At 35.2% G+C, this 72,089-nt stretch overlaps 3 protein-coding genes across 3 annotated transcripts; 2 read left to right on the forward strand and 1 right to left on the reverse strand.

The window, feature by feature from the left end:
* The first annotated feature begins 8,652 nt into the window (after nt 1-8,652).
* LOC144451013 (uncharacterized) lies at nt 8,653-31,703 on the forward strand. The gene is made up of 21 exons (XM_078141772.1): nt 8,653-8,896; nt 11,441-11,770; nt 13,840-14,151; nt 15,135-15,380; nt 16,114-16,359; nt 17,351-17,590; nt 18,823-19,077; nt 20,039-20,200; nt 20,579-20,761; nt 21,328-21,441; nt 22,043-22,137; nt 23,132-23,317; nt 24,716-24,784; nt 26,064-26,184; nt 26,901-27,053; nt 28,196-28,268; nt 29,172-29,322; nt 29,717-29,766; nt 30,034-30,148; nt 30,604-30,701; nt 31,556-31,703. The coding sequence occupies exons 1-21, from the start codon at nt 8,653-8,655 to the stop codon at nt 31,701-31,703; spliced, it is 3,591 nt and encodes a 1,196-aa protein (XP_077997898.1).
* A 762-nt stretch (nt 31,704-32,465) lies between these two features.
* LOC144450831 (uncharacterized) lies at nt 32,466-40,075 on the forward strand. The gene is made up of 8 exons (XM_078141569.1): nt 32,466-32,584; nt 32,704-32,796; nt 33,871-33,937; nt 34,772-34,857; nt 35,766-35,892; nt 37,050-37,091; nt 37,920-38,141; nt 38,450-40,075. Exons 1-8 carry the CDS (start codon nt 32,481-32,483, stop codon nt 38,510-38,512), a joined length of 804 nt encoding a protein of 267 aa, XP_077997695.1. The 5' UTR covers nt 32,466-32,480; the 3' UTR covers nt 38,513-40,075.
* Nucleotides 40,076-54,819: 14,744 nt separating this feature from the next.
* On the reverse strand, nt 54,820-59,002 carry LOC144450850 (uncharacterized). Its single transcript, XM_078141592.1, has 4 exons — nt 57,622-59,002; nt 56,446-56,569; nt 55,705-55,877; nt 54,820-55,412 (listed from the first exon to the last, which is right to left on the reverse strand). The coding sequence occupies exons 1-4, from the start codon at nt 58,972-58,974 to the stop codon at nt 55,218-55,220; spliced, it is 1,845 nt and encodes a 614-aa protein (XP_077997718.1). The 5' UTR covers nt 58,975-59,002; the 3' UTR covers nt 54,820-55,217.
* Nucleotides 59,003-72,089: the final 13,087 nt, after the last annotated feature.

The raw sequence follows: 72,089 nt of genomic DNA on the forward strand, positions 1-72,089 counted from the left end.
CAGAATAGGAATTTCCTGCTGGAAGTACATTGATCAGAAAGTGGCAATAACATAAATAACAACATACTGCTTGAAATCTTTCACTACTATCAAATCTTTGCACAGTAAATATCTGTAGCATCTTTCATTAAATTTGGTGCTGTTTAATCTGTAGGAATTTTGGTACAAGTATACGATTTGCCATGCTACGATCAGATTGCTTCTCTACAAAAAGTCGAAACGACTGACATATGATAGAAGAAAGTGGCTTGGAAATCGGGGGTTAGAGAAGTCTACGTCCGGTGGGCCGTTTTATGAATAGAAACCATGTTGGATAGTCTGCGCATGTGCGGGGACGAAATCGGCAAGGGATAAGATCGGCACGGCACCGGAAGCAAGTCGTTGTCAGCCATACGTTACAGTGGTAACATCGTCCGAGAAATCGCTGCGTTCAGAGTGTCATTATTCACAGAATTGTTGTTTTCGAGTGAAAACCCGTCTTGAATTGTATAACTCTAACAAATGAAGACATGTCAAGTTATATTTTGAAAGTTGTATCGCTAGTTTGAGACGATTTTCTCACATACTATAGTACTATCGAGGCTTACTTGGAAGTAGTAGGACCTTACTCCAGTTCATCGGGAAGTTTAGCCAGTCCGATAATTCTTTCTGGTTTAGTTTACAACACTTTTGATCAATCACGCAGATTTTGTTGTTGTGATGAAAAGAAATAAAAAAAAAGATCATTTCAACCATTTCGTTGTGTTTTCATTGTGAAAGGTAACCGAACATGAACGAGTGTTACCACTGTAACGTATGGCTGAGAATGACTCTCTTCCGGGTACTTAACTTGAGATTGTCGCCGTACGGAAACTAAGATGGCGATTAATACATTTCTTCCCTATATATATCTACCACAACTAGTACAAGTTGAATGTTGTTGACTTTGTAAATTTGTTAGAAAATTGAAATTCAAATTGCCTCAAAATTATTTTAGATCCCTAGTTTATTTCATTCATCATTAAAATTTTCCAGGGTTACAGCTGTAAGACACTGGAATTATTTATAGCCAACCTCAAAATCCTCTTTTTTTCTTTTTCTTGTGTGCATTTCCCAGTCATTTTTTTCTGAGATTTTGTGCAATTTTTCATAACAGTAGATTTTTGTTATAAAATGGTGACTATGGTATAAAAGTACAATACATTACCAACTTCTGTGTAAAATGTGTTTTATAGTGAGACATCATATGAAACCACTAACCACTTTATTGCATCGCTAAAACAAAACTGCATAGTGAAGACCTGAACCACTTCTACATGTCACCAAAATAAAAAATTAAATTAAAAAAAACAAACAGCGGAGCTATTCTGACCGATAGGTCGCTTGTCTTTTGAGTTACAATGTTTTCTTGTTCTTGTTATTTTTATTCCACTTAGGGACAAACATAAGACTGGTAAACTTAGCTCTAAAGGAAGTAACAAAAGAGGGTGGTACTGTTGTTGATGGTATACTTCCTGATGTGTTAGGGGATGGTGATGAAAGTACATGTTATCACCTGGAAACTGACAGTACTGGTACTCTCCCTTTGTTGAAAGTAGATCTTGGGGATGAAAAAAGATCAGTTCATCGTATCAGTTGTGCTGTCATCAAAAACAGATGGGACTTCACTGGACAAGGTTAGTATGAAACTATACTATCTTGTCTATATTTATTAGAATCATGCACATGTCTTAAGTATTCATAAAATTTTCTTCTGCTTTGGATATGTAAGAATGTTAAATTTTGACAAGTGTGAAGTACTAGATCAAGCACATGTCAGAGCCACAGTAGGCCATGTACATAAAGAGTGCAAGAAATATGTTACATCTTACGGATCCCTACGGACTGATTTGACCATAAAATTGTGCACGGTGTCAAAAGAGATGTAGCACTTTTCTTGCACACTGTTGCACGCACATGGCACTGGTAGATCGAATTCTTTGATCCCACACTTACCACATTTAGCGCCCCTTTACAAGGAAAATGGAGTAGATGATGTTTCACTCATGGGACCTCTCCTTAACTTTTCAACAATCATCATGGTCTTGTTAAATATAACAGATGGTAGTTATATGTATCAATGGACAGACATACTGTTTGTTGCGAGAAAAATATATTCAGGAACGCTGGTAAAGTATAAATGAAATTTCTACTCACAGAGTAAAAAAAATTCTTGGATATGAATCCCAAATTTTTGTTGATGTTTCGTCAGCATCGCCAGGGGTGACATACTACACTGTTTGTTGTGATCTGGGACACAAATCGTACCTCCTCGCCATAGCCTGTTTCCTGTGGTGTCAAGATACATCATTAGCTGGTCATACCTCCTAGCCCTAGCCTGTTTACTGAACTGTATGGATACATTGTTAGCTGGTCATACCTCCTAGCCCTAACCTGTTTACTGCACTGTATGGATACATCATTAGCTGGTCATACCTCCTAGCCCTATAGCCTGTTTACTGCATTGTATGGATACATTGTTAGCTGGTCATACCTCCTAGCCCTAACCTGTTTACTGCACTGTATGGATACATCGTTAGCTGGTCATACCTCCAAGCCCTAGCCTGTTTACTGCACTGTATGGATACATCATTAGCTGGTCATACCTCCTAGCCCTATAGCCTGTTTACTGCACTGTATGGATACATCATTAGCTGGTCATACCTCCTAGCCCTAGCCTGTTTACTGAACTGTATGGATACATTGTTAGCTGCATGGTCATACCTCCTAGCCCTATAGCCTGTTTACTGCAGTGTCAAGATACATCATTAGCTGGTCATACCTCCTAGCCCTATAGCCTGTTTACTGCATTGTATGGATACATTGGTAGCTGGTCATACCTCCTAGCCCTAGCCTGTTTACTGAACTGTATGGATACATTGTTAGCTGGTCATACCTCCTAGCCCTAGCCTGTTTACTGCACTGTATGGATACATCATTAGCTGGTCATACCTCCTAGCCCTAGCCTGTTTACTGAACTGTATGGATACATTGTTAGCTGGTCATACCTCCTAGCCCTATAGCCTGTTTACTGCAGTGTCAAGATACATCATTAGCTGGTCATACCTCCTAGCCCTAGCCTGTTTACTGCACTGTATGGATACATCATTAGCTGGTCATACCTCCTAGCCCTAGCCTGTTTACTGAACTGTATGGATACATTGTTAGCTGGTCATACCTCCTAGCCCTATAGCCTGTTTACTGCAGTGTCAAGATACATCATTAGCTGGTCATACCTCCTAGCCCTATAGCCTGTTTACTGCATTGTATGGATACATAATTTGTTAGCTGGTCATACCTCCTAGCCCTAGCCTGTTTACTGAACTGTATGGATACATTGTTAGCTGGTCATACCTCCTAGCCCTAACCTGTTTACTGCACTCATTAGCTTTCTTCCGATACGATAAGCGAATGAAGTTCGCAGTGAGGGCTTGCCCGAACATCCTCAATAGTGATGTTCGGTCATATGTCATATTCTATGGGAAGAACATCCGAGGTCTAGCAGCTAGACTAGTATAACACATACATATAAATAACGTGCAATAAATCCAATCAAATGGATTATTTGGTCTACACCCTAAAATCAGCAACCACAATGTGATTATGATTTCAACCTGTTGCTGTGACTTTAGGATGCAGGATCGTTATTGACATGTTTAATGTCAGTTGTAAGTGATTTTTGGAATTGTCAAGGTTTGAACTTTACGAATATATATACCAGTAGTATGTGATTTAATTTGCATATTAACATCATATACTCTGTATGTACAACCATTTACTTACAACTGACAATTGCAAAAAGATGTCAAATAAACCCTCCTGCATCCATAGGAATAAACTTTACTTCTAATTATTCATATACATGGTCTAATTATGAGTATTTTAAGAATATTCCATGAATATATTGTTGTTTGCCTAATAAAAAAAATAATATTCCAACAGTCAGTGCAGCTTTAATACACATGTCTTCCCTTTACAACACTATTAGAATGTCCATGCCTTCAATACACAAGTCTACCCTGTACAACACTATAAGAATGTCAATGCCTTCAATACACATGTCTACCCTGTACAACACTATAAGAATGTCCATGCCTTCAATACACATGTCTACCCTGTACAACACTATTACAATGTCCATGCCTTCAATACACATGTCTACTCTGTACAACACTATTAGAATGTCCATGCCTTCAATACACATGTCTACCCTGTACAACACTATAAGAATGTCCATGCCTTCAATACACAAGTCTACCCTGTACAACACTATTAGAATGTCCATGCCTTCAATACACAAGTCTACCCTGTACAACACTATTAGAATGTCCATGCCTTCAATACACATCAAGTCTACCCTGTACAACACTATTAGAATGTCAATGCCTTCAATACACATGTCTACCCTGTACAACACTATTAGAATGTCCATGCCTTCAATACACATGTCTACCCTGTACAACACTATTAGAATGTCCATGCCTTCAATACACAAGTCTACCCTGTACAACACTATTAGAATGTCCATGCCTTCAATACACATATCTACCCTGTACAACACTAGTACAATGTCCATGCCTTCAATACACATGTCTACCCTGTACAACACTATTAAATTGTCCATGCCTTCAATACACATGTCTACCCTGTACAACGCTAGTAGAATGTCCATGCCTTCAATACACATGTCTACCCTGTACAACACTATTAAAATGTCCATGCCTTCAATACACATGTCTACCCTGTACAACACTATTAGAATGTCCATGCCTTCAATACACAAGTCTACCCTGTACAACACTATTAGAATGTCAATGCCTTCAATACACATGTCTACCCTGTACAACACTATTAAAATGTCCATGCCTTCAATACACATGTCTACCCTGTACAACACTATTAGAATGTCCATGCCTTCAATACACATGTCTACCCTGTACAACACTATTAGAATGTCCATGCCTTCAATACACATGAAAATATATCAGGCTTGACAAAAATGACAAACATGAATGATATTAAAGTATCTATGCAACAAAAATTTTTTAAAAAAACTTTGTCTCTAGATTGTATTTATGTATACTTTGAGATACTTTCCTGTGTGACCATAATAAAATCATGGTAACAATATTAGTTTATTTCTTGTATAGATACATTGATATTAATATTAATATTTAATCATATCATTGTTGATATCTGTAGTCAATATAGATATACATGATTGTATATATATTTTTTTGATTGTTTGTTTGTTGGCTAGTTGTAAACAAAACTAATTAAGCCTGGACCCCCTGAAATAATACATGTGTAATATTCTCAAACTTGATCAGTAAAGTTACAATGAATGTGTTGGCATGTCACATGTGTAACTTTGTAATGTGTTGGCATGTCACGTGTGTATATAACTTTAATGTTTGATGAAAACCATGAATATAAATTACCTACTGTAACAATGTTTCAAGTACACTTGCTATTCCTAATTGGTGTGTATTTATAACAAGTACACATCATGCACACAATAATACACAGTTTGTCAAATTTTCTTTTTCACTTGAAAGTTAGTGTACATTTATTGATTGCATTGACATTGATTCTGCATTAATAAAACTTCCTTTGTGTTCAAAACAGATTGTGGTCTTGAGGTGCCACAGTTCACGCACAATAGTGACTACAGTATTGGGCCTGCTTGGTATGAAACCATTCCTTCCACACCAGAGCAATGCTGTAGTAATTGTAGAAATAATCCAGATTGTAAATCATGGACAGTTGACGGTAATCCTGCTTGTTGGCAATCCTCCACAACATTAATGTCCTATACTGAAATCACAGATCCACTACATTTCCCTTACGGTAAGTTACACCTCTACTAGTCATTACCATAATATACACTGATAAGATAAATGTAATTGGGATTGTTGCTCAGACTTATGCAGTCATGGGGACTTGGGTCTGAACTAACCAGGTCAATCAGACTCATGAGACTTATGTCCAATTGATTTAACAACTTTTAATATAATTTCACCTTGAATAAATAATATCAATGATAATTCCAAGTTGCTTTCAATAAATATAAATAAATCACAATATAATAATCTAATAATCACATCTATAATAAGGAAAACTAACATCACAATCTCATCAGTGTGCAAGTTGATTTCACTAAACAAAAATGGACTGGCTTCTCTCTATAAGGTCAAAAAAAATAATTGTTTGGTTCTAGTTACCTGACCCCACCTAGTCTTTCGCTGCCAACCCTAAACTTTTTTTTTATGAATTCAAGAAAATAAATAATGAAATCGCAAAAATTGTGAAGTCTCACGAGAAATAGTAGATGCAGAAACTGCCATCAACTTAAAAAGACACTCTAAAACTGTACATCTGGCAGTACATCTGATAGAAAGAAATGAACAACGCAGAAACCACTTCGGAAACAATGGAAACTGACACAGGAAAAAAAAATACAATGAAATAAAATAAAAAAATCGACCTACCCCACCTATTCTAAAATTGAGTGTACTTGGAACAACACAATTTTTTTTATTAGGCCTAAGTGTAAGTATTGAGATATCAATTAAATAATTTGTTCAAATCTTATATAGAAATAGAATTGATTTAAATTTTATGAGGTCAAATGGAGATGAAATGCGTTTACATATAATTAATCGCTTGGGAGGATTATTGAAATGCAAAGACTCAAATTTCGAATCAGCAATCACGTGATAATTACACTTTTACAGTTAATCATTAAATGAGAGGCTAAACTTCAAAATATAGAAATACATAATTATAGAAATAAAGGTTGAATAATTACAATAAGTTATCAGAAATATAACTAGATAGCTCAGACGACTTCTAGATATAATTGGAGGAATACAGGCATTCAGTAAAATTAATCATCAAATTGCTTAGACAAAGCAAAGTATTTGTTCACAAATTATAAATAAGGTTAAAGATACAAAATATCAAACTATTTTCACCCAAAGTGAATGAAAATTAGCGTTCGATGAAGAAACAAAGAAGTTCATTCTATATGGCTGTCGTGAATCGCATTAATTGCACTGATGAATAGATTAACTTGAGTAAATCGTCGAAGAGGCTCCTATTCAAAGATCACAGTCAAACAGAATACTTAAATGTACTTGAAAATGTCAGAAGACAGTACATGTAAAGCAGCTTTCACTAACACGTGATGTGGCTACTTGAACAACAGTAACAACATGATAATACAACAAATCTTCAATGAAGTTAATGAATTACAGGATTCTACAAACAATCTGACGCTATAACAGAAATAATTGTGAGACATTTTACTAGGATAAATAAACGTGTTACTCTTGTACAGTATGATTACAATTATTACAATACATGGCAACAGTTTCAAGCTCTGAAGTAGTTTGAATGCAGTCTTTGCAGCAACGTGTTACTCAGTCTTTCTCTCTAATAATATACGTTATGAAGTGAGACAGTTTGTTTCACTCCAGCATAACTATATTAATGTTCCCAGTGGCAGCAGAGTAGGTAATTAAATAAACTGTTGGAAATTAAGTTTTGTAGCACTCACAGGTTACATTGTATTGACTATATAGCTCCTATTTGGACAACGTCTTCTGCTTAATATCGTGAAGAGTAGTTATATCCATGGCTTGATGACTTTGAGGCTATACCACTACAGCAACATTGACCATGGTGAACCCTGAGTCGCTTGATTTGGAAAAGTTAACTTCTGAGACAACTGCCAATGTCGAACCCTGAACCCTGAAATTGAAACTTACAAAAAACTCATACAGGTGAACACCTTACAAACGATAGGTGGATAATTTTAATAGGAATACATAAATGAATAATAGAAACAAAGGCATAAAATAATTTAAACAAACTGTGAGGGTGCCCTATACATCACAGCTACATAAAGATATGTAGTCATGCAACACAGAGGGACGTACTCATGCGACCTCATGTCACTTGTTACTTCATATTCTGACTATACACTCATTTAATGCAGTATTTGGTGATTATGTCAACTAATGATATAGGCATTGTAATATTATTTAATGGATAAGTTCATTAACGTTATTCATACATGAATAGTAGTTGTATGACGTAAGTTTACAGAAATCTTGTATGGTTGCATTGTCACTAACCTTGATTTAGCTTTGATTGGGTGGAAGGCTGTGAACCTAAAACAAGGAGTTCTACTTTGTTAATAATCTATTTGTGACTAATTCATTAAATCACCAAAAATCAACTAAGTTAGTGTTTAAATACCCAAGTTTTTTTTTTAATAGTTTTTTTTTAATATTCTAATTGCATAAACAAACTCAAAAGAACTACAACACAGACAAGAAGGAATAAGCAACAAACAAACAAACAATGCTGTCTCTACAAAAAGTAAAATTAGACACAAAGTCCTGGCAAAGCCTCAGCAACAATGAATCTGAGGATCAAGTTTATGGTATTTCAGGTCAACTTAGCTCATGCTTTGGCTTGTCCTTAAGTCATAAATTTAAAACAAATATTTATACCACATTTCATTGTCCAAGTATGGCTAATGGGTACAATTCAGTTTTTTCTTCTCGAGTGATAGAAGAAATTTACTCAAGAATGTTCCTAACACTGCTATGTTTGTATCTTTACATGTATTCCAAATGTACAGATGACGGTGGATGGACTTCAATATTGATGTATGGTGCAATTATACGTGCTGGGTACTCATCAGACACCAGTTCAAACCCAGTCTGTGGAGAAGAAGTTGCTTTAGACAAGACTACTAATAGTGACCTTGAGTTCCCATGCAATGATAGATTTGGACGATATGTCAGTATTGAACAGAGTGGTACATACAGTCAGCTGAGGGCCTGTGAAGTCGAAGTGTATGCAGGTAAGATGCTACTACAGAAAGCAAGCCATCAGCTGAAATTGATAAAAAGTAAAATATTGTTGTTGCATGTGGTAGAATCAACAATCATGCATTCACATACTAATTTGCAGTGTTTTTGCTAAGGGTGGTAAGTAGGTAAAATCTACCTGGGTTCCCACGTCATTTTACCTGGGTTCCCAAACAATATTATCATAGACTCTATGGGGGAACACTGCCATGTTTACCCCTTTCCTCCATTCTGTTACTGGGATTCTCCAAACTTAGCAAAAACATGGTACGAAATATAATGTGGATCCACAGTATACCTAATACAGTATGCGAATGCATGTTTATTTGGTGTCATAATCTTTCAGGGTGATGTGAAGCTATTACAAGGTTGTCACTGATTGGATAGGGGGTGATGTGAAGCTATTACAAGGTTGTCACTGATTGGATAGGGGGTGATGTGAAGCTATTACAAGGTTGTCACTGATTGGATAGGGGTGATGTGAAGCTATTACAAGGTTGTCACTGATTGGATAGGGGGTGATGTGAAGCTATTACAAGGTTGTCACTGATTGGAAAACATACATATACTTTATCTCTCATTAACAATACAAACAACAGATGTGCTTGTTTCAATGCTTTCTATCCAATCAGAATGAACCTTATGAAGTGCTTCACATTATCTGACCAATCAGAATGAACCTTATAAAGTGCTTCATATTATCTGAATCTTTCAGTAGATAAGATGGTAGGTAAACTGTGATTGGTGATTATAAGATGTGAAGTGTTCATTTAGATAAAGAGAATTGAATATAAGAAATTATAATGATAAAGATATTTATATAGCACATAGTACCCATATCAAGTGATGCTCACTGACATTTTACAATAAATACTGTCACAAATAGGCTTTTTTGAAAAGGTATGTCTTTAGTCTTGACTGGAAAGTCTCAATAGTCGGTGTAGAGTGGACACTCACAGTGTTTGGCAGTTGGTTCCACATAATTCTCGCTACCTGCAATACAATTCTACACATCACTGTGGGGTCAAATTGGAACAAAGTCGTGCGACAACACGTTCTAATGTCGACAACTACACTTCCGGTCGGCTATGCTAATACACAGGAATGTTTCTTTCCTATTTTCAGTTGTAGACATCTCTTGTAATTTTGCTCTGGAAAGATACTGTACATATTTAAATTTCCCACCTCTATAATTATATGAGCTTAAAACTTGCGTTTATCTTATTTGTTACAAATTAAACTGTTGGGAAGAAACATTCACGTGTATTGACATAGGCGACCGGAAGTGTAGGTGTTGACAAATGCAAGCGCGGTCGCGAGACTGCGTTCCGTTTGACTCCTTAGCGATGCATAGAATTGTATTGCAGATAGCGAGAATTGCATAGCTGAAAGACCAAAAGGCAGTGTTTTTGGTAAAGAGAAAGAATATTCATTTGGAAGTAAATTTAAATTAGTCAGGGAATGAAAAACAACTGAAAAACAGTGTTTTTTTGTATTTAATAACGTTTTTTATTGGGCGTATTACAAAAATACAACTCTTTTCATGAATGAAAATCTTTTCATATTTGGAAACTTTTCTTAAGTTATCACTTTCAAAAAATGTCCCCATTCCTTAATATGTGCATTTGATTTACTTTTTTCTAACCGCAATATGAAACTCTACACTCTGAATATTTTGCAAGTATATTTTGTATGCGATCAAATCTGGTTTTTGTTTTCTGAACTTTGAAATATAAACAGTGTTATTAAACACCCCAAAAATCAAATCAAATCAAATCAAAGCAAGTCATCACTAACATAATTACTGCCCATGTGAAAAGGGTGATAGCAGTGCCTTGGTTATCATAATACAATCACTGTTTAATCAAGATTGTAACACTGAATGAGGTTGATGTGTGACCACTTGAGGAAAACTTGCTATCAGAGATGCCACCCTATTCTGAGTGTAAATAGTGTAAACAGTGAATGAGGTTGAATGAACAGCCACTTGAGGAAAACTTTAATGTCCATTGATAACTTATGTCAACATGTGATAATTAGATATTATTCCCAAATATTTTTTTCCGTTCAACCAAGGAAAATACAAGTGACCTAAGGGGACTTTGTCACTATGATTCGCTTGATGGTTATAGTGACAATACCCTTAGAAAAATCAGGCAAAGTAATGATTGAACATTTTGACTCATATTTGAACACAGCAGAACCTGAGTGATGTAGATGTGTGTTCGGTTGTCATGACACAGATGCAGGTTGCCGTGATGTAGAACAACCAGGGTTTAATTTCCACATTTTCTTGTCCAACAAAGAGCAAAAAAATATTCTATATAGACTAAATGATCAATTTTGATATTTTATATTCTCTTTAGAGATTGTGTTAAAATTGATTTAATAACCTGTGTATTTGCTGAATCTGTGCTTTGATCATTACACTCAATAGAGAATGAGTATAGTGGAGTCACGTATCCAGCAAGCAGACAATTATTCAACTCTCTACTTTTGTGAAATTCATTTCATCATTTTCTCTTTGATCTGTACAGATTTTGTGCATTATGTCAGCCTGGGATGCTACACCGACGATCCATATTCTCGGGTCTTTCCTGTCAATAGTAATCTAGAAAATAACGACCTGGTTTCAGATTTATTAGATGGTATCTACAGACACAGACAGGATGCATTTAAAAAATGCTCTCTTGCTGCTAATCGACTTGGATTCTTAGTTTTCTCACTACAAAATGGAGGGAAATGTTGGGCAGGCAATACATTAGGGTTAACCTATGATATGTATGGTACATCTAATGTTTGTGCTGATGATGGAGAGGGTGGACTCTTGGCGAATCATGTTTATCTTAGAGTAAATGGATTCAGAAGTAAGTACAGTTTGTTTAAAGTGGCATAGACTGAGTTTACAATATTTTTACTATTTTTAGAACTTAAAACCTCAATTAAACTATTTTCTAGCTATTACTGTTAATGCTAATGTTGGCTGTACTAAGTTTTGAATTTGATTTGTTTTAGAGCTTAGAGCTGGGGTTTAATCCCAGAACAAACTTTTTGTTTTGAGTTAAAACCCAGAATGAAAAAAAGCTCCACAACAACAACAAAACTCAAATTGAAAACTAACGCTACAGTTATTTCAGCTACATTGTTGGAATTGTATGCCTTCTATGATATTACAATTGTCTTCTGACATTGTATAACAGTTGTTTGCATAGTTAGGTTTCTTGGACTAGTCAGTTTTCTACATATAAAAGATTACATCATGTGATTATTATAAACTATAAAACCATGTCACCTGGTTTGAGTTTAGTCAAATGTAAGTGATGGTTATACTAAAGTAATATGCTTCTGTGAGTAGAATGTACTGTCAATCCATGTGAATAACTTTTCACTATTAAAGTGGCTATATATTGATGAGAATTTGGTATTTTTTGGATTTTGGATTTATAAACCAATTTTATCGTGCTACATGTCCTTCTTGAAAAATCAATGTGAAACAACATAGTCCAAGTCTGTGTTTGTAACTCTATAAATTGCAAAAGATTAATAAATGTGTCAAATGTTTGTTATTGTATGTACAAGTACAATAAACTTCTTTTTTTTTTTACACATTTTTTAGCTTTTTGCAATATTACAAACACAGACATGGACTGTGTTGTTTCACAATGATTTTTCAAGTAGGACGCCATGAAAAAAATGTTTTATAAATTATAAATTAAAAATCCAAATAAATACTCAATCCTGATATGTTCACTTTAATCATGCAGCAACTCATACATCCAAATACGTATAAACTCAGTTTGTGCTCCTTTTACTACATAATACAATTGCATATTAAAAACAATGGTTTAATTCCATGGTCTTTTGAGAAGAAATTTTATTAACTCGTCTATATCTGTAACCTATAACCTCATTTGGGTATTCCTGGTATGGGGCCGTCATAATATATACAGGTTTGGGAATGAAAGGGGGGCATACTGGGAAATTCCACATTTAAATTGTAATGATTGGAAGCTGTGCAAGGAAATAATAGTGAAAGGGGGTGAGGGGAGGAATGGCCCGGTTCTCAAAAATATTTTTAATATTCTAGTTGTGTTAATTACTCTGATAGCTTCCTATAGGAATGTGAAGTGGTAAAAGCTCAACCTGCAGGAAGGGAATACAAATGATAATGTTGGTTTTTTTATATCACACTTTCCTATTCTGTACTCAATACATTGCAGCCGTTATAAGCACATAGGATTAAAGCATTCACAATGCAACCTCTATCCTACCAGGTCCCCAATTATAAAGCTGGGTTGACTGAGGCACAATTGTGGTTCAAATCGTGCTCAAGCACTTTAGCCTGAAGTGGCCAGGGCACGCATTCTAACCATTTAACCATCATGACTCCCCCCCCCCCCCCCCCCCCCCCCCCCCCCCCCATGAATCTCCCTCCTGCCCCATCTCCCCATATCTGCTTGATTTCAGTATTTATTATCAATGATATGCTATTTTATTTTAGAAAAATATTCAGGTCCATGTCTGGAAACTGAAAGTGTGAACCAGCATTGTACTTTTTCCAATGCTTACAAACACAGACAAGTTACAAGTGATAATTTTGCAAACATTCTACAACAAAGAGATTGGCTATCCTAGAGGTTTTTTTGGCAAGTGTACTTTTATGCTAGAAAAGCTTACAAGGTCATTAGTTACATCTAAACTGTTGCAATCATATCAGTTTATGTTCAAAAGTAACAAATCTGTATTTGTGGCCGTACTGAGGGTATGACATGTATTTTAAATATTTACTTAATAAGTTCCCATTGATGTAATTTTCTTAGTATCCTCTGTAAAGAGATTTGACAATCTAGAAATTTAATGTCAATTGTGTACTTGCGAGGCCTTATCATTGTATTAAACTTTGATCAATTTAAATATTGATGTTTTTACTTTACAGAGAGTGTCCCTGGTAGATTTGTAAGCCTTGGCTGTTTCGTGCAATCAGCATCAGACCCTGCCATTCCACCCATAGAGGGCACTGATGACAAATTATCAGACGACTACAAGCAACGTTCACAAGCCATCAGGAAGTGTGCCATTGTATCTGCTAAACAAGGATTTCCAATCTTTGGCATTCACGATGGTGGTCAGTGTGTGTCAAGTGATACTGCCTGGCTGACTTATGATAAGAATGGAGAATCGACTGACTGTGAGGATGGGAAAGGTGCACTCAATGCGATTGATGTATATGCTATTATCTACAATAACGGTGAGAAATCTTCCAGCATGCAAACATACATGTGCATATACATGATACATATAAAATGCATGCATACATACTTACATTATGTACATACATACATATTATGTATACACACATGCACATACATATGCATGCATGCACACACACACATACATTCATACATACATACATACATACATACATACATACATACATACATACATACATACATGCATGCATGCATGCACGCACTCACACACGCACGCACCCCCCAACACACACACACATACATACATACATACATACATACATACATACATGGAATAATGATTTTATAATTTTACCCTTTTTTATCTGAATCATACATGTATTTCTGTAATTTTCCCATCTTTTCAAATTAGTGTGAAACAGTCCTTAGAACTGTGTAAACTGTATAATAATGCAATTATGCAGGTTGGTGTGTTCTTTCAACCGAAACTGTTTGCAAAGTACACACATCCAAAAAAAAAGGAGACCCTTTCTCATGCCAACTGGATTGCAAAAAATTGATACGATAATGAGCTTAAAAAGCTGATCAAAATAATTAATTCTTAGAAATAAATCATACTTTTAACAATTATAAATATAAATATAAATAAGCAAATGGTACTTATTTTGAGCTAAAATTGATCTCGGTCCCTGAGTTTGGCAGCTCTTTCCAAAATCATCTGGCCCACATATACCCTAAGCTAGCTTTCTCATATCTAATGAGCACAACCATGCACCCCTTTCCAGTGACCTGCTCAATACTATGTTCATCTATGGGAGTAGCACCCCTCCCCCCCCCCCCCCCCCCTGTAGGTGGGGTGGGCATGGGGATTGGGGTTGGGATGGGTGGTGTTACAGCATGTCAGAAATGAACATGTATGTATATTTTCAAAAACCAATGAATATTATTTGTAACTACATGTAGTAATTAAATTATATCAGTATATATCTTTATAAATGATATATATTCTTCATTTTCTTAGATGAAATATCACCTGAAATGAATTGTTCAAAGATAGTGGAAACAACATCTCCTGGTTTAGATGTCAACATTATATCAGAGTACGACATCCAGGTGACTGACAATGTGGACATTGAGAGTGATATAAAGATATCCTGTGATCCCTCACAAGGTGCTACATTTCCTGTTGGTGAAACCAATGTTACATGTGTAGCCACGGATTCGTCTTTCAACAACCAATCATGTAATTTCACTGTACTTATTGAAGGTTAGTATTTGGAGATTGTTATATTTGCAGCATGGTTGCCTTACTACTTTGCAAACAACACATCGTTAGCTCTCCCTTTTTTTGTTCTTCCAATTTGGATTCTCATATGTACCTTGCATACATGATTATTTTATAAATTTAGTAATATGATGATATTTTTAAAATGTTGGCTAAAGTTACTACTGATCACCTACAAGGCACTTAATAACACAACTCCTGGTTGCATCGCTGACTTGATTAACAATACACCTGCAACTCATACACTTTGCTCAAACAATAAAAGTCTACTTCATGTACCCCGTTGTAATTAAGTCATACAGTGAGCGTGCATATTCATGACCCCTAAGAGCTTATTACTTTCAGTGAAAAATTCATGGATATTGTCATTGTTATGGAATACCTAAATGTCAATGTCATCCACCTTTGCAATAAGTTATTACATGGTTTGAAACCAAATTCTTGAAATCTTTGCCAATTTTCTTAATAAATTTCTCTCTCTGAAAGAAACAATATGTTCAATAGTTGTTCAACTGAGCATACATGATTATAGGTATCAAAAACTTGCAACAGAAACGGTATTCTTCATTATCTCATTTTTGTTTGAATGTTTTCATGGTTTTTCGTTTATTTCTTACAGTTTTTGTTTATTTTCACATTTTTGTTTATTTGTCACATTTATGTTTATTTTCACATTTTTAAAATTTTATTTGTCACATTTTTGTTTACTTGTCAGACAAAGAATCACCCATACCCGAGTGCCCTGACATGACCATAGAAACACTCCCTGGAGCTGACTACGGTGAAGTATCTGCATTTGATGTAACAGCAACAGACAATGTGGATGGTCAAGAAAACATCGTCATAGCCTGTACTCATGACACAAACAGTCGATTCTGTTTCGGGATAACGTCTGTTTCTTGTAACTTCACTGACAGAGCTAGCAACACTGCTAGCTGTACGTTTGCAGTTAATGTTGAAGGTGAGTTTTATGTTTTTCCTATATACAAAATATATCAAATATTCATATACATTGTTCATGTGACCTATTGCTGGGCAATATTTGCATAATAACCATATCATACATCATTTGCATATAGTGAGATATTTTGTGATCTCATCATCTTTTACTTGCAACTTCAAGAACATTATTCACAAAATGTCCACCATTTATGTTGTATAAGTACTAATTATAATTTTACTAAAAAGTGTATTTATCTAATCTCAAATAAACACCATATCATTCAACTGGTCTTGCAAGATTGTTTTTTGCTAACTTTCCTGGAAAAAGTACTAATTTTTTTTCCAAGATTGCCTACTTTTCTGTAAAAGGTTCCTTTTTCTTGCAATCATTGTCTAGTTTTCTGGAAAAAGTACCAATTTCTTGCAAGATTGCCTATTTTTCTGAAAAAAAAGTTTCAATTTCCTACTTCTCTGGAAAAAATGTCGGTGTCTTGCAAGATTGTCGTCTTTTCTGGGAAAAGTTTCTATTTCTTGCAATCAATGTGTAGTTTTTTTGAAAAATTATTAAATGTCTTGCAAGATAACTATTTGTGTGGAAAAAGTCTCAGTTTCTTGCAAGATTGCCTACTTTTCTGGATAAAGTATGACTATACTGTTGCAGAAATTAATTGAAGTGGCAATAAATAAACATAAATCAATCCAAACAAACAAACAAACCTGTCAATGTCATTCTTTGTATATAGATAATGAACCACCAAATGTGACGTATGCTGATCAAACCATAACACGTTTCAAACTACATGTACCTGTCAATGTCATTCTTTGTATATAGATAACGAACCACCAAATGTGACGTGTGCTGATCAAACCATAACACGTTTCAAACTACATGTACCTGTCAATTTCATTCGTTGTATATAGATAATGAACCACCAAATGTGACGTGTGATGATCAAAACATAACACGTTTCAAACTACATGTACCTGTCAATTTCATTCTTTGTATATAGATAACGAACCACCAACTGTGACATGTGCTGATCAAACCATAACACGTTTCAAACTACCTGCTGCATATAAGAACTATAATGGAGGCATCACTTTCAGTGACAACGTTTACGACAACTCTGATATCGAAATGACGTGTGATCCTCCAGAAGGTAGTCAGTTTGGTGAGGGTGACACCCCTGTCAGTTGTAATTTCACTGACCCATCAAGTAATGTTTATCAGTGTAACTTCATTGTTACAGGTAGGTGAATCACTTGCACTGAAGTTTACTTGTTTAATTTGTTCAAATTAATTTTATTCTTGCAATATGTAGTTCTTGTTAAACGACCAAGGGTTTGATTATTATATTTTTGTACCTAGAGTACCGTTTTGCTTGTTCACGTCGGCAGGCGTTGTCAGTTTGATGACTAGGTGGCATGATTTGGTTGGGTTTAATTATTCTTGTTTTTATCAGATGACCAAGCACTGCTCTCAATTTCCTGTTTGCAGTCTGGAATATGGACTATTAAACTACTTTAGTGTAATATTATTGTCAATGCATGCATTCTATACCATTACAAATTGTCTTCTGGCAATGTTAGAAGAGTTGATTGTATAGTAGGGATGTCCTAGACATATTGTGATACGTACCATAAATTACGTCATCGGATCATTTGTATGATATATATTAATACAAGGTTTGTGTTCAGTCAATTGCAATCAATAGTTAAATGTGCTGCTGTATCAGTAAGTAGAATACTTTGAGTGCCTTTTAAATATACAGCAAAAAAAATTCTCCAAAACAGTATGAACTCGGCATGTGTCCCTTTAAACTTTTTTTATCTTGTGGTTGTGTGTGTTTCTTATTAAGTTTGCTTCTACAAATCAATTCACCTCAGTAATATAGAATATAGCCGAGTGCCTAAGTCACATGGGTATACGAAAGTTACAACTGTTGACATCGAAGCATAGACAAACAGAACCTGTTACAAACAGGGAAAGTAAACAACTGAATTGGATTATTAACATGCAGCATGTTTGAAGTACAGAGACAAGTATTGCATTTCATCATTTGTATGGCCTCTTTACATAATAGCTCACGTTTACAAACAAATTTAAAGTTCCATTGGCATTTTACATACACATGAAGAGGGTCATAACACTTCTTATCAAAGCATGAAATGTAATACAAGTCTGTGCTGTGCCAAGTGTTATTAATCCAATTCATTTGTTTACTTTTCTAATTTGTAACAGGTTCCCTTCATCAATGCTTCGATGGTGGTAGTTGTATTTTCACATGTGACTTTGGACCCCTCATCTATATTCTGTACTTGTTCTATCTTTGATGTGTTTTGTTAATTACTTTAATATACATGATTGGTTCAAAGTTTCTTATTTCATCAGTTAGTGATAATATGTGGTGCAAAGGAGTCATTCAAATGCTCTTCAACTGTAATTTTTTACTTTCAATGATGTTTGTATGGTTCTTATCAGGTAAAATATTGGAACTGATTTGCCCGAAGGACATGGTGAAAACCATACTTGAAATCTTCAGTACACCAGAGACTGCAAATGCTGTAGTCAGCTGGGAACCACCACAGACCAACAACCAGACTGATATCAAATTATTATGTACACATAAACCAGGGAAGAAGTTCCAACGTGGTAATACAACTGTAACATATACTGCACAGGATGAAACAAGTTTGGATAATCTTACAAGTTGTTCCTTCAACATAGAAGTTGGAAGTAAGTTCTCATTTAAGTTTGATAACTGGATAACATACCTCACAATAGTCCCCAAACTTTCTGCCTAAAGTGCAGGAAAACAAGTTGAATAACATAAGTTAGGCTATAACAATTAAATTACTGATCCACGATGTTGTTGAGAATCAGGTCTTACCATGAGTCCTGGGCCTCTATGAACTAATAATCACACAAACTCTAGAAAATAACCAACAACAAATAGAGAAGATGTAGATTGCTTGATGTCTTCTGTTTGATGGGTTGCCATGCTCATGAAAGTGCAGCTAGCAGAAAACACTGCAAGCATGAGTGGAAATACCCCAAGTACGCCACACTTGGACTCACGTGTCAATGGGTTCTGTCATAGTCTTAGACTATACGAGGTCTGGTAAGTGGTAGGGGTGAGTGGCCCGAATGCTGTCAACCCCATTTTACAACATTTTGACCAGAAACCAATACACCATGCATGGTTGAATGATGAATGTAGTATTGCACATGTGCTGCAGTTAACATAACAATTCATTATGGGGCAATATCTAAGAATGTCAAACACGCATTTCAGGGGTGCATGAGCATAACTCTCTCATCATCACCAATATGAAAATATCAACCAGTGAATTATCAGGGAAAAGTCCCGGAAAATCCGAACCAGTTGAGAATTTATTCCAGGACCCCATTTTCGACCAAACAAAGTAAAAAATTGTGAAAAGTGGACCCCATTTTAGACTCGTTAGCTCTAAAAAGTATACCCATTTTACACCAAAGGGTGAAAACCCCCAAAGGGTGGCACATATACGTATACGCGATAGGCCGTACCCCCCCCCCCCCCACCCCAGCCAGCAGAAATGACTCTTTATGGTTGCATAATCAGCATAATGAATATCCATGACTCCTAAGTGTTTATTCCCTTCAGTGTAAATCTTCTCATGAATATTCATCGTCTGGATTTCTGGTTCCTTTATAGAACCATGCGTTGTTGAAGAAACGTTAGATGATCCGAAAACCCTAGCAATACCACATGGAGACCGTGTGAGCTTTGGATGTTTTGATGGATTCAGTTTATCGCATACAGATCGCATTTCATGCCATGATGGAATTTTTTCACAAGCTCTACCTCTCTGTAAAGGTAAGTGTGAATGAACAGTTAATAAAGAAAAAACTTTGTCCTGCACAAAAAAATGCTTTGATAAACCTTTGTTAGCTTTTAACTGTGCTCCTCATACTTAGGGATATAGCTAGTAGTAGGAAAAGTAGGTGGTAACACTAAATCTGCCCAACGGTGGCTATGTAGTGGTTGAAACAAAGAATTTTTACACACAAAAAATGCGGAAAATGTGCCGGGCTGTAACATGGAAAATTATTGCCCGGGTTTGAATTTGTTTGCGTGTTCTCCATTGAATTGCATTGGAATCGATACTGGGTATATGATAAACTGTAATAGTGATTATAAATCTGTTTAAAGGGTATGCCATACAAAACCAATTCTCTTTTCCTAACTTTGCAGACACAGATGAATGCGAAACTGGAAACCATACATGTGACGAGGTAAATAAAAACTCCTTCTGTGTGAATGAACGTGCAAGTTATACCTGTCATTGCCTTGATGGCTATACCAAACAGGATGGTGATGATGACACTTGTGTACCTGATGTTAAAGAACAAGACGACAAACTAACATGTCAAGAAGGTAAAATGTGTATGCTTGTGTGCCTGTATACAACCTGGACATTTGCACTAAAGACTAGCTCACTTTCACTATAATATCATTTCGTTGGAAAATGAGTATACATGACTTAATTATGCCTTCTTGTACATAAAGATAACTTACCAGTCTGGTAATTACATTGTGTTAGCCTTTGAGAACGAGCTGAAGACTGTAAATCAGGCCGACAAAATCTTGGAAAAATTTCAAAAGCAGCAACTTGGAAACTATGTTGTCCAAAATATTGGGTCGAAAGTCATACATACATTAAAAGAGGGGATAAACCATTTATAGTTTTAAAATGCTCAAAAATTCAAGTATCACGTGTTGAAGTTTTCAAGATTTGAAAAAAGAAGTGGGTCAAACACACACACACACACACACACACACACACAACACACAACACACACACACACACACACACACACACACACCATTGTTATGTTAGTTAGTACTACCTCCCCACACCCATCCCTACCCCAGGTAAACAAGCACTTAACTCTTTAAAGTTACATTGAAACCACAACCATGTCATTACCAAAATGTTGCAGGTGAAGACACAATGAAGTGTTCTCCTGAAGACGACAAAACCAACAATATAACATGGCCAGGCACTAATGCTGGATGTTATACACCATGGCTGAAATGCCCACCTGGTACACTTGGTAGGTTTTGGTCTTTGTGAATTTTATGATAGAATACAAAATCTGCAATATAATAACCGGATAACGTCAGCCCTAACTTGTAGTGATATAGAATGTCTACAAATAAATACCTCCTGGTAGAGAATAATTAAAGCTGCATTAGCCACAACTGGAAGGTTTTTTGAAACTGTTTTGTTAGTTTGTGCAGCATACAATAAATCCAATCAAACTGATTTTTAGGTCCACACCAAAAATTCAGCACCCCGATGCAATCACAATTTCAAACTGTTACTGCACCACTTGTGAATACAATCATTTGATACAATGTCTAATTATTGGTATTATAACAGTTTTCAGTGATTGTTAAATCAGTTGTCTGATAAAAAAAATCATACTCAGTTACACAGAAGTGCAGCTTTAAGTTCTTTCAAATGGGTGCTTTACTGTACACAGTATTTTTCTACTTGAAAAAAAAGTGAAACAGCATCACCACTTTTGTATACTCAAAACTTAGCTAAAAAGTGTGTAAAAAGTTTGTTAGTGTACGTACAATAAACATTTTACACCGCATTTAAAAAAAAATTTAAGTCCTGTATTTTGTTCATATGTATCTTGTTTTTAGGCAATATTAGACGTGAATGTAGTACTGAGGGAGAATGGTATTCTTCTGATACAACATTTTGTACCAGTGAAAGTTTGACAGAACTCAAAAAACGAGTAAGTATAAACAATAGAAATGTCACTGTGACCAGCTCCCTATAGCATAGTGGTTAGCGCACATGATTAGCAATTGAGAGCTGTCATGGGGGTTCAAATCCCACTGTAAACAGGATTTTTCTGTGACATATACCTAAAGCCCAGGGTTAGTGTTCTACTGACTCAGTGGGTAGGCTGTATCACTCAGCATTGTCTCACTCGCACAGTGCAAATTGGGGGGGGGGGGGGGGGGGGGGGGGGACTCCTGGAGTAATATGACTCAAAAAGTCGGTGACGATATTACTCACACGGAGCCCCAGGGTGCTATGTTTGCTGGGCCTGGGTGAGTGGGATAGCTTGTGGACTGACTGGGAAAACCTTGATAGTTCCACAGCAACGTGATATAGAGCATGCAACACAGCCCTGTCACACATACGTAGTCCCAAACCTGAATGGATCTCTGTAGCATTATGTGTGACTGTGTGTATATGTCTGCATGACAGAAAAAATTGTTAGGAGCAATCCCCGGCACAAAAATATTTGTTTTTGAAAAAAAGAAATAAAAAATTAAAAACAAATACCCCCCCCCAAAAAAAAACCAAACAAACAAACAAACAAACAAAAAAACAAAACAAAACAAAACAAAACAAACAAAAACAAAACAAAAAAAAAACAAAAAAAAAAACAAAAAAAAACCATTAATGACATTATTAGGTATTTACGAATATTCAAGAAATACTGTCACCAGCATTTGCACATATATAACACAAGTCATGCAACCAAACCCAGACTGAGGTCAAAGGTCAATTCAATCCGATGTTTTATCTGTGAAAATGCAACTGATGGTATTTCTTGAATATTCTCAAATACCTAATAATATCATTATTTTGTATTCAACCATCCTTGAATAGAATATTAGCTTGCAAGTGACTGTAACTATACCTACATTTCTCACCATAAAGTTTGTAGAATTCACCATATGTGGTCATTATTTATATTTCGTTGTTTACTCCAGGCCAAAAACATCAACACTACAGATGATGCTACAAAGCTTGTTGACGAAACAACAAAACTGGTGTCGATTGAAAATTTGGTTGTTGGGGGCGATCTCCTTGTGGCAATTAATATCCTGAACACTGTTCTTGATAAGAAGCCATTGATGTTGACAACAGATACTGATAGCAAGAAGTATTTTGTACAAGTAAGTTACAACAATCTTCAACCAACTGTACCTCTTAGCCTCTCTCAAGCTGTACTAAAATTACCTACAACAATGTTCAACCAACTGTACCTCTTAGCCTGTCTCAAGCTGTACTAAAATTACCTACAACAATGTTCAACTAACTGTATACCTCTTAGCCTGTCTCAAGCTGTGCCAAAATTACCTACTAGCAGCAAGTTTCTTTATTGATCACAGTGTAATCTTCTTTCACTCCCTGATGTTTAATTAGTGTACATTTCACCAGTGGAGTTTTAAGTAGAGTCTTCAGGATAGCAACACTGGGAGATATCTAATCTGGTATAATAAACAAAGTTGTACGTTATATTGTGTTCTAGTTCCTGGTCATGATTTAAAATCAAATGTTGGAGTTGTTTGTTTATCATCTGAGTGAAGTGAGTGAGTGTATGTGTGTCATATTATCGGTGTTTACAATAGGCCTTTCCAAAATTTGCCATGGTGGCACTCTACTTCCCGTCTGTGTGTACTTTGGGGGTATACATGGTATAGGTTACTCGTTTAATCATAGAGCACTGCTGCTTTCCTCAATGTCTGAACAATACGAAAGATACACCAAGGAACAAAGCTCGTAAGAAACAGTACAATGAGGTGATGATACCCCAATTTGAGTGCATGAGGATGTTGTATTCTCAATTTCCTGTTTGCAGTCTGCAATGGCCTATTTAACATCAGGGAGAGAAAGATTGCGTTGTGATCAATAGAGATACTTGCTGCTAGTTTTAGCACAGCTCATGAGACAGACGAAGAGGTACAGTTGGTTGAACATCATTGTAGGTTATCCAAGTATTAAATGACAGGTTTGAATATCTGCCAGCAGGTTGCTGTTTGCGTGTACCTAGGGCTCAAAAAAGTACCTTGAAGTCGTTTATGCTGTTGGCTGTTGCCGTTTTAAACATGAACATGTCTAAATCACTCACAGGGGTAATTCTGAATCCCACCTCTTCCAGTCAAAATCAAAGTCTTAAGTTAGAAAACATGATCATAATATTATGTGATATGTACATCACACATTAGTTTGATTTTAAAAAGGTGAGACGACGACTAGTTCTGGAACTACTATAAAACCTGGACATTTTTGCTAAAAGGTTTATTTTTGCATATTTTGCTGGCAAAACAAAAAACATAAAAATAAGTAGTGACAAAAATGGCCCTTCTTGTACATGAATGCAATGTACCAGTCTGGTAATTAGTGAATATTAATCTTTGAGAACTAACTGAAGACTGTCAAATTGTAAAAAACTTTCTAGTGGTGAAAATATTTAGGTTTACTGTGTATATAACATTTGTTGACTATATTGTAGGTATTAGTATAATGTTAATGTACATTTATGGAGATAGCAACTGTTTTCATTTAAACAGAACTTTGTGAAGATTGCCAATGATCTACTTGATGTCAACAATGAAGAACAGTGGCAAAGAATTCACATGGTAGGCCGAGTTAACTGTCATTTGCACTTTAACCATGCAGTTTTTTTATTAGCACAACTGAACTGATAAGGTTCAGTAGTGCTATATGCTTTGTAAAGTGTCTGTCTGTCTGTCTGTCTGTCTGTCTGTCTGTCTGTCTGTCTGTCTGTCTGTCTGTCTGTCTGTCTGTCAGTCTGTCTGTCTGTCAACTTCAAAGTCAAAAACCGCTGTACCGATTGCCATGATATTTGATGGGTTAAACTTGTCTAGTTGAGAAATTATTCACATCAAAATGATCTGTCTGCGCTTTGGGTCTTAAAATGATTATGGGCCAGGTACTTAGTATAATGTAACAAGTGTATGTGAATGGCACTGCAATTAATATGTTCTTGAGGTTGCTTGGAAACACTCTCTAACTAAGTTTAACACATACTGATGTACAGGTTGGTTCAGGTAAAATGCCTGCAGGTCTGTCTGTCTGTCTGTCTGTCTGTCTGTCTGTCTGTCTGTCTGACTTATTGCTAAATCTAAGACTATGTCGTTCCTAAGGTTCTGAAACATACTTGTTATATCAGTGCACATGATTTCAATGTGGTAATGAGGTGAACATAAGCATATAGACATATCCAGTCTTGTGACAATGTAGCCATAGAAAAATATTATGTTATTTGGTGTGTATACATCATACAAATATACCTTAGATTTTAGAAGAGTGATACCTTCACCAAGAATTAGTGATGTTAATTAAGTCAAAATAGTTGTAAGTATGGTATTCATCATTATTCGTCATGCACAAACCAAGTTGAACAAAAAAATATGGGATATATACCCTGGTCATTTTGCATCACGACAGCACACGTCTATGTCATGACAAAATGCATGTCTACATCACTGGTTCTGCTGTGTTCCAAATATGAGTCAAAATGTTCAAAATTACCATTACTTTCCCCGAGTTTCTTTTGATGTTACTGGTGCTGGTATAATCATAATTTTTCTTCATTCAGTTGGAAAATACTCCTGACCTAAGGGTTTTCACTACAAGTCTAGCGACTCGTAGTGACAAAGACCCCTTAGGTCACTCATATTTTATTTGGCTGAAGGAAGAAAATTATTGGTGAATAACATCTACATGTAATTATATATATATATAGGGAAAGACATGTACATTGCTCAACACACCACAGATATCTTTCATAATCAGATATTTTAACAATATTATATTTTAATTTTTATGCAAATCAATTCAAAATGTTAAAAGTGTAGTTATTACATTATTTTTTTTTATTTTTTTGCTTTATAGGACAAAGGAGTACACAAAGGATCATCTCTGGTTTTCAAGGCTTTGGCAAAGTTTGGAAAGGATGTGGCCAAATTTGTCAACAATCACAACGACTCTGTTTACTGGTCATATAACAACATTGGTACGTGTCCATAACTTTTACTTTAATGACCAACTAAGAGATATGAACATAGCCCTGTTTTTACCATGTGGTGATTTGGGCACACATATTTTCAGTTGGGATCTGGGACAGAAAAGTGCTGTTTATCTCCAAGACCAGTGTTTCAATGGGAATATGACTCCCGGGAAATAAAAGTATAGTTTGACAATTTTGGGTTCTGGAGAGTCATTTCATGATTTCACATCATTGAGATTTTGTCAATTGCCCAGAAATACTAGAGTTTTTTGGTGTTTTTTATAATCACATAAAATTTATGTGATATGTAGTCATGACATAAAATTACTTGCCAGAACCCAAGTTTTTTAAAATACCTGTATTTCTGGCATGGCATTCCCCTTTGTATTGTTTTATTATCTTTGTTTTTATTCTTGGTTTTTCAACAAAACTTAATTTCATCACTTAACAGTGCAACAAAATATCAGAGTCTTTGAATATTTTGACTAAACAGCCATCTTCATCTGGGAATGAGGCAATGACATAAAAAAGGTCATGACCTCAAGCCTAAGGCGGTGTAAAACTTAGAATCAGTTTCTCCGGGTCTCCTCCTATAGCAATGGTAGGTACAGATCTGGTAGAGTGGATACATCATTCCTGTTCAGTGTTCTTCCTGTTAATTTGATACATATAGCCTCAAGAACTTTCCTGTATTGATTTCTCTTGTTTATGTATTTTCACAGAATACCATGCCTACTTGACATCAAATGAAAGTAACCGCATGGAGACTGTGATCACTGACAATCAGGGATTATCAAAGATGAAGAAGAGAAGTACTGAGACTGTGAATGAGAGAACAGATGTTGTTCCTTCTATTGTACTGAAAGATAGCACAAGTAAGATGAGAATGTTTACTTCAGTGTTACTGATTGTAATATGAATGCTATAAACGAGTGTAGCACATAGAGAAAGTACTTTACTTCAGTGTTACTGGTTGTAATATGAATGCTATAAACGAGTGTAGCACATAGAGAAAGTACTTTACTTCAGTGTTACTGGTTGTAATATGAATGCTATAAACGAGTGTAGCACATAGAGAAAGTACTTTACTTCAGTGTTACTGGTTGTAATATGAATGCTATAAACGAGTGTAGCACATAGAGAAAGTACTTTACTTCAGTGTTACTGGTTGTAATATGAATGCTATAAATGAGTGTAGCACATAGAGAAAGTGCTTTACTTCAGTGTTACTGGTTGTAATATGAATGCTATAAACGAGTGTAGCACATAGAGAAAGTGATTTACTTCAGTGTTACTCGTTGTATAGTTTCATCAGACATGTAATTTGCTTATAAATAATTAGTAACCACACAATCCCATCATGATTCAGTGTGATTTAGTTGGAATATTATCTGTATTCAAAGGTGATTTTATATTGAATCATATAACTCCCCTAAACTATACATTTACAGACTAGTCTCAATCTGATTAAAATCCGATGTAGTGTACCTGGCACGATTTCTCTGTAGCTCTTACGTTTACTGTCGACAGTTCTTTTGTGAGTGCCCGTTGCCTACATCTGACACAATACCATAGGTTTTCTTGGACACAGTCTCATACTTACATGTAGCCAATCAGAATCTGTCTTACAATATAACACTCAATGTTCGAAATTGAAAAATAAGAAAGAACCCCCAAACAATAAACATTGTTGTGGGAACTCTGTGCTCAAGCTCTTTTCAAAAAGAATGTTCTGAAGTACTGTGCCCGTAATTGTTTTGGCTCATTACACATTTTCATTTGTTGAGTAAATTCATTTAGTGCTCTTGTGTGGCTTGAAAAAACGTATGGTATTGTGTCAAATGTTGGTAACAAGCGCTCACACACACACACAAACAAACTACAATAAAGGTAAGAGCTAAAAAGAAATCACATCGAGTATACTACATCAGATTTTAATCAGATTGAGATTAGTACATGCCTCTTTCTAAATAGATTATTCAGTGATTCCCATATTTTGGTTTCTTTAATTTTCCAGATGCCACAGTCGGAATTACTTTCCAATACAATGTTAAAGGAGCAGTGTTGCCAGTAGGAGATGGTTCTGATAAGTAAGTTAGAAAGATAGAAGTTATGTTTTTTTAATATTGATAATTATTGTGTCAGTTAGGACCAAGAAATATATATAAAAAAAATCTAGTTTTTCACAGGTATTTATTCTGATGTCAAATATAAACATGTACTTGTAAATAATTGTTGTCTTTGAATTTATTAGTATTTACAACTAAGATTTTACAACACATAATGGATAACTTCAGACATCATCAGACCATGGCCGATTGGAATCTGTTACAAACAGGGAAAGTAAACAACTGAATTGGATTAATAACACTTGGCACAGCATGTTGGAAGGACAGAGACTTGTATTACATTACATCATTTGATAAGACTAGTTTATAGCCTCTAAGGGTTCTAATTACATACAAGTAATGTTTCACCTGTTCAGGTCAACAGTTTGGCAAGTCTGTTGACCTGAACAGGTGAAACATACTTGTAAGTAATTAAAACCCTTGGCTGTGGTACTCTACGAAATAATTATTAGTTTTTCATGCCTTGTTTTTCAAACTGTACTCCACAAATCCTGTACAAATTCTATTGTTTATATACCTTACATTACATTATTAGAATAATAATAATAATAATGTTAGTTTTCATAAATCACTTTCCCACACTGTGCTCAAAGCACTGTACGTTTATCAACCTTGGTCGGGATCTATAGCAACACAGCGGCCCTTCCATTATACTTCCTCACTCCCTGTGAAACATAGAATTAGTACAGTAGCAGTGCATAGGATTAAAGCAGTCACATTGCAGCCTCTAACCTACCAAGTCCCCAGTTATACAGCTGGGTTGCCTGAGATATAATCATGGTTCAAATCTTGTCCAAGGAACTTAGTTAATATTCAGAAACAAATATCAGTATTATAATTATAATATTAATATTCAATATACAGAAGCAAGCTACGTCAGTGGGTGCGTTCTGTTACGGCTGTTGCAAGGGTTCAGATCGTGAATACACCTGTGCTATCGGTGATGATGTATTCAAAGACTGGTAAACAGCTTGCACTTAATAACAGTTTCTCAGTAACAATGAATCACTGGGAGGTAGGTGATCATGCAGTCTTGTGTGTGAGGTCGGGCTTGTCATTGTGAGGTGCAGTGTCGTGTGTGTGTGTGTGTGTGTGTGTGTGTGTGTGTGTGTGTGTGTGTGTGTGTGTGTGTGTGCGCACATGTGGGCATGCATGCATGCATCCATGTTTGTCAGTGTCTGTCTGTCTGTCTGTCTGTCTGTCTGTCTGTCTGTCTGTCTGTCTGTCTGTCTGTCTGTTTGTTTGCCTGGATGCATACATGCATGTCTGCCTTCTGCCTGTCCATATGCATGTATATGCATGTATGTATTGTATATGAGTGCATGAGATCCTACACATGTGCACATTTAAGTACATAACGTACACATATATTTGCATAGATCTAAGTGTTATTTTGTTTGAATTTACAGGAAGGCTATGATCCTGAATGTGTTGAAATGGTATATGGCAAATCAAAGAGGTATGTTTCAAGCCTTCAGGATTAGGGCGCCTATTTGGGTGGCTGCATTTTGAATTCTGTATTTCTCATCGTAACACTTTAAAAATCATTTGGTCAGTTAATAAAAAAATATATAGTACATATGTAAATGCAATGGGCTCGTATCTGAGCGAAATTGAAGAAGTATACTTTTAGTATGGCATTAGTATACTTTTATGATTACATTTTGGTTTAAGGGAGACTGTAATATTGTTGATATTTACTTTTTGTTACGTGTTTTCTTTACAGTATCTGGGATAAATCTAAATGTACTGTACAGGAATCAGACGAATATGCCACAACATGTGAATGCAATCATTCTGGGAATGTTGCCGTGTTGATGATCCAAGGCACGAAACCAACTGTAAGTGTTTATTACCTTTAGATAAATAGTCATGAATATTCAGTGTGCATCTAATACATATGTATGTCTGCTATTAGTCCCGTGATGCAATGGTGAGAATATTAGCAGTACAGTAGTCTCAATTTGATGTTACTTGGTATTCGCATAAAAAAAATTGTGTGAAATGTGAAATGTGAAATACATGAGGTGACTTTCCAGAACCCAAGTTTATGAAAATATGTCTATTACCAGGAGTGGAGTTCCCCTTAAATAAATGTACATTGCTAGCATATATCAAGTCATAATAGTTTTTGCCTGTGTCTATTTCCCAATAATTTATTTGCCATTAATTTTGATGGTTTTCATTGACGAGATTGATTGGAATGCGATAATGTACAGTCATCATTTTCCTAATTTCAATATTTATATTTTATTTGATTTTAATATATATTCTTTGTTTCTGTTTATTTTGACAGCCGTTTTTAATTGAAGCCCGTAATACATTTGTCTTGATCTTTAATGGATTGGCAATATTTATCTTGGTGGTTGCAGCTGGGTTTGTCTTTTATTCTAGGTAATGGAGATCTTCATGTCTAAGGTCACAAAAAAAAAGAATTGTTTCTGGTCAGGACATTTAGTCTATAGTGGTGTGAAGACGTGAATTTTTTTTAAATTCTCAACAAACCTGTCACTCAATCTACTATTTCTGACAGTTTCTGTTCTTTTTATTTAGTACTTTAGAGTAAGTGTGTATGTGGGGCAGATGTCATTTGCTTGTTCATGATTGGCTCTGTAGTTCCCTTCACTGAAGTAGGAAGGGTTAATTTTGTGTTTCCCCCTGAAGAATTAACCAAAATAAAAAAAAATTGCATCATTGCACCATTTTAGACAAACTGTCCTGACCAGAAACAATTCTTTTTTTTTGCCAAATATTAAAATTAGCGTTAGTGGAATTCTGTCTCTCAGTTTTCACTCAATAATTCAGAAAGTCAATTATTAAACTGAGACTGTATAGTGTGAAAAACTTGATGGACTAACCAGCCTAATCATGTTACATACAATCCTCAGTGTGTTTGTAGATGAAGTACATGATTGTGAGCCAACTTGGAGACATTGACTTGAGAAAATGTGAAATTGGGGTTTGGTAAAAAAAATTACAAGTCCTTTTGTCTACGTTAAACTTTATTAGTAACGTTTCCACCTCACACAGGTGGTGAACAGCAGTTGACGTTCTCCACTGCCTGCTTTTACCAGCTTGACACACAATGCTACCCTGAAGAAGACCTCCTGTGTGAGGTGAAGAAGACCTCCTGTGTGAGGTGAAGAAGACCTCCTGTGTGAGGTTGAACTGTTGGTAATAAAGTTTAACGTCGAGAAAGGACTTGTCATTTCTTGTACAAAACCTCAATTATATACTTTCATTTCCAGAATAAAGAGTGATCGTTATTATCTCCTTGGGATGTCTGTACTTTCATTCACCATTATGCCTTTGCTGATTCTTGTCTGTTACAACACGAATATCAGAACTGTAAGCAGATTTTTACTCCTCTGTGTTTTGGAAAAATATCATGTGTAGTGTACATGTATGATACTTTGTCTGTCTCCCTGTCTATCCACCCATCAATCTGTGTGTGTGTGTGTGTGTGTGTGTGTGTGTGTGTGTGTGTGTGTGTGTGTGTGTGTGTGTGTGTGTGTGCATGCGCATGCATGTGTGTGTGCGTGTGTGTACGTATGCTTACATGCATACGCATGCACACACACATGTATGTATGTATGTATGTATGTAATACTATGTATGTATATATGTATGTATGTACATGTATGCATGTTATAATGTATGCATGCATGCATACATGTATGTATGTATGTATGTACACACGTTCGTATGTATGTATGTATGTATGTATGTATGTATGTATGTATGTATGTATGTATGTATGTATGTATGTATGTATGTATGTATGTATGTATGTATGTATGTATGTATGTATTATGTATGTAACACACAGACATACATACATACATACCCTCATATGTATGGCTGTGTGTTTGTTTGTTTGTGTGTTTGCATGGGGGCATGCATTTGTGTATGTGTATAGTGTGCATGCATATATACATATGTGCATACCTACATACATTTATGTTAGTTCTATGGATAGATGTATGGTTGGTTCAGTGGGATATGGTATACATATTATACATAAATTAAGCTTCTGAAGTCTTTAATATTCATCTACATAATGTAAACAATTTTAATCATTATGGGTGATATTTAGTTTAAATTGCGTGACAATGTGTAACATATTGGTATGAATTTTGTATTTTGCAGAACGAGTGCAGAGTGTGTGGTAAGATGATCCAGATTACACTTGCTATGAACATTTTCTGGATATTTAATCTGTCCATTGAAGTTCTGTTACGTTTAGTGTTCTATATCCATACACGTATAGCTGCAAGGTAAGTAATACTAAATATACTCTGTGCAACCTTTGTTTGCCATTTGAAGATGAAATGTTTGATTATCAACTATATGTATTACGCTGGTAAATGTTCATACGTATCTATTGTTTACCTAGAATCTTCTACATGCTGAATGGTTGGGCGTTGCCGTTAACGATGATAATCATTTCTGTATTCATTGAGGAAGAGTTAAAGAAAGGAATATCTGTGTAAGTTTCATTTTCAATGTCATTACATATTTTCAGTGTCTTTTTGTTTTATTTCATATTGTTCTATTTTGTTTGTTCTCCCAAAAACAATCTCAGCATGTTACATGACGTGCTTGAAATGTAAGAAAACAGAAAAATCATTTGCATAACACAATATCGAATTCAAATGCAAATGACCATGATGATGGCTAAGTAAGTTCCTGAAGAGCACAGTTATTTTATGGCTGTTTCTGGAGACTGCAAAGATATCAATATTTGTGGACTTGGTTTTACTTAGTCTTGATCTTTACATATTATAATTATGTTTTATTTCTTGCACAGCCAATCAATGTGTTAAAGTACTATGTATTATTTCATATGTACCCGGAGATCACATGCACTGGGGAATGCACATACTAGTAATATTTGCCAATGCAATACTGAAAACATTGTTGCATACCAGTACCTGCATGGAAATGATATGTAAATGATATGCAAATGGTATGCAAATGATGGTGCAATCATTTGTTGATGAAAGCTGAGTCTGTCATTTTTATGGCAATTTGCTGTTTGAGATATAAACATGTGATAATAACAGACCCAATTCTGTGTGAGTTCCAGTGTGGGTGCTTGCGGTTTGCTCTCATGCTTGCAGTGTTTTCTGTTGCACTTTCACTTGGTACACTTATGAAAGTTATGGCTGCAGAGAACACTAAACACTCATGGAAATACCTAGAGTATGCCACACTTGCACTTGTATGTTATTGTTCTAGTCATACTATACAACCATAATCATCTTACCATTATTGGATGATTGCCTGCAAAATACATTTATGGAATGTCATAAGCTAATCTGTAGAGATACACCGTGATAGGGGCAAGGCCTCCTGTTGCATTGCCAACCCCCCCCATTTTAGGAGAAAGCTGGTGAGGGTGGAGTCACACAATGTATATCTTACAGTCTAGCTATGAGACAAAGGAAATATTTAAAACAAATGTTTTGCCGTTCCATTGTCTCGTTTCATCAGTTTTGCACCATGTACATCTGAATTTAGGGTCATATCTGTGTATTTAATGTTTGTATTTTGATTACAGCTGTTGGTTTCAGATTGGTGATGAAGTACTGTACATTGCAAATATACCTGCATCTATGTTAGTTTTGGTAAGTCTATATATTTAGATATTAATAATTCCCCAATATTTTTCTTCATTCATTCGAAGGAAAATATGAGTGACAAATGGTACTTGTCACTACGAGTTGCTAGACAAGTCCTTTGGTCAGGAGAATTTTCCAGCTGAATAAAGAAAAATATTTGGGAACGATTATATTTCCTCAAAATGAAAAAGTCGAAAAAATGATGGCGATTTTGGCTCATATTTGAAGCACCACAGAATCAAGACCCATAGACATGGGTTGTTGTGACGTAGAATGACCAGGGTAGATAATCTATATTTTCTGTTGAAAGAGAAGAAGTAATTGTATGTGCATGGTATAACTTAGATCACCTATTACAAATGTAAGAATTATGTATTTGGTGTAGGGACGGTCTAATCAGACATATTAATTTCTCTCTTAGAACTTAGAATTTAGACACCATATTTTGAGATCAAGTGCACATGTAGGAGTACCCTTGTAATGTTCAAAACTAGTTTACCAATGATTTTTTACCATGCACAAGCCCAGATATTGTCATTGAACAGAAAATATGGATTATATACCCTGGTTGTTCTACATCACGACAACTTGTGTCCACGTTACTGGTTGTGTAGTGTTGAAAATATGAATCAAAACTTTCCTAATTGATTATTTTTCACAATTTTTCATGAACTATGCTGACAAATGCATGACAATTCGATAACTTCCCCAATATTTTTCTTCTTTCACCCAGGAAATACTTGTGACCTAATGGTTGTCACTACTTGCATAGTGACTCGTAATTAAGTCCCCTTAGGTCACTCGTAATTTTAATAAGAATTTAATATGTTCCTTCTACAGGTAAGCATTGGAAGTCTTGGGTACACATACTACTATTACATGAGAGAAACAAAGAAATATGAACCAGACGAATGGATGAAATACTGGTGAGTTTGAAAATTTAACAGTGCAGGATACTTTTAAATCAATGAATCAAGGCATAGCATTCTTCCGTACTTCGACCATTAGTCTGTTCACTGCACTTTTGTTTTACAGTTAGCTGTCATACCGCCTAGCGCTCATATAGCCAAAGCTAGTCTGTAAGATAAGCACACTCATACATTGGTCTACCCCTCTCACAGAACAGACCAGTGAGGGCAGAGTGACATGTTGTACTATCTAATGGTCTAATCCAAAGTTTGTCCTGAGGATGATTTCAACAAGCTGGTTGTAACGCATTGAAAATGTGCATCAAGTAGTCTGATCGGTCACCAGTGTTCCCTCTAAGTTTTTTTTGAGACTGAGCAACTTAAGGAGAATGGGATAAAATGGAAAAGGTGACATGGCAGCCTTTGTGTGTGGGGGGGGGGGGGATTGTTCATAAAGGGGGTATCCCCTTCTGGCCAAAGCTGGAAGAAAATCATATGTTTATTTGCAATATGAAGCTAACACTTTTTACCTGCTCTCAGATGCTAAATAGAAAGAAATAAAACTCTATGACAATCTTTCATTTCATCATTAATTATACTTTATTTGGATATATTTTCTGTTTCATTCTTGATGCTTGGATATAAGGTTGTGCAAAACATGAAATTTGACTGCAAGGGCAGACAGAGACCTCGGGCAAGTACCGTGCAAATAAGCCTTAGTGGGAACACTGCTGGTCACAGTGTGCAGTGCCTTCAACCAATTCACAACTTAAGTTACAGGCTAATTTATGATAGACATATATTGAATCGTACACAAAGTCTTACACAAAGCCACAATATACCAAAACTATTGAACCAAGATAATCCAACACTGTCAAATTACCCATTCTAAAGAAATGTTTTCTGTTACTGTTTTTTTACCCCAGGAGAGAACTTCGATCAGTGATGCTGTTCCTGTTTTTTGGTATTATAAATTCAGTTGCTGGCATATGGATGGCAGTTGCTGATGATGTAGTTGTTGGATATGCCTTTGCACTGGCTTCCTTTGTATTTGTAAGTATTCAAGAGGCACAAGTTGAGTTCATGTGTTTTTTGGTGTAATTTTATGCTTCATCTTTAAAAAGTATTGGAAGGGTCCCACTTACTCCAGCATTGTTAACTCTTACTTGCACTTGACTAAAGTCAAACCTCATATTAAGATGTAACTTATAAATGATCTGATGAGATAATTAATATACATATTAAAATTGTATAACAAATCCCCACTAAGCAGTCAACTCTTCGAAACCATGGCAGAAGACAATTGTAATGTAATCGATAAAAGTGTAGTTTTAATTGGGGGTATTTTTTTTTTATTTTGGTTCCGGTTACCCAACACCACCTGGTTTTTCACTACCGACCCTAAACATGTTTTTACTTATTCAAGAAAAAAATAATACAACTGTGGAAATTGTGAAGTCTCACGAAATAGTGGATGTGGAAACTGAAATAAAACGACAATACAAAACTGTTCTTCCAATCTGTAATGTCTGTACATCTGATGGGAAGAAAGCAATAACACAGAGACCATATGGAAAACAACGGAAAACATAACTACCTGAACTTAGACACACATGAAAAAATTTGTTTTTTTAAATTAAATAAAAAATCTACCTACCCCACTTATTCTAAAATTGAGCATAATTGAAAGCAGACAATTTTTTGTATAGGCCTTATTATAAATACTTTTACTTGAGTAGACGGCTCATAAACTCAACTTGTTTCACTTTGACTCCTTTTTACTACAAAATCTTGTACATGTACATGTATGTCAAGTAACAGATGTTAACAGAAACCAGAAACAGAAAGTTACCAAGTACAAAATGAACAATATGGAAATGGGTCAAAATAGAACAAGAAGGTTGACTTATTCTCAGTACCTGTAATAGCATTTGACCACATGCTGGAGGGTCAAAATAGAACAAGAAGGTTGACTTATTCTCAGTACCTGTAATAGCATTTTAACTCATGCTAGAGGGTCAAAATAGAACAAGAAGGTTGACTTATTCTCAGTACCTGTAATAGCATTTTAACTCATGCTAGAGGGTCAAAATAGAACAAGAAGGTTGACTTCTTCTTAGTACCTGTAATATCATTTTATTTTCACTTCACTTCTATCCTAAAATTTTGAGCACGTCCTAATTGCACACTTTTCTTGATTGTTTTTGTAGGCATCTACTGTATACCTGTCTGCCTGTGCTACAAATGTAGAGGTAGGTTTATTATTGCAGTTATAGATTAAAATACTATAAATGACATGTCCTCAATTATTAACATATCTAATTCTTAATTAATATTCATAACTTGTAAATCATGATAATTTTCAATTTTTTTTCACTATACATCTTGTCTTTAGCAAATTAATTTATGTATATTGATTCCTGGTGCTAGGTAACAACAAATCAAACAAAATTCTTAATTAATATTCATAACTTGTAAATCATGATAATTTTCAATTTTTTTTCACTATACATCTTGTCTTTAGCAAATTGATTTATGTATATTGATTCCTGGTGCTAGGTAACAACAAATCAAACCGTATTTGAATGTTAAGGTGTAACATAAACCCTCCACAAACAGGAATTGGTGGAGGGTTTCTGAGATTAAAGTATAGTTCATTCATAGCATCAACAATTATCAGCTTACACAAATTTGATAAACTTGATCGTAAAGGGCAATGTTTTAATTCCGAGTCATTAGTATTATCTTGAAGGCTTACATGGGAGCGTACTTTTGTTCTAAATCAACTTTTTTACAGCTTTTTCAAACAACTAGTTTTTACATCTCGATTTTAATCCTAATCTGAAGTTAACAATTTGTTAGAAATCTTGCTTTGCTTGATAGACTTTTGTCCGTGATTTTTACATCCTGGCATTTGCTGAGCAATAACACTCTCAGACACTAATACAACCCATAACACCAAAGTAAAGCATTTTCTGTATGTACCACAATCATTTATAGCATCCATAATATGAATGCTTTAAATGAGTGTAGTACATAGAGATAGTGCTTTACTTCAGTGTTACTCATTGTATCTACAGATGTTGGAGGCAATCCGAATACAATATTCTGATGATCAATATCGTAAGAATGCACTGGTTGTAGTGAAATCAACTGAGCATGCTAGGATGGATGCTAGAAAGGGCAATAAATTGAAAATGAAGAGGATCTTGGAGAGGAAGAAGAAAAGGATGATGATGCGACAACAAATCAAACAGAAAGAAGTGGACAGGACTGACAAGATGGTCGCAATGTTTGTAACGGTAAGTGAGTCTTTCTCATACACCTGAACAGGTGGCACAAACTACTTACTTACTATATAAAACCACATTCCAGTATAATGTTAATGTTGATACATGTCTTCTATAACAGTACAATTCTGGCATTGTAAGAAAAGTTAATTGCATAGTAGGGATTCCTGAACATTTTTGATACGTATGATAAATTACGTCATTGGATCATTTATGAGTTGTATCTTACAGTCATTCCATTATTTTTTTTGGGGGGGGGGGGGCCTTATAACAGTTTCAGTCCTTCATTATCTTACAAGTTCACTTGATTTCTGTTTCAGGCGAAGACCCAGCCTAAGAAAAAAGCAACAAAAGCTGATTTTGAAGAAGATTTTTCTATTTGATTAAATTACTCTATATTTGATTCAAGACCAACCTATTTTTTTCAAGTAATAATTAATTTTTTGTGTGAATGTAAATTTTGGCAATAGTATTATAATCAAAAAGGATTGTGGAGTCATGATGGGCAAATGGTTAGAGTGGCCGGCTTGGAATCTGCAGGTTGCAGGTTCAAGCCCCATCGATGCCATTTGTTTCTTTAATAGTGGCTAAAGTCCTTGGGCAAGATTTGAACCATGAATGTGCCTCAGATAACCCAGCTGTATAATTGGGGACCTGTATAATTGGGACGCATGTCAATCCTAAAAACCAATTTTGACAGCTCCCCAAAATTTCACTATTATATTACATTACATTACATTATATTACATTACATTACATTACGCTATGCTACGTTGCATTACATTACGTTATGTTACATTACATTACATTGTTACATTACATTTACATTACATTACGTTATATTATATTACATTACGTTATGTTACATTACATTGCATTTCATAAGTGATACCAATTTGATTATGTAACCTCTTAATTTAATATGTAAATATTTGAAAAGTAGCACCAGAATTTTGAATATCTTGAACATTTTGACATTAGTTCATTTTAGGTTAGCAAGATTGAAGAACACGAAACCTGGTACCCAAGTGGGGATACAAGAGTACATATATGTACAATAGTCATGTAGTTAACCTGGTACCCAAGCGGGGATATAAGAGTACATATTTGTAGTTAACCCGGTACCCAAGTGGGGATACAAGAGTACATATTTGTAGTTAAAATGGTTGATACAAGTTTAATCTATTTTGTGCCATTTGGTAAAATGCAACCAATAAAAGAGCTCTACATAAAAATTGTACTTTTTCACAAAACAACCCTTGCTTGATAACTTATATTTTGTGTTTTTGTCTTATCAGTAGAGTATCCGATTTAAATTTATATGTGTGTCATTTTGAGATCTGATTTTGAATAACAAAATATATCACATATCATACACAGATGTTCTAAGTATTGATTGAACTAATGTAGGCAGAGTAGATACAAAGTGTTTTAAAAGTTCAGTATTTTCACACCAAGAAACTTGACATTATCTGGATTACACAAGTAAGGCTGTCAATGTTTTCTTTAAGTAAATAATTTCTCAATAATTTAAACCTTTTGAATGAGAAACTTTTGACAAGTTTGAATTCACTTTTAACTTTATACAGTTGTATTTAGCATTTAGAATCTTTTACATACACAGTATATGATACAGTGAAATTTTGTAAGTATCTCTGAGTTAGTTACATGAAGACTTGGGACTATCACTACCGTCCACCTTTTATGCAACATTCTTATCAATGAATGAAGTAGTCACAAACACTTTGTTACAGCAGAATATCGGCGTATACATGCATTCAAAAGTTGTATTTTTGTAAAAGAATTCTATACAGTATATTAAATGTTTTCGCAGTATGTTATATCACATTGATGTGGGCAAGTGTGCTGTTCCACATATCTAGTTACCAGTAAGTATTTACTAAAAGTGATTTACACATTTTGAGGTGAAATTGCACTATTTACACTTGAGAGAAATTTATCCTGTATAGTTTTAGTTGAAAAAATGAATAAACTAACATGTTTTATGTTACTCAGATGTTTATGGTGAATTTTGATGGTAAACTAGCCTCCCTGTCCCTGGTACATTATAATAGTAATAATCTTTATTCGTCCAAATAAATTCGGAAATATGTTGAATAGTTGCCACAGAGCAGTGCTCTAGTACCCTAGTGTTGAAGAAGTGAGAAGAAATGAGTGCCTGGGAAAACCTGTGTTGTTTGGCAGAGCATCACTCTTTTTACATAAAGCAGATTGCAAAATACTGTTCTGTGGCTCTGTTTGATACAACCATGCAGAAAAGGATAAGAAACTATTCATGCCACGCTTCATCATAGCAAGATTACAGTGTATTGCTACATTTAGTATGAATGAAATAAACTATTTAAAACCAACGTACTGCAACTAGATGCAAACATGTAGGTGCCAATGTTTTAAAGTCAGCATTTGATGTTTGCATGGTTACATGTCATTTAGGCAAAATTTAGTGTATCTGTAAAATAAATGTCATCATGCTGTCTTCGTACTTTCTTCATCATCGTCGCAGAACTGTCCTGCTGGACAATCTGTCAATACACTGAACTGGCAAATAATTGTTATTGTGGATGGGATGTTGACTTTCTTTCTTTGTTGTGTGTCTATGTTTATGTCCTTGCTTCATGCATTCTCTCTATTTTTAGCTATATTACTTTTCTGTGTTTGTGTTTCACTTCTTCTCTGATACCTGTGACCATCACCAAGTTTAATACATGTTACCAGGCTACATGTGAAACCCCCTTTTCTCTTGCTATTGTTTTACACCATAAACTACCAAGAAAGAAATATATTCCAAGGTGAACACAATATTAATCGGATTCTCGGAGAATATATATTATGTGAATGACTGATAAACAAGTTATAAGCACAGATTTGTTTGATGATGATCTAGTAGTCAGGACTTCTATAGTACTGACACGGTGCAAAGTTATGAGGAAAATTAGATTTTACATCTCCTCTGGAATATCTAGTATCCACATTGAGTGACTGTATACTGAGAGTAAAATTTTGTCAGCAGATCATAATGTTACATTTCCTAGGTATTAGAGTGTATTTATTTTCAAGGTTATCATGTTGCCAGCAATATACTGGACAACATAGCCAATAGTAAGTGAATTGAATTAGTAATCTAGTTTAGAAACTGCTGTAGTACAGAAAACACTTTTTTGACATTTTTTAATTTCTATTTTGAAACCAATGACATTTATCACATTTCATTATTCAAAACCTTTCAAAAATATTTTGGTTCAAATTAGCAGTGTGGTCAATGAATGGGGGTGGGGATCATGGTGTTTTGAGTCAGTGCCAATTATGAACAGGACAAACAAGTGCCTTGAGGAGTGCAAATGTGTACATGTATGGAAAGCCGCAGTTGTGTTAAGTCTAAAGAAAACAACACATTGACTATATGATGTGAACATATCTTTATATGATGTAAACAATTCATTATATGATGCAAGTACATCATTATGTGTGACAGTTATTGACATGGGTTTACAAGTATATTATCTCTGTTTATAATATTGTACTTGATAATTAGCTGAATTAATCAATATTAATAGTTCACTCAATCTAAGAGATATCCTAGAACTTTTGTTACTAAAACATGAATATTTTGTATGTCCGTGAACAGACAATAATACTTCTCATAGGGTTCCTATCTAAAGGGCTTTATACATGTGAAACAATGGATGTTGAATAGCAATTTACCAGATACACTTAAAATTATTGAAAATGTAACATGCAAAATTAACTATGCAGTGTGCGGTATTATGCTTTGAGAATAGAGTGTCTTTTGCAAGAACAAAAAGAGTATTTCTTGTCAACAAATGGGGGGTGGGGTCATTGTGTTTTTTTATTTGTCAGAGGGGGGGGTTGGATTTTTTTGTGGATGAATTGCAGGGGGGTCACTATTTTTAAGTACAACATGAACAAAAAGTCACCGACCCACCCCCAGGCCGTAAAAACTGATCGCTCCCTAAGGCAACTAATCCATACTCGGCTAGAGGTGCCTCTGCGGTATATTCAAAAGGGAAACATTTATACAAGATAAGATAGCGCCCTCATTATCTCTTTATTTTATGCTTTTGTTTTTCCAATTACTATTCATATATGCATTCCACTGTAAGTTGACGACATGTCATTGTCATGCATGTGTACCCCATCCACCTGTTTGAGTCTCAAAAACGTGGCAGGCAAGTCATTCTTTTCTTTCCAGTTGTCAGAGTGCTCAGTCAACTTGGAGCGGTCCTGTAAAGTATCTACAAATTAGTACTACAATCAGTTTAGCAGAGTCACAAAATGTGAGCAGTTCGTCGGCAGTTGTTCGGAGTTCTAGGCAGTTATGAGTTACTCTACTTCGAAGTATGTGGTCAACGTCGCTGTAATGGTGTAAAGTCGTCGACCCATGAATATAACGATTCTTTGGAAAGAAGCGAAAGACGCCGTCCGAACAGGAGCTGTTATAACTTATAAGGTAACTGAATCTCTACAGAATTTTGCAATCCCCAAAATTTAGACCCACTCTGCTGTCGACGAGATGTCGTCGGGACATTGTTGGTCGGAGCATGGAAGGTGGCATGGCGGGTGATACTTCACATGCTTCAAGCTAGCTCGTTCCATGGTGGAGTGAAACTGTTTCGCTTCGTGCGTGGAAACAGCACGTTATTGCATGGACTGAAAAGCATGTGAAGTATTCAAGCCCCTTTTAGCCTAGAAGTGAAATCCAGGCGTTGGTGATTTTTAATTTTGTTTTCCCCTCTCTAAACAAGAATGAAAATGCCCATCGCCTGGATTCTAGGCCAGAACTTTAAGTTGCGTGGTGTCGGTGCAAGGCAGTCTCGTACAACTTATTATTATTTGCCAATTATGTCCGTGATATTATAGTCAGTGTTCACTATTTGTAGAATTCTAACGTTCTTGCTTTATGAGGACAGTTGTTGTTGACTAGTTCATATTTATGGCCACCACTGACGATTTGCCATATTAATAGTACATCCACAGACAAGGATGTGGTACATCAAACAGCTAAAATAGAAGGACATAAACTGTAAGACACACAACAAAGAAGTGAAACTCGATGTCCTATCCACAATAACAGTTATTTGCCAGTTCAGTGTATTGACAGACTGTCCAGCAGGACAGTTCTACGACGATGATGAAGAAAGTACGAAGACAGCATGATGACATTTATTTTACAGATACACTAAATTTTGCCTAAATGACATGTAACCATGCAGACATCAAATGCTGACTTTAAAACATTGGCACCCGCATGTTTGCATCTAGTTGCAGTACGTTGGTTTTAAATGGTTTATTTCATTCACACTAAATGTAGCAATACACTGTAATCTTGCTATGATGAAGCTTGGCATGAATAGGGTTCCTATCTAAAGAGCTTTATACATGTGAAACAATGGATGTTGATTAGCAATTTCTGTGCCTATGTTCTTACAAACATAGGCACAGAGTTCCAGGTTTTAATAGATGCATACTTGAAATTGTGTTGACTAGGTAGGGATATATATTCAAAAGGTTGTTGTATTTAGTCTGTAGACCTGGAAAACAACAATCTATGAAATATTACACGCCCCTGTGCACTAGCCCACTTCCCAGATCAAGATGTAGTTCTTGTCTCGAACTAAGTCACATCTCAATCTCGTTTGAATCTCGCTCTAGTTCCAACTGTACCTTTTATTCACAGACAAGGAATTTCTCCTTACCTGTGTTTTATTGAATCGCGTACTTTCTACTCTTAAAACAGTGAAGTCATAATGTTTCAATATAATTTTCAAAAGATAAAGCCAGCCATTACGGTGTAATATGTTTAACAAAATTGACCAAAAAAGAACATCGGCTGAATTCAAAACGATCCATGTTGAAACAAGGACCCAATTCACAAATGATGTGTCATCACTTATCCTAGTTACCTAGCAATATGGTTACAAATATGTTATTGGTGTCATTACAGTGAGCTAATTAATTTCATTCTCAACCGAGCAAAGCGATGATTGAAACTGCTTGTCTCGTGACTCGGTGATTTAGACAACAATTTCCACCTCATTTCAATATAAATAATCAGACCGCTTTGTTTTGGATAAATCTCAAATTAGACGCCAAAAAGTAAAATATCTATAGTATGCTTTGAAAACATTATTCTCTCCTGTCTCCGTGCAACTGTCTGTCCTGTCTCTCCCAGTCTGTCTGTCTGTCGCTCTCTCTCTCACTCTCTCTCTCTCTCTCTCTCTCTCTCTCTCTCTCTCTCTCTCTCTCTCTCTCTCTCTCTCTCTCTCTCTCTCTCTCTCTCTCTCTCTCTCTCTCTCTCTCAGAATCGCTATGTAAACTATACCCTCGTTCTAAATAATAAGGCAGACGGTCAAATTTACAAATACAGACACGGACACAGACACAGACACAGACAACATTAATACGACTTCTATCACCGCAGCATCATTATTCGGTTCAAAGTCAAAATGAAAAATAGCATAATTTAATTCTTATCCGAAATGCAGTAATTTAGCATGGAATACATTTATATCATTAGATGACACCCAAAGTTGACCCTCGTCAGAAGAAATATTTTTGGAAATCAGATTTCTAGAACAGTATAAACACCTCTTACAGCAACTGAAACTTTAAAGGCCCATGATTCTATCCCAGGTTCACTTGCTAGTTCTATCTCATCGGTGGAGTCATAAGAATTATATAGGATAATTTTTCTCCTTTTAAGGACCAAATACCAAGTACTCTGGCTACACGCACGATAAACATTTTTCACATCAAACTTTTAATCACTATGAACTCGGCCTTTAAAATATAACTGTGTATTTGCACAGATATTGCGTTGTGTAGTTTAATAGTAATGTTTTATTAGTGAAGAAAAAACGGTTATGGATCTTAAAATAAACTTGAGCGTTTTATTCCACATTGACACCTTACTATATAAAACCTAACACACTTGTTTGTATTCTTGAGTAATTCAATACTGAAAAGCGGTGAAGCTATGTCATTCCGATTTTTAAACTAATTATAATAATTTATTATCAGATAAAAGAACCTTAACGTAGAAAAAAAAAGACTGAAAAGCCATCTCAAGCCTTTTCTCGCAAGGCAGAGCATAATTCCACTAACACAACTTAGCATTCACGACGTTTGTCAGACGATGCCGTAAAGATGTACGTTGTTTTGCGACGATGTATCAAATGATATCTAGTTATATCTCGAACACTTCGTGAAGATGTAGAAAAGTAAAACCTTCGTTACAATGAACTTATTTCTTCAATTCACAAGATCTGCCTAAATTTTAGTGACCTCTCCGCATTACGCATGCGACATTTGGAAGAAATTGTGACGTTCTGCATTTGCATTATGTAAGCAATACCATTGAATACACTGTGAACGGTAGCATCGCCAAGACGCAAGTTTCTATGTTCGTGTTCTTCAAGGGAAAATACCTTACATGACTCGTTGAGATGTTGTTTCTGAGGTATGATATGTAAATGTCCCGTCAGATAACAAAAACACATTTTTTAATGAAACCTTGTCCTAGATACACTTGCTATTTAACAAACTTTGACCTGGTATAAATTTGACTGCGACCACACTGATGGGTATTATATCGAATAAGTAACTTATCAGCATGACAAGGTTACCGAGAATGTCAAGTTGACCAACACAGGGGGCGCACTTCTATCCTAATTACTATATACCTGTGAATCCCTCCTATTCAACCAAACAAAATACAAGAAACTACCTTACAATTCCAAGGGTAAAGTACAGGTCAGGATAATTCACGATGAAATAGGCAGATGCCAAACTATGGAATGGTATTCCAATAATAATTAGGGATCTACACAGTAGGTGTGAATTCAAACAAGAATACAAGCAATACTTACAGTCTACCAGTTAAAAACACTTTTGATGGCATTTTGATGTATGTATTTTTGTATATGTATGTGTGTTTGTGGGGTTAGAATTAGAAAGAGACAGTGTTATGTCTATGTTTTCCTCTTCTTGTTGTCGAAATGTTTATGTATACAGTCCCGCCTTCTTTATTTATAGAAGAATATGTAAGAAATCCAAAGGAACGGTGAAAATGCCCAGATAAAATTTGTATTCTGATTATTATCACATATATTGGTGAGGTTGAACTAGATTAGTTGGCAAACATCTATTTTTCGATTCCCCTTTCTATTTATTTATGTAAATATTCATTCTCTCTTCATTGACTTGTATTATTTGTATCTGGGATAAAAGTCATGTATTATCATATTGTCTTGTCTTGTCACATGGTGATATCAATAGTTCAATGTAGGATAAAAAACTAAATTCTTTTACTTGGTTATGATGTAGTTCTCATCCAACAAAATTAATTTTACTTTTAATGAATGTTTTGTACCTAAATACAAACATTTCTTTTTAAAAATGTCATCAAATTGAGAAACTTATAGTTGCAAGAAACTATTCATGCAATCTAGGTATCTTGTAGTCCGAGGAGGCTCTGACTCGAGTATGGATCGAGTCAGATATATTTGGTCAACCAGATATTTCTGACTCCATATTCAAGTCAGAGTGTCTTCGTACTATAGCTATCTTGTTGCAAGAAACTGTATTCATTCAATCTGGCCATCTTGTTACATGTGTAATTTCTTATTAGTTTCTACTTGACTTTATCAAACAGAGCTGCTGAACAGTATTTGAAATCCGCAGTACAGACGTGGTTATTTTAATCAAACCCAGTCGACCCTTCACATGCTTGAACCTGGACTATAAAGGGCTAGGGTAGGAGGTGTACTGCTCCTTCTCTGACAACCTACAAGCAAGCCTGAGCATCTTTTTCCTTGGTCCTGGATGATACAGTATAATAGAGGTATGTGGTTTATGACAATGACCTTTGACCTTGTACCATATTCATATCGAAGCTGCACTAGCTGTAACTTGAGTCTCGGTTACCCAGACTGTCGCTGCTGGGGGCTCTTCTACGAGACCATGCACCCCGACAAAAGTCTGGGGAAACCATGTTTCAACTACCCTGTGCCGGAAAGTCACACAATACATTTCTTCCAAGTCATAACAACTGGGCTTATGAGGCTTGTTTGTTGTAATTAAAATGTATCACTCACTTGAGTAGTGATAACTTGTCGCGAAAGTACCCTAAATCATCGAGCGTGCAATGTTGAAGTATTCCCAGCATGCACTGCTCTAGAGGCTACTTCGTGTGTGGGGTAGTTGTTTTGTAGGCAGAACCCCCAGCTTCTCAAGTCTGGGTAACCAAGACTAGCTGTAACTGGAACAGTTTTTGAAACTGCTTTGTACTAAGGTATAATGGCTTACTCATAATATTGTACACCCTGAACAGTGTTGAATCACATCTGGGTATATATGTATTTGTATAGCTACATGTACACAGAGTATGGTGCAATATATCCAATCAAATCGATTGTTGGGTTCACACTCAAACCCCAGTGCCGAAATGCAATCACAATTATTGTAACATGTTACTGTACTATGTATGAACGCAATTAACCTCCAATTAACAGGTAGTGTCTCATTAGCGGTACTTAAATAATTTTCAGTGAATAAATTGTTGATAATTGTTTGATCAAAAAATAATGCTAAAGTTGCAGCTAGTGCTAGTCCAGGTTTAAGATACTGTACGTCTCTGATACCAAAACTGAGGTCCTATCAGGTCTCAGTTCAAGAGGGGTCCTCGTCCCATCAACCACATTTTCTGTGCAGTTAGTAGATTCAGCATGTAAGATTAGTGTAACATTTGATAACCGCTATAATCTCAAGAAGCACACCTCTTTGACATGCAAATCAATTCATTTCTATCTCTGAACAATAGGTTGCATATGCCAGTATCTTACATGTAGGAAGTTTGTCTGAAACTTGTTCATGCACTAATATCATCAGTGCTACAAATCCCTGGTTGATTGATTGATTGATTGATTGATTGGCTTCCATGGATGTATGGGCAGTTTCTATTTGTTTGACATAGTACACTGTACAATATATTACCCTCAACTCTCCCTGATTGGTTGTTTGTTTGTTTGACTTTATTTAAACCCGATAAATTGTCGAGTAAGGGAAATTTGGTATGTTTGGAGGGTTCTTACTAGTATTTTATAACTTCTTCAGTAACCCATATTTCTCAACATTATAATTATGTTTAAATAATATGTAACAAAAGTACGCTTAGCAGTCAAAAATAAAGTTCTAAATGTTGTATAAAAAGATGTACTAAACCAACTAAATTAAACATGTACTCTGAAACACTTTTCAATGTCAAAGTATCACTAACTTTGGTAGCCAGTTTGTATGAAGAGTTTTAATATGTAAATTTCTTTTATACCTATTCAGAGTAATGTATATCTTTTTGGCAGAGTCATAACAGGTGCATATATTTTCCATAGTTTCATTGCAAATATTCTGCATGTCTTTCAAGAAAATCTGTTGACAAATTTCTAAAAATAGTAAAATTGCTGTCTCCTACAATAAGTCATTGATAGTAGAACTGATAAAAATGGGTATTTAGAAACTCATCAGTGGCAATTCTGCATTTTGCAAATGTCAAAAATGTTTTTACAAAACCCTGTACACTCGTGAGATTTGTCTGACTTCAAGGATATTATGTTCAAATCAGAGTGAATTGTGGGTAAAATATTGTACAGTGTATTAGCCCTAAATGCAAAATTTAGCTGTAACATGAATAAAAAAAGTGTCTAATTAAACCATATAAGGCTGTAAATGAACCACAGTAGCTAAACATTTCTACAAGTAGCACCTCATAAAGTGGTTACTGCACTCATAAGACCTTCCATGGAGTGTCTGTGCCGTATTTGATTCAATAGCTCCACTTTACAAGTCATTTACACACAAGCACACTTGCCCATACCTTCAAAACTATCGGTACATTCATTTGTGCTCACACACCAAAAGAAAGATTTTAACAAAGACATGTCAGACTTTCCAATAAAATAGATAGTTTCATTTATTTCTCTATAATAATGTTCATTGCTGTGAGGAATTACAAATTTGTGCAGACATTTACAAAGGAGAACTGCTGGTGTTATATTTACAGTAATATTGCAGCATTCAAAATTTTCCACCATATCTTTCCTACACCATATTTAATAACTGCAATAAAAATATTATAAAATACTTTTTTTAGAAAAAAAAACACTTGGGCAAAAACAATGATCACTCCAGAGTTTAAAATCCAGTACTAAGACATTCTAAGAATGTGTTCAAGAAATTGCTTATGTTCAATTCCGCTTTACAGCCGGAAGTAACTTACAAAGTTAAATATATCAAACATGTCTGCCGAATCTCACCTGGACATCGTAATACTGGATTTTAAGGACTTGATTGTAACTTTGTAACACATGATGACTTGTTGCCCCATTTTGTCTCAACTAATAATATCTACACCTAAAACTCTAGGGTGTACATTCTAAAATGTATAAATATTTAACATCTATACTTCAGATACAAAGTAATTAAACAAACAAATCAAGCCAGTGCCTTGTACTGTAAAGGCAGTAGTCTCTAGTTTGCCATATTCAGTTTTATGGTTTTTTTATACATGTACATAAAATCTCAATTATTACAATTCTCTGTTTTATGTTAATTTGCAACAAATACTTTCAATCAGGTATTTACAGACTTGTTTTTTTCTTGGAACCTTTTACCAATTTTCAAAAACTTTCTATAAAATTATAAATTTTGAAGTAGTTTTTATGTGTACATGATACAGTTTAGGATATATCTATGCTCAATTCATAACAGAGGTAATGACTTTTTTTTTGGCTCCGAGTAGAAATTTCCATTTCTAAGTATGGCCATGAATATTCATTCTTATAAAACAGATCTCGATACATATACAATATGAAGTGTAACACATCTGAAAAATGTTATGTGGTGATAGAGGGTGGACTGTAACATCACTGGAAGCAAACTTTAAGCTTGAAATATTACCATTTCATAAAGTAAAAACTATTCATAATGTTTAACACAGTATTGCTACTTCACTCTTTACACAAATTTTTCAAATGGATGAAAAAAGTGGCCAACAGAAGTTAAAACCGAAAGTATACTTTGAAAATCAGTAAAAGGTTCCATTTGCATTTTTGTAATGCTATCTCTTTAAGAGTTCACCTTCATTCTACACTGGTGATTTAATACAACTAATTCAGTGATTCAGTGTTCACACTTGACGACTTCTACTTTTTTTGTAAACTTTGGCTGAAAGTCTCTGTAAAAAAGTTCAAAGAGTTCAAACACTTACGTTCACTGGGTCCAAACACAGTTTCACATTCTTATTCAACGATGCTGTGTTCACACTCTTAACATTTACTACATATCCAAAATACTGTTGCATTCTAAATTAGTAACTTGAGGTGTGTCCACATTCTAGTGTTTACTACATGTACTTAAAACAAAGACCAACATCTTTATTCATTGTTTTGTTTTTTTACCCTATCAACACTTTATTTTATACATGAGACTGATATTCAGCAAAATTTTGAAGTTTCATGTGGCAATCCTTCCTGAGCTTGAGTTTGCACCATATAAGACATCTGTATAAAGACAGGGTATATGAAACACACAAACTGCCTGATTACAATATTATCTACCTTAAACACACGAGTAACTGATTCATCTGATTTTAATATGGACAGTGTTAACAGATGAATGGTATCTGGGCAGGTCACCCCCAATACACGTATCTGGGCAGGATCATACTACAGATGTTCTGCATCATTTTTGATACCCTGCTCTAATAACATAAAACTAGATTGAATTCAAGCATTGCTTTCCTGTCAGTATGATCATAGACAATATCAAATTCATTGTCTACAGTAGCACCAAGCACTTCAACACTAGTGTTCAAGTGGAGCCCCTTCAGGAGTACGGTCCACTGATGGTGAAAATCTATTTGGACATAACATCACTTTGAGACAAATACAAACATTGTACTTTGTAGTACATCGTTAAACATAATACATAATACATTCTGCAGAGATCAGCTGCTTCTAATTACATCAGTAAAATTATTCCTTTGGCGTTCAATTGATGGATTATTTAAATTTTGTATGTTTACTTTCAGAAACACAAGTCTGGTAGCTATGAGAAAGATCTGTAATTATACCATTAAATAACAAATCAAAGAAGATAACAGGTATGTTGGATAGCACTGTCATTACTTTCAAATAGTTATGCATAAATCAATTTAATTCATTTATAATTTTTGAGACAGGTAATATTAATTATATTGATATGGTTCATATAAATGTATATTATGTAAATAAACATGTTGAATAATATTGCGATATCGCTACATTTCGAAATAAGGGCATATGCAAATTTTTGCAAAGTACAATCGTGGCGTACCTCTTATTCTTTCCTGCATTTTTTTTTATGAATCTATAATAAACAAGTCATGAAGGAAGCTAATAAGGGGTTTCTTTTCACACATTTCACCTTGGTGGGTGTGATATTTTGCAATGACATTTTATTAACATTTTGGCATCAAATAACCAGATGCAAACAACTGGCTGTGTACAACATGCCCTCATCAATTACGGACTAAAACATTTCCCTGGGTTGAAATCTTAGGTAGGAAAAACACAGTACATCAGTCATTAGCATAATAAAAACCAGTTTTCATGGCTTATTATACGATAAGTATTATTTTTAACTTTTATTTAAATAAAACTTGATATACACAGATTGCCATTGTTGAATAGAAGGGGTAATTACATTATGAAAGGTTCTTTAAAATATCTTTATATGACTTTTACGAAGTAATATTATTACCATGATTATATAAAACCTTATTTAGTACATGAATGGCGGAAATAATTTCTATGATATCTGAATCATATTTATTAATAATTGAAATACATTTGAGGGTAAAATATTGCCAATATTCCACATATCCATTTTAAAAAAAAGAATCTTTCTTGGCGTTACTGAATTTAATACTAGGCTGGCATCCCCAGTAAGTACAAATAAATCAAATGAATGGGAGTCTACAAACATACAAATATATAAGCTGAATCAGATGCTATAAATATACAAATAGTGTAAATACATTAGTCCTTATTTGCATATTGGGCAAATAGTATTTTGGAGGTAGACAAACGTTGATATTTTGGGGAAATTATTCAAATTTTCAAATATGGTTTGAGTCGTGTCTTAGAAATACTGCTACCAAAATCTCTATATTTTTATTAATATGCGTTAAAATGGCCATATGGACGGGGATTGGGTATTTATTTTTGATTTTTTAATTCATGAAATAATTTTATCATGGCTTCCTACTTGAAAAATCAATGTGACACAACATATACCAAGTCCTTGTTTCTAACTCAATAAATTGCAAAAGCATAATAAATGTGTAAAACTTTTGTTATTGTACATACACCTTTTAGCTTTTCGCAAAGTATTGGGTTACAAACACAGACTTAGTCAATATTGTTTCAAATTTATTTTTCAAGTAGGAAGCCATGATGAAATTGTTTTATAAATGAGAAATCCAAAATAAGTACCCAATCATATGAACACTTTAACAATTGCATAGCTTACATTTAGATAATCACTTGTGATGGAAGATGCTCATTTGCATATTATATATAGGAGGAGATTGATTGGCTTTCCACCCGGTGATTATATGCAAGTTTTTCTATATCTAGCTAAGACAGGTAGATACAGATTATATGGAGCTCTTGTATGAAACTCTTTTAATATATGATATTAGTCACAAGTTGTTGAAGTACGATTTTCAATAATCGTAGTAAATCGTAAGAATGAATGGAATCTGCATTTTAACAAGTACGAAGTATGCTCCAGTTTTTTAGATTTTTTAAAAATAGTTTGACACACGGTATAGTACTGTCACACTAAATGCCTCTAAGACTAGCATCTCGTTAATTTGGAAGATTCTGTTACACATAGATACCACTTCAATATAACGGGGACTGGGGGTTTTGCATAACATATCGCAAATTCTCATTTCATCATTTAGTTTGTCCATATTTTATCACAATATTTATTTTCAAATCAGTTCATTCTAACTGTTGTATATACATTAATTTCATGTATTTCTATCAGTATTTCATATCACTGGCCAAAAAAAGACGGTACAAATTATTTTAAAATGGAATACAGGTGTTAGCTCACTATTTGAATGTATCTATTGATATGTGGGTTCCACTATGTTCAAAGCATTATGTTGCATGACATTTAAATACATCAACTAACAAAGGTTATGTTTGTAATACATAGAACTATCTTGAAGTATGTGACATTAACATAAATTATCTTACATTATGCTAATATGGTGCATACTAGTAATTAACATAACACTGTTCAGATGCATGGCTAATTACTTGTTCTCATGGTAAGCAAAGAAATTAACATATATTTGCATGTTTTGACATGTGACATTCCATATTTGGATAGTGTGCCAGGAATGTGATGGATAATTATTACATGGCTACAAATGAGAAAATTTGGGATTTGCTTCTAACAGTTTTTTGACTCAATGTTCATTCTTGTACAAATGAGTACTTGAAATTACATAACATTATAATGTCAATATTATAATATAAAATTCCCAGTACATGTTATCGAATTTCTGATATGCAAATATTGGTAGTGTTATTCACCAACAGATGGCAATACCTCAACACATGCCCCTGCCCCTCAAATGGAGGAAACACCTGAAAATAAGGTTAGTTGTGTGGAAGTCAATGTAATACTTCAGTTTCTGAGGTGGTCATCAAAATGGCATTCTTGCAAACCTTCATTTATGTTTGGAAGTTCAAAAGAAATGACCACTTATGTTGTATTTTTTGGAAGAAAAATTTTCCAATGTTGGCACGTAAAGAAGAGAAGTTATTTCAGTAGATACTCGTCAGAGATACAATTCACGTCCTCTTTTATGCCTGACACTTTGGTAGAACATATTTTCATAATATTAGAAATATTTTAAGTGTGCCATATTACAAAAGATGTTTGTACTTGCATACAAAAATTTATGTTAGGTCATCAATAGAAGGTATACAATTTAACAGTGTTAGTTCTAAAATGGGTCACAGTTAGTGTCGGCCATTTTATCATTGGAAGCACCTCCAGATTTTTGTAGGGAAAATCTATATATTTTTCTTTTTTGTGTGTTTCGTTCTGGTTTGGCAATATAAATTTCATTAATATTTAAAAAGATCCTCTCCTATGGCACCATAGTAATTAAGTTTTATGGAGGAAAACAACAGGAGATATGATGCAACTGTTGTCATTTAGTCTGTACCAGACCCGTTTCGAAAATCCCGCTGACTCCAGAATTACGAAATATTTTGTAAATTAAATCACTCTGAATGATAAAGTTGGTAAAGGGGAATAAGATTAAAGTTCAATATATATTTAAAACTAAGGGAAACATTTGGTACTGGAGAATTTAAACACTTTGATATCATTGTAGTTGTCATCATTGAAGTGATTTTCAGAAAAAGAATATCCATTGGTTACAAGCTTACAAAGATACAAAATAAGAATAATTGCAGTACAAAAATAAACAAAATATGCACAGAAATGGTTAGGTATCTTGAATATTTTGGTTGTTTGCTTAGTACCTAGGACTAAATATTGTATATTTCTTACAATTGGGACTTTTTCCAAAACCATAAAATGTAACATTTGATTGCTTGTAGGACAACTAAGAAATCTAGCTATTTCTTATAATCCTATACTCAACACATGCAGTAATGTTTCCAGCACATCTCATAGTTGTTATGAGTGAAACCCCCTCTAACTTTGCCATGTGTATGTATTTCTGGAACTTCAGCTCCCTTCAAAGCAGTCTTAATTAATTTTAGATATCATTTCAACCTACTGACATGAAGTTGTGCATTTGGTGACTCCAAAAAAAAAAGGCAACTGGATCTTCACATCCTAGGTCAGTGATTGAAGAAAGTGTTTCTTTTTTTCTTGATTACTGTAGACTCACGAGTCCCTGTCACAGGAAGGCTCCATATCTTACTGCAACCACTGGCTTGAAGACGACCTCTTATGTCAGTGATTACTGCAAAGACTGTGGCTCGAGGATGAATAACTGTCATACAGAGAATCACTAAGGGAGAGTCTCTCAGGTGAAGAACTTCCATCAGATCGTCGTTCCTGTTGCATTCCTTCATCATCACTTGGAAAGTCTTTACCACTGTCACCTTCTGTTTGACTATTTTGGTTTGTGTCCATGAAAGGGTTTTCCTACAAAAATCCAACAACAAACCTAAAGGTAACCTCAAATTTGAATATATGCAACATGAGGGTACAATGCAGTATTTTAATCTAGCATCCCCCTTCATTATCAAAGAACACAAAACATTAAACCTGGAATTTCAATTGCGCCCTCATTGTTGACAAAATCTAAATCTTTTGTTTTTCACATTGTTCTCCATGACCAATTTCAACTACTAGATCATGAGTCAGGCAATGTTTCTTGTTTGTCAATAGCGCCCTCATTATTCATCACATGATTCTTTTGTTTTTATTAACTTACATTGTTCTCTGTAAAGTCCAACCCAATTTCATCCACCAGATCATCAAGGAAATCAAAACACGACATTGCTTCTCTTTCTTTCTCTTCAAACCTTGTATACAATTCCTGGACGTTGAACTCTAATATTGATGTTCTATTGCTTTCAGAGTATCTCAATACCTGCCGTTTGTTACCTGAGATAGGAATGAATAAAAACAAAATAATCATGACGGCAATTCATTAATGTCAACATTGTAGTGACACTTAAGATGGTTGGTAAATCAAAGGACTCTCCAACTGCCAATGATACAACCATCAGATGTGCTGACCTTGGGGAACATATACTACTCTAAAGCTCTTCCCCCTATCTCTTACTGTCAAAATGCAATTAAACATTTCTTACATGTTGGTGCTGTCTTGTCTGAATAGCCTAAAAATTAACTTTAAATTAAGAGTAAAAAATCTCCAGAACATATTCCCATCTAAAACTTCCCCCCCCCCACCTTTTACTGTCAAGATTATTAAAATTGTAATCCTATGTAGTTGCTAATTACATGTTGATACTGTTTTGTAAAGGGTCTGAATAGCCTAAAAAATGACTAAGTGTCAGGAAACTTCCAGACCCCCCCCCCATCTTTTACTGTTAAGATGCTATTAAACACTGTGTAGTTGCTAATTTAGTATAATACTATCTTATAAAGTATTTAGTGAACCCATCCACTCTGAGTCACAATCAAATGTATCTAATCTAAAAGTACTTACTTCTGTCACCTAACAATCTAAGGAATGCATCCTCCCCAGGATGACTGTCGTCTGTGTCGTCGCTGTCACCAAACGAGTCATCGCTGTCACTCTCAAAGAATGAATCCAGTAAATTGGCCCTTTCCTGAAAAGTCAATACACATTTTGGTTACATTGCAGTGTATAACACCACGAGATAGCATTATCAGTAATTAGTTTATATGTTGCTTTCTGTCAACATTTGTTACAGTAATTTAGATAACCTAATGAAATTAACTGTTCCATAGATTTTAGATAAACATGTTCAGTGTTCTCTTAATAAATAACAATATTCAAATATATTCAGATGGTGTCATGTGTGTGTGTGTGTGGTGGGGAGTCAGTTTGAGAAAACCCATTCCCTTCTGTCCAGTTCTCCAAAGCCATAAAATGCATCAACACTAGAGGGCGCTATACACAACAACAAGATCTTCCCTTAAAGTGGCCATATGGAGGAATATCATGGCTTCCTACTTGAAAAATCAATGTGAAACTAAGTGTGTGTTTGTAACAAATGCAACTAAAACATCGAGGGCTCACCAAACGACTGCATATCATACACATTTTAAGTTCCCCAAGAACAATCTAGTTTGATAAGAAACAGGCATCCCACAGACCACTCATTACAAATATAAACAACACCACACTCCAGGCACTTCATATGTGCACAAACATCACTTGTAACTTTGAATCAATACACTTGTGTATGTGTCAAAATCTGAGCCTGCAATGTGATTTTTTGAGTAGGACGTCATGATTAAAAATCGTTTTGTAAAATCCAAAATAAATACCCAATCATCATCCATACGGCCACTTTAAAACACTGTATACAATATATCTAAAGATTAAAATACTCTCGAGTTGGTTTCTCAACTACACAGAACATTCTATCATTGTATATGATGAAATTTTCCGTACCTGTAATAGAATTTTACCTCATGTAAGACGGTCAAAATAAACATAACTTGAAAGAGTCTGACTTCTTCAAACCTGCACTAATATCAATACATGTGTACTGCAAGGGGTGCAAGACATGGTTGTCAACCAAGAAATTGAAAGATTGTTGTTTTATGACAGACCTAGGTGGTACTTAGACGATGGCTGTTGCAGAATATTCACCTAACTAGAGGACCCTCCATATTGATAAAAGATACTTACATGTGCATCTAATTGTGCAGATTCTTCACCAGCACTTTCTATATCATCACTGTCATACAGATCTGAGCCTTCAAAGTCTTCCATCAAATCAGCACTGATAATCGGTGCTTTGCTGTCAACCTTCGCTCTTTTGTCCTCTTCAGATTTCTTCTTCTCGATCTTGTTTTCCGGTTTCCTTCTTTCCGGTTTCTTTTCAACCACTGGAGTAGGTTTGATATGATCTCGAGATATGTGCAAACTGTTCAGTTGTGTTGGTTTGTTGTGTGTTGGTGCCCTTTTTATCGGCTGTGGTGGAATATACGTATGTATTTCAAGTGCTTGTTGAGTTGCTTTGTGTTCGATGCATTTTGATGTTTCCTTTGAAGTGACACATTGAGCTGTGACTTTCTGAGAGTGAATCGGCACAGGAGAATCATACGCTTTGTACGTAATACTTTGAGTTTGTTTGTCGACCACACACATTTTTTCCTCTTTTTGTACAGGGTGTTTTATCTGTTGACCAAATCTATTTGATTTTTTGAAGTCCCGAGTGTTTGGCATTGGGACACTTGTCCTTAGCTGTCTTGTATCAATCTTGTCCCTATGTTGATCTACAACCACTGTCCTTACTTGTACATTCTGTTTTTCCAGTTTCGCCAAATCATCCGGCGTTTTCAGAGTATCGCTATCCTGTCCACTGCTACTGTCATCCATAAACGGGACATCGTCGCTTTTCATAGCAAAATGACTCGTTGAAACTGCTCCTAATTGTGGTTTAGTGTTTTGACATTCATGGTACACACTGCGTATGAATGTTGGCCTGGGTTCATTTTTCTTACTTTTCTCGTGTCCAGTGTTATTTTGATCAAGAAACATCGATTTTTGTTGGGTTTTGACTCCAATAAACGAATTACTGCCTATTCCGACGATACGATGATGAACTGATGAACTCGCTTTCACGACTATCGGTTGCTGACAAAGTCCACTGTTAGCTAAACACTGTGTGTCATACTTACTGATCACTGCTCCATTTTCCCTACTTCCTTTCACAATTCTCTGATAGTGACATGGTCTAGATGTTGAGGTTTTGGTCGGGAGAAACAATGTTGTAGGTCTTTTTGGTGCTTCTGTTTCATCCACGATAGTTTTCACAGGAATCTTATTTTTCCTAATCTCTTCGATCTTAGCACTCGTAGCGTTGAAATTTTCCTTCACATGTTTGGGATCATTCTGGGAAAATTTTTCCGTACCTAGATCCTTGATTTCACTAGGATCTTCACTGCTCTCCTCCCATAAAACTTTTCCGTTTTTATCCGCACATCCTCCATCTATGATAGGACTCAGTCTGTCCATGTCATTTACTCCATTACTCATACAATTAGAACTACCCTCACAATTTGTAATTCCATGACAGTTCTGTGTAGGTGTACGTTCACCATTTGTCTGCGGTGATGAAGTTCTCTGTGATGTGTTCAGATACTGTCTAGATGATTCCTGTGAAGAACTTGTACACTGTGCACCACTGAAGTCCAATTTGGTCTGACTGTGTTTTCCATTGACCTGTCCAACCTCACCATGGTGACTTTGTACCTGGATATTAAAAGACACAGTATAAATCAACATGTATTAAGGGATGATCATTCATTTGACTAACTTTTTTTAAAAAGTTAACTTTACCTTTCCCAGGAAATGTTTTTTTTACACATCAGTTTTAATCCTACTAGGAACAGGGTATTTACGCCAACTTTACAGTGCGGTAATAACGACAATTTACCAACAGGCATTTAAATGACTGCATATAAGTTGAGAAAAAGGAGCTAAAAGACTGAGAGATATGAAGTTGATTAAACATTCTGTCATGCTTACCCTATGTTGTGTGGCTCCAGCTGTTTTAGAAGGGTTCCATACTGGGATTTTGGATTCAGTCATGGATCTATTCTTCCACATATCAACAAAATTAACTAAGGCTTCCTCTTCTTCATCCTCAGAATCTGACAGAAATTCACTCTGAGAAGAAAAAGAATTTTCTTTTTTAAGTCAAAGAAACTTACTCAGAGTACAGCAAAATGATATTGAAATTTAGGTTTTTGCAGCTAAAGATAAAATGGAAATATCAGTTTCAGACAGCAGACAAAACAATCGTAAGCCCAGCTGTTTGATCAAATGCTGATTACCTGGCCTTTACTTCATTTCATATTCACACTGACTAACCAATAGTGTTGCAGATTTCTTCTGACTGAATATCATATGCTCATTACCTGACCTTCACTTCCTTTCTTTCTTTCTAACCAATGGGGTTGCCAATTTCTTACTAAATACTAAGTGCTAATTACCTGGCCTCCACATCATTCATATGCACGCAGACTTACCAATGGGGTTGCAAATTACTTACTAATGCTACTTTATACTTATTACCTGGCCTTCATCTAATTATATATTCACACTGACTTACCAATGGGGTTGCAGATTTTTTTAGTAATGCTACTTTATACTTGTTACTTGGCCTTCATCTAATTATATATTCACACTGACTTACCAATGGGGTTGCAGATTTCTTACTGATGCTACTTTTCAGACTAACTGTGGCAGATCCGATGGATTCCAGGGAATTGATGGAATTTAATGACTCCATGGAGACATTTCCACTTAATCTTCCATGTTGAATACTGGGACCAGGCTCAGTTTCCCTGCAATGAAAAAATAAAAATAATTATAATATAATATAACACATAGCTTGACTTTCTGGATTTGTGTTCTTACAACATTTTCGCCTTGTGGCAGCAACACACATTTTACCACCTGTCTTATTATACTACTGAGGGACAGGGTTGCATGGATCTGGCTGGTTTACTTATTCAAAGGAAGCAGATTGCTAGTGTTAATTATGAAATAAGCAAGTTATTAGGATTAATTATATTAAGTAAGCTGGTTGCTATGGTTAATTATATTATGTAATCTGGTTGCTAGGGTTAATTATATGAAGTAAGCAAGTTGCTTGGATTAATTTTATTAAAAAAGCTGGTTGCTAGGATTAATTACATTAAGTAGGTTGTCATGATTACTTTTATATTATGTAAGTAGGTTGCTAGGATTAATTATATTAAGTAAATACAAGTTATAGAGCCAAATATCTTATACAACTTACTCTGTTGTGTTATTGTCTCCTTTCTCTGTATCTTCTTGTTCTTCCATCACACCATTTGTAAGAATCTGACAGGGACTCCTTCTCAGTGGTGCACTCTTCAAGGCCAACCTCGGTGACAAATTCAGCAACTCCAAATCTTTGGCTGTTTGCTCTGTCGCAATGCACTCAACTTTGAAAGCATCCTCCGATGCAAATTGGTACTCAGGATCACGTTTCTCAGGTGATGAAAACTGGAACGCCCCTGATGATGATATCCTTGCTTCAAGAGAAGATTCTGATCTTGTTCTACCTGGTTTCTTAGCAACATGGGCAGCAACTTTACTATCATCATCTTGAGCTTTCGGACTCTGTTCTGGAGTAGGCACTTTCCTAGCATGGGAAAAATCTTCGTGATTAGAATCAGATTTTCGTTTTAAACATTTTCCAGGACTAAGTGGTGGTATGGCCTCCACTGACTTTTCAGATGACGTTCCATTGATTGCATTTGGTTTGTCTATTTTCGTTGCTACACAGCTTTCTTCCAATGGCTTTCCTGAGATGTCTCCAGGGTGTGATGGATTCCTGGTCTTCTTGGAATCGTCCCTACTAAATGTACCGGGATCACCATGTGGTATCCTATCAGGTTTGTTAGCGTAATAGGGCCTGATTGGCCTCTCGTCTGGATTTATGGTGACACCACTACTGTTGCCAGCCTCTTGTGCAAGAGCTGCTTCTTTCTTCATCAAACTCAACTTCTCTGGTGATATGAAAGACGGCATACGATTCTCTGAGGATAGCCTACGATACAGGTGTTTCTTTTCATCCTCACTGAGACCCTCATCTTTGCCGTTTCTGACACACTCATTCAAAGATATCTGTTTGACAAGTTCTGGCGTTTCTTTGATGTCTTTAACTTTACTCGGCACTCCCGACGATCCATTGGTTAAAGTCAAAGGCACTTCTGAATATTTCTGTGTATGTTGCATGATTTGGGTTGCTTGGCAACCATTGATATCTTTCCTATTATTCCCTGAGGTAGTAGATGTGCAATTTGTTACTTTGCCGCTATGACCTTTGACCTCCGAACCTCTTCCCTCCGTCCTCTGTTTCATAAAGGCAACAAGGTCCATATTCACAGTGCTGTGATACAGTGAATCGTCCGATTCCTCTTCAAGTAATCTCATAGATTGCGACGGTATGTAAACTTCCACTTTTTCAGGTGGACTAGATTTTTTGAGAATTCCTTTCTTTACTGGTTCAGAAGATGTTACATGTACGTCAACTTGATCTGATGAATCCTTCTTGGTTTGCGAAATCTTCTTAGACGCATCACTGTCCTTTACAGACTTTTCTGTAATTTTACCCTGTTGTTTTTGAACCTGTTGTGTTGTCTCCATTTGGCTTTTGACTGCCCCAGCTTTGACTGGCTTAGGCTTAGTCGGAGGTCCAGTTCTGCTTTGCGTTGTAGCACCTTTAACATTAACTGACGAGTTCACATCTATGACTTTAATCTCCGAAGTTTTTTCTTTCACATTATTATTTTGTGAAGTTTGTGATGTGCCTACAGAAGATTTAAGACCAGCGTCATTTCTAGAGACTGAGGTATATTGAACAAAGGCACTTTGAGAGCTGTAATCTCGTGTAGGTATATCATGACTAATATTCAAAGCTGCTGTCGTGTCTCTCCTCCAAGGTGAACTGTAAGTACTTGGTTTGTTACAGTCATTCTTGCTGCTAATAGTCCCTGAACTTTCACCTATAGGTCCTGAACTTTCACCTTTAACCTCTGTAAGATCATTCATGCCATTTCTCTTTTGAGAGTTTGGTCTGTTGATTTCTTTAGTTTCTGTAACTGCACCGTTAGGCTGTCTGTGCTGGTTTGACTTGCTTGTAAGTCGGGGACTAAGTTGTTTACTGTTATCGCTTGCAATTTTCACAATGTTAATTCTCTCCCCCGATTCTGCCGATGAGTGGAAAATTTCCACATTCTGTTTGTTGTCGTCGATACTTTCTATACTGTTCAAACTGTTCATGCTATCCAGGAGTTCCCTCATTTGTGCACAATCTTCTGATTCCACAGATTCAAAACTTTCCTTGTGGGAACCCTTGTCTAGTCTTGGTGCAGTTTCTGGATTTCTACTTCCATGTTTCCGCCTTGTTCTACATTGCCGTGAATCCGACGCAGTGAGACTCTCAAAACTCGTCACATTCGCAGATGCATCGTTCAGTTCTTTCAGTACGCTCTGAGCAGTCTCGTACGGTGCATGTTTAAAAGGCAGATGATATTTGTCGGCAACGATCAGACCGTTTCTAGATGATACATTGTCATACATTGGTTTGGATGACATGAAATCCCTCCTGCCACGTATGAGATCAGCTTGCGCATCACTTTTTAAGAAAGGGTGAAAGTTCATATGCTGTGATGTCATCATATGTTCAGTGTGAAGACTTTCCTCATGAAACTGCCGAAATGTTTCTCGCAATTTTGCTGGCAATTCTGAACCCCCAAATTCACTGTAGTGTGGAATTTTTGAATTTTCGCCAGGAACACCATTCCTAAAAGCGCTTGCCTGATACATCCTCTCCTCTGCAAGTTCTTGTTGAGCACCATTGTATTGAGTATACAGCCTATCAGGACGTCCGTAATGAGCAAACATATCAATCATGGCTGACGTCTCCTTCATGTAGTTGCCACGATAACCATTACCATATCTGTCTAGTGAATGTGCATTCCTTGGCAAGGAGAAATCTGATTGGCTGTGGTAGAGCTCCCCGTTCAAAAATGGTTTGTGCCTAGTTGGAGGTGACCAGCCAAGTGGCATTGTGGGTAGATTTGGATATGCCTGCAAACACAGAAACGAGAAATTAGATGTCAGATGATTGAATGTATGATACAAGTGCTCTAATGTATACATGTAGCTACTATCATGTGATAGTCCTTCTCTCAAGCACGTTAATATACACATGCAGATGAACTGGCTCACAGAAACATCCCCACATTAAATACATATTTTTAGGTTACGATAATATCAACAAATGGAAGTACATGCACATATATACAGAGAGAGAGAGAGAGAGAGAAAGAGAGAGAGAGAGAGAGAGAGAGAGACAGAGAGAGACAGAGAGAGAGAGAGAGAGAGAGAGAGAGAGAGAGAGAGAGAGAGAGAGAGAGAGAGATAGATAGAGAGATAATACAAACACACTTACATAAGTATTGTGGTTTGAATGATTGCTATGCAGAGATTCTGAACTGTGTGCTGTGTATTCATTACTGTTACTGCTATCATTTCTCAGTAATGGAGATGGTGGTTGTCTACTGCCTGTTGGTTTACTGTTTGGCTTTCTCTTCTGGTTACTTGGTGATGAATTATTACTGCCTGTAGCACCAGGGGCACGGTAAAGTGCCTGAAAATACAACAAGAAATGTCATGAAGTGTCTCCCATGTTCTGTACTAGAATTAAGTGATCTCACTCAATCTCAACATTGCAGTGCATACATTGTTGGAAATAGACAAGCTTTCCAGATTCCAGATGGAGCAGTTATCTTAGCACACACTTTGTCGTCAACTTACCTGAGCTGTCTGGGAGGTAGTTGGTGTTATTGGTGATTTAATACTGTTTTCATCCTTAGCTGTTTGACTGTTTGCTTCTGACGACCCACATCTCTCTCGTGACCTTTTACTAGGATGGGTCTATAAAATGAAAAAATTCACAACATTTCTGGGTCAATTATTTTGTGAATATTGTAAAGTAAACAATTCTCATGGTTGATTAGTTGAAATGTAAAGGAAGTAAGATGGTTACTCAGATTGTTTGATGTCAATAGGGAACTTGCAATCTAGACTGAGCATGCTCAGATGCAAAGGACTATGGGATTATATGTGGTTATCGTAATACCTAATCTGGAGCTACTGATAAAAAACCTCCCACAATAGTCAGGGTAAACTATGAATTGACCATTCGTGGTTGCAAACAATGTAAAAGTATCGTTTACAGTACCAATTTATTAGTATTTATTATCACATTTCCCATGATGCAACATTCAACATGGCGGGTTTGCAAGTTCCCTATTGATAATATATATCACAGAACATTACTAATGGAAAAATTCTAGCCAAATTCTTGGAAGCAGATCTCAAATTTTTACCAATGTCACACCAGCACGGTCAGGATGTACTACAATGACCTATTGTTATAAATGTCACATCTTGGAAAAAAAATTGGGGGGTCACTTCAAAGAACTGTTTTGACTCTGAGTACAAATCTTCATTATTAACTATAAACTCGGAGTCCATAAACATTATTTCCTGTAATACGTTGTATATTACAATACTGAAGTAACATTTGGCCCATCAGTGGTATTTACCCAAGTTCATGACTAAAATTGGATGTTTTCTCAGCAAGTTCACATACATGTAGTTCTCTTTTGTCTTGTGAAACAAAATATGGTAAGTCCTTGTTTATAACTCAATAAATGGCAAAAGACTGATAAGTGTGTAAAATGTTTGTTATTGTACGTACAATAATAAACTTTTTTACACATTTTTTTTTTTTTTTTAGATCTTTGCAATGTATTGAGTTACAAACACAGACTTGGTCTAAGCTGTTTCACATTGATTTGTCAAGTGGGAAGCCATGATAAATTGTTTAATAAATACCCAATCCTCATCCATATGGCCACTTTAACACAAATTTTGTCTGTCCAATTGGATGAGAAACACAAATATAAATATGAAATGACGCTGTATTTTTGATGTCAAAAACCTCCAAACATAACGGGAAGTGAGACTAAACAGGCCACAATGATAGCGGGATGGTCTTTGATAACAACTAATAATACCACAGGAAATGGATATATAGGGGAAGAAATGCTTTGTCGGGATCTTTCATTCACACTTAAAAGTTCTTTTCTAACATGCTGTGTTTTCGGTGATCTATGTATAAAAGTTCTTTTGTTGTACTTGTTTATCTTTTGAAAAACGCCATCACCTGAATTACAAAATCCTGGTGTTTTTTTTACATTGGAATGGATTAACAAGCTATTGGAATTGTGCTTCTGACTACATCTGGAACTTTGTCAAAGTCGATCAACGAAACATGAAGTCGGAAGTGTTCTAGATTCTACTAATGGTGTCAAAAAAGTTTAGCTATTTATACAGAAATTCTGTGGAAACTTAATTTGACGTTTTTAGAGTACAATATGGGCTTCTGAAATTCTTGGTTATTTTCATGGTGCAATATGATAAAATCTAATTTGCTAACTCTCCGATTAAAACGGCAACTTTGTCAAAAGTAAATTGGAACCGTTCTGGATTCAACTAACAGTCACTAAGAATAGCCTGCAGACATGTATCACCATAATGACACTAATGCTCTCTGTAAAACTAAAAGACAGATTGTGTATCTCTCAACAGACACTCTTTGTTCTGACGGATAAGCTTTTATCTTTTCATCAAGTTTACTGTATAAACTACAGTGACAGGTAAAAGATCACCTGCTGGATTCAGGGAAATTTTGTCTAATTAAATGAAACAAACTTTCAAAAGTCAAGGACATAAGGTATTTCGATCATCACGATGGCAGAAACTGAAGGAAATGTTATTGCTATGGCAACATGAATAATTTGCATGAATTTGCATATATTGTATATGCATTTACTAATTTTTTTGCAAAATTATGGATAAGGGTGAAAGTTCAAATCTTAAGAATCTGCGCTGCATGGATTCCAATAATTTGAAAACAAAATTTTAAACTGTGTACATCACAGCCCTGTGAATTATATTTTTATGCAACTGACTACATTGTATTATGCAAACTACTTGTTATTGCATTCACATTATTGGATTTTGACTGAGTGGCTGTCTATCCCTCTATTGTAATGGACTCTGCTAAGTACTCCCCACAGCAGGCATGACACTGAGTCGACCTACATGCAGAGTCACGGCAGGCTTGACCCCTGAACCAATCCATTTTAGATGTAGGGGTGATATTAACTCACCTGCATAGATGGTTCCCTGTTAGAATGTCTCTGTCTCTCCCTCTCAAACATCACATTTAACATTTTGTTCTGCTGCTCCAGATCAAACACCCTGTTTTGTAATTTGATACATTCTGCTCTCAGATCCTGTTAAAAAGACAAAAACAAAAACAAATTCATTTTTATACAGCAAACAAAAGAGATCCATTACTGCATATACATTTTCCCTGCCCCAGTACCTTTTTCAAACCAGCGTTTATCTCATAACAAGCTTGTAAAGCCTACATGGCTAGTGTATCCATGGCTACATAGCTCAAAGTCAAATTTTGTGTTTGAAAAATTGGCATTTAACTTTACATGCAGAACATGAAAGTCCTTGTCTCAAGAGAAAAGAAGTTTATAAAACAGAGAAATGTTTAGTTTTTATTTCGGAACTACAGAAAGACAAACTTCAAGCTATATTTTTGTTTTATATTTTTTGGGGGAAATTTGTGTTGACTTTAGTATTTTTTCTTTTTTGTTATAAGATTCACAATTAAGATCGCATTTCAAAGTTTCACATGTGCATGTGAAAGTTCTGATGTTCACTGCATGATTTTTGATTGTGGTTTCTGTTTAGTATGGGTTCAAATTTGTTTGAAACAGAAGTCTACTGTCTTGATTGGATATCATTGTCACTATACTTTGTGTTAGCTGAAACAAATGTCAGTGTACGAAAACAAAAATCTTTCCAAAGAAAAGTAGCACATTGCAGTGTACATGTATCACACAAAGTGTTTGTTCAATTTGCATGATATAAGTGAAGTTGTCTTTAAGGGTGACTGGTGTGTGTGTGTGTGTGTGTGTGTGTGTGTGTGTGTGTGTGTGTGTGTGTGTGTGTGTGTGTGCGTGCGTGCGTGTATTGGGGTTTATCAAATTTGATATCCTAGATTCCACCACTGTTCCTTCAGAAGTCTCAAAAAGAAAACTTTTCTTTAACATGCACTTTGAATAGAATTTTGATAAAAATGGACTTCCTTGTTGTTACTAACATTAGAACAATATTTTATTACATTGTTTGTTAAATCAAACGATACGCCACAAGAAAACCAAAATGGACTTGAAGGTCACAACTGAAAAAAGTTACATGACGATGTAAAGGTTGGCGTGGAAACAAAATGTACAATGTACATGACGATCTCTATTTTACTGGTGTTTTTATTCAACCAGCCATAACAGAGTGTGTGAAAAGCAAGACTAATAATTGACCAAACACAACACAGACATCATGGGGATACTTCCAAAGGCACTGCATGAAAAAGTGTTTTGGTAGCTGACAAACTGGTCCACACAATTAGTGTACCGGAGAAAGGACGTTGACTGCATTCTTTCACTACAAAACTTTGTCAACACTTAGAGTATGTAAGCTAGAGTGGGTGTGATGAAAAACCACTGCATCATTGACCTAAAAATTGATTTTTTTTCTTCTTCTCATATTACAAATCAATATTTATAATGGGATCATATGATATGTGTTGTTTGTAGTCAAACCGGATCTCGTAATCTTTCCTTTCCTTATTATTCAAAATTTTTCAAATTTTTTGAAAATTCTATTAATAAAATTGTTTTTTTACTTGCTACTGTTAACTTTTGAAGCTTATTTTTGTTGTGTTTGACTAATGTAGTATTATTACCAGGTGAAAATATTTGAGAATATCACAAAAAAATCCATAACAATTAGATTGCTTGTGTTTGACCTTTAACATTGCACCTTTGACCTTAGATTGTTTTGACTTCTCTACTTGTCAACTATTGATCAATATTTGTGCTAACTCGGGTTGAAATATTACTGGTACACTTCATGAACAACAAAATGTCAAAAAATCAAAGTCCAGACAAATCAAATTGGCCAAAATATTTTTGAAATTCAAAATTAAATGTTTTGAAAATTGGAATGTGTCAATTTTTTGGAAAAAGTACTGGGTTCAAAAACCTGAGACTGGACGTTTTACATAATATTCTCAATTTGTTGTTTTTGAAATCTGGCTTTGTCTTTCTGTTGTGCCGAAGTAGATTGAAAGAAAACTAAATACCAAAACACAGCAATTTACTTCAATTTTCAAAAAATTTCATCTTTTTGTAATTAAAGGTTCAAAAACCCTGAGTGACCAGACATTTAATGGAATATTTTCAATCCACTATCTTTCAAATGTAGATTTAGAAATTTTATCTTTCCGGCATGTACGTCTAGAAGCAAAAAAAGCTAAATACCACCATGGAGTCATTTCATATAATTTACAATCTGTCATCATTTTGTACAAAATGCAGTTCAAAAACCATGAGTAACCGAACTTCAAAGTAATGTTTTTGATCAACTTTTTACAATTGCAGACTTCTTATCCGTATCTATCCATACATGTGGCAAGCCGGAAAACTAAATACCAGAGTGGAAACATTTATTGGAATTCACCAGGCGTGTACTTTACACAGTCAGACAGTGAGATAGGTATCGACTTCTAAATGGTTACTTTAGATCTCTATATGATGACAGAAAGGAAACTATCGTCTACGACGTCATGTTGGCAAGGTTTCAAAAACTTCATTAGTCGTCGCCACACAACATGTTTCATGAAAATCGTTTTCACTCCAATCTAATATTGAACTGTTATCCTGGCCAATTTTCATGGCTTCAGGCTAGGATTTCTACCTTGGTTTTTAACAGTAAACAACTTTCCTACGTACTGAGTTATCAAAATATGCGGTCTTCAATGATATCTTACAACACTATTTTAATGTCATTTTGGATTAAAATGTGGATATTTCAACAACTTATCGACAAAAATATGACATTTTAAAAATTTTTTTTAAAAATCTTTCTATTCGTTGTGTTTGTCTAATATATACACAACAAGACTTTAAGGTTTTCATTTCAAGGGTCACAAAAAATTGTTATATCGCCACAATTATTTGAAGCATTTGTATTTTATTTTGGGCACAAAATGATTAAAACATGTCTTCCTAATGGCTGTAGACAAAATTGTTCAGAAACATTACGATCTCATTTACCCAACTTGGGCTGACATATTGACATTATTCACTAAATTATTATGACTTGTATAGAGGAAATACTGATGGTACGAGAGTTTAAATCTGTTTATGTATGTATGTATGTATGTATGTATGTATGTATGTATGTATGTATGTATGTGAGTATTGTGTGTGTGCGTATGTATGCGCATACACGTGTGTGTGTGTGTGTGTGCTGTGTATAACAGTATATGTATGTGAAAACAAATGTGTTTTGAGTGTGTGTATTTAGATTTTATTAGTTATTTTTTCTTAAGGCGATCAATGCAATTTAGTCAAAATCAAACTTGCTATTTGTTATAAAATTCTTTTGAGTTATTTCAGAATTTCTCCATGAAAATATTCAGAAAAACTTAAGTCAACATCTAAGGGTAAGATTTATGATGTCAAGATTTATGTAAATAGTTTACCAGCTATGCCTCCTGCAACTAGGGTTCTTTAGTTTTAGTACCTTCCGACATAGTTGTATGCACATAGCATAATGGATATTGACCAGGCTAATAGCTTGGTAGGGGTACAAAATCAATATATCCAGTCATAAATTGATTGGGTAGCTGTAGTATTTGTAATTTATAGGCCAACAAAACGGTAAACCCAACATCTAATAAACAGTGCCCTTTTCTGACATAACCTTTGTACAAAAATACAACTATCATAAATTTTGTGAAAACTTTTCAGAAAGTTTTATGATTTTTGTTATAGAACTCATTAATCTAAACAGTTAAAGACTTAACACCTGATTGCCACTAAGTTGAAAATAAAGGTTGGCTGGTTGACAAATTTTAGTGCCAATTACAACACAGGTATTAATGGCAATTACTATTGGTTGTTATTTAGAAATATACAGATGCCTGGATCTGTAGTGAATTTTCAGACAACTGCAAAATTTTTGGTCTACCAAACAATCGTTAATGGCATAAATCATTTTACGAACAATTGGCCGACAGAAATCAATCTATATTGTAGATATGTTAAGTGAATATACAATTTTCATGACCGAGTTTAAAAACGTCAATTTATCTGAAAGTCCTTATGTAAAACTATCTGCATTTGCAGTAAAATTCCAGTTTGAGATATTATTATTATTATTATTATTTTATTTCTTGTAAGAAAACGCGCTACACATGCGTCTCAGCGCGATATCGTACATTTGTTGGTAGATTACCCATTTTTATTGACAGGATCTGAAATTTTCAAATTTTATTTACTGGTCCTACAGAAACTAATCTGTGCCAAATTATAGTTATATCGTACAAATGTTGGCAAAACACTGAATTTTCATTGACAAGATCTGAAATTTCAGTTTTTATCTGCTGGTCCTGACAGAAAACAACACGTACAAAATTCCGAACATTTGTTGACAGAATACCCAATTTTCATCAATGGGGCCTGAAAAATTTCCATTTTCGTTTGCTGGTCCCAGCAGAAATCAACTCATACTGAGCCAAATTCTAGTTATATCAAATATTTGTTGACAGAATACCCAATTTTCATCACCTAGAAAATTTCCATTTTCCTTTGCTGGTCCTGACAAGAATCAACTTGTACCAAATTCCTGCTATTTTTACAGACTAGTCAAGTGGTCATTGAATGTTTCTGCAAATTGCACAAATCATTTGAAATGTTATCAATGATTTACCTAACAGTGATGTCATTAACACTTGACACTATTTACATACAAAACAGTGATGTATTGACATTGGCATTGGAGAATTGAACTTTACTTGACAAATACCATAAATGTCAAGAAACCAAAGTGTTTTCCTGAACTTAATTAACTAAATCATCATATGAATTGTAACCTACAATACTCACCCAACCCCAAGTAAAAATTTTAATACATTTTATAATTTCTTCTGATGTCGCTGTTTTTCATCCCTCCTAAATTTCAGAAATATTTCTGCTTGGGTATTGATTTTCATCCTGCCTAAAGTCAAGAAAAATTTCTCCTGATGCCTAAATTTCCACTAAAATGGAATATTCCATTATTACTTACAAGACACAAGTTACAACTGATTTACAGGTGAAAAGTCAATATTGATAACAACGGCATTCAGATATTGGACCTTCACCATATCAAAACAAAACAGCTAAAAATAACCACAAACAAACCAAACACAACATAGACAATTTTTAACATCACCATAGAACAACTTACAGGGGAATTCAGGTTCCTATACTCCCAACTTGAAATATATACAAAACATTTATTTTGGACATGTTCAAAAACTCATACCAATATTACAAAATCTTTTGGAAAGTGAGTTCAATTCTTGCACATGTCTTGATTTGATATTTTACCAACAATTGTGAGATGAAACG

Source organism: Glandiceps talaboti, chromosome 20 (genome assembly GCF_964340395.1).
Source record: "Glandiceps talaboti chromosome 20, keGlaTala1.1, whole genome shotgun sequence".
NCBI classification, from domain to species: domain Eukaryota; kingdom Metazoa; phylum Hemichordata; class Enteropneusta; family Spengelidae; genus Glandiceps; species Glandiceps talaboti.

Bases quoted from the DNA above. Each gene is read 5' to 3' on its own strand.
- LOC144451013 (XM_078141772.1), top strand. From the start codon at position 8,653: ATGTATTCCAAATGTACAGATGACGGTGGATGGACTTCAATATTGATG. The intron at 17,591-18,822 runs GTAGGTGAATCA...GGTTCTTATCAG, and splicing joins GTGTAACTTCATTGTTACAG to GTAAAATATTGGAACTGATT. The intron at 20,201-20,578 runs GTAAGTGTGAAT...CTAACTTTGCAG, and splicing joins AGCTCTACCTCTCTGTAAAG to ACACAGATGAATGCGAAACT.
- LOC144450850 (XM_078141592.1), bottom strand. From the start codon at position 58,974: ATGAGTAATGGAGTAAATGACATGGACAGACTGAGTCCTATCATAGAT. The intron at 56,570-57,621 runs GTAAGTATCTTT...TTGACTTTTCAG, and splicing joins CTGCACAATTAGATGCACAT to GAAAGGGCCAATTTACTGGA. The intron at 55,878-56,445 runs GTAAGTACTTTT...TTCCTATCTCAG, and splicing joins TAGATTGTTAGGTGACAGAA to GTAACAAACGGCAGGTATTG.
- LOC144450831 (XM_078141569.1), top strand. From the start codon at position 32,481: ATGATCCAGATTACACTTGCTATGAACATTTTCTGGATATTTAATCTG. The intron at 33,938-34,771 runs GTAAGTCTATAT...TTCCTTCTACAG, and splicing joins CTGCATCTATGTTAGTTTTG to GTAAGCATTGGAAGTCTTGG. The intron at 38,142-38,449 runs GTAAGTGAGTCT...TTTCTGTTTCAG, and splicing joins TGGTCGCAATGTTTGTAACG to GCGAAGACCCAGCCTAAGAA.